At 29.3% G+C, this 55,912-nt stretch overlaps 2 protein-coding genes across 2 annotated transcripts; both read left to right on the top strand.

Annotated features, from left to right (window-relative positions):
- The first annotated feature begins 16,172 nt into the window (after positions 1-16,172).
- On the top strand, positions 16,173-33,203 carry LOC129965722 (protein ABHD11-like). The gene is made up of 6 exons (XM_056079845.1): positions 16,173-16,291; positions 24,635-24,790; positions 25,293-25,466; positions 28,168-28,353; positions 30,705-30,904; positions 32,948-33,203. Exons 2-6 carry the CDS (start codon positions 24,647-24,649, stop codon positions 33,102-33,104), a joined length of 861 nt encoding a protein of 286 aa, XP_055935820.1. The 5' UTR covers positions 16,173-16,291; positions 24,635-24,646; the 3' UTR covers positions 33,105-33,203.
- Positions 33,204-41,028: 7,825 nt separating this feature from the next.
- LOC129966651 (protein ABHD11-like) lies at positions 41,029-55,282 on the top strand. The gene is made up of 6 exons (XM_056081152.1): positions 41,029-41,173; positions 41,900-42,043; positions 45,230-45,403; positions 49,694-49,879; positions 49,990-50,189; positions 54,933-55,282. Exons 1-6 carry the CDS (start codon positions 41,135-41,137, stop codon positions 55,087-55,089), a joined length of 900 nt encoding a protein of 299 aa, XP_055937127.1. The 5' UTR covers positions 41,029-41,134; the 3' UTR covers positions 55,090-55,282.
- The last annotated feature ends 630 nt before the right edge of the window (positions 55,283-55,912 follow it).

The raw sequence follows: 55,912 nt of genomic DNA, 5'->3' as shown, positions 1-55,912 counted from the left end.
ATTTGAAATTTTTGTTCCAGTTTTCGTTATTTTGTGTAAGTAATATGTATATGTAATCTTTAATTTTGTTTTTTTTTTATATTTTGACTTTGATATTGATTTTGTTTTTTGTTATATTGAATAAATTAAAATAAAATTTTAAAAAAATAGAATAGGGAAAAAATTTTTATTTTTTCATATTCAATTTTTTTTTTTTTTTTTTTTTTTTTAATAAAAATTCGAAAACTGGCTAAAACCGGGTTTTTTGGAAATATCGAATTCGAAAACCGGTTTTTCAAAAAGTCGGTTCTTGTATAAACCCTATGTGTGTGATTTAATGTCGCAATGTCGAATTCTGAATATATTGCGCCATACTTATTATTACAGGCTTCGATTTTAAAACATATTTCCCACTTTCCTCAAATATTACTCTCACAAAGACATATATGCACTCGTAAGTTGCCAGAAAGTTTTCCATACTTTTAACATCCATTCTTTATTAACATTGATAATAGCATAATGCCGATGGCTAATCTCTCTTTTCCGCTATAAACATACAATGTTATTTATTACCCACAGATACTTTTGTAACCACACATATAATTCATTCCTTACACACACTTATCTCTTACCAAACACACAGTTCACGCATTAACCACACTTACGTCCATTATTACATTCGCAACTCAGTCGTCGGCCAAATCTAACTCCATGATCACATACTCAGTTCATTTGTAATTCTCATCAATCTGAATTAATTATTATAAAGAACAATCCACTCATTTCTCTTTATTATTATGCTTATTGCTCATTCATTAACATTTATGTTGATGATTTGTTCGTTTGCTCTCTAACAATTACTTCGCAATCCAAAGATATATTGCTCATTAATTTCTCAACAAATCATATTAAATCATCTTTCAATAAAATATTCACAAAATTGTTTTCTTTGTTATGATATTAATAAAAACAGCAAGATATTAGATTTTACTAGATATCAGATAATGGTGAATATCTATTTCTGGGAAGATTTTCGTTTGGTTTCCCATGTCGGCTGAACAAACAATTTTCCACAGCAAATTTTCTAGAGATCGTACTTTATATTAATTACCCTTTATTTCTACCTTGTTATTGCTTGATTAAGTACTCTTAACTTCTTGAAGATCGGTGAATTGTTGCTATAAAATCACCTGTTGGAAACAAAAACAAAAAAAAAAAAAAAAACAACACTGTCCTTATCTGGGTCAATTTTTGAATCAATAATAGAGTCATTTTTCATTGATGCAAAGGAATTCGAAAATAATAATTTAATGGCAAAATAAATTAGAATAAGTAGGCAGGATAACTTGAAGAATCAATAAGAAAATATATTGAGATAAAATATGCATTTACTCGAGCAGGCTGTTAAAATATCTAAAGGAAAGAAAATGAAATGTTATAAAGAATAGTTAAGTAATGCATACGATAGGGATTTTCTTATATGATTTGATAAATTTTTTTATTTATTTCTTTTAAATTTAGAGGCAGAATTTGATGATGCATAAATAAGATGGTTTACTGTATAAATATTAATAGAAGATTAAACCTCCTTAGAAACTAATTTTCGATAGTAATTTTTCTTGAATTTTGGGGTTATTGATTCATTAAAATATGTTACAAAATGTTTAATTTTTTTTAAAAAAAAATTCAGTAGAAAAGTATTTTTTATTGGAAAGAATTAGGGTATGCGCAATAGTACGCAAAAATTTTATCTTATGTATTTAATATTGTTTTAAAGTATTCGAACCTGTATCTGATACTAATAAAGAAATTTCAAAGAGCGTAATTAAGTTTTTGTGAGATAACGAGCAATTAGTGAATTTTATTGCAACTGAACGTGATGGAAATATTTTAATTACTTTAAACAACAATTACTTAATAACTTTCATTCTTAGAAAGCAAAACAGAAAGGGTATTGCAATGATTAATTTATTCTATGATAAAATTTCATGCCACATTTTTTTTTCTTTTAACGAAAAAGCTAAAGACCTCAACGTATTTAAAAAGAAATTAGATAAACAGCCAGAAAGCGTTAATGAGTTCCTTCAAGCACCCTTTTTACCAATTAAAAATAATATTCCCTCGTTAAAAAATATAAACTATTAAAGCACATATCGTAAGTACTTAAGAGAAATTGTATTACTGTATTTATTCGAAAATACTCATTATATTTATTTTTGAGAAACATTGAGAACTAAGCCAATTATAAAATGCTCAAATTAGCAAATCAAATACTTCAGTCTTGTGCACCAACTGATAATCCTGCTAACTATCATTAAAGTTTGGCTAGCTATTTTATAAAAGTTTATACATTTGTATTACTAATATAAAGTTGAACACTTCGTGCGTGAATGATTCTGAATACTACTTACTGGAAGTATATTTCCTATTCACGCTATTTAATTATCTATCTTACATAAACAATAAACTTATCCATTTAAAATAAAATATATTTTTTTGACCACAGGTAATTAGCAGAAATGTCACACAATTTTGTGCTGATTTTAGAAAACAAAAGCAGAGAATAGAGGTGATATTTTAAATTCAAAATATCTAAGTTTCTAAATCTAATCTTTGTTATTGTTGTTTCTTATGGCACTTGCCATGGACAAGCCCGCTGTTACGAAGACAGCGATTTAAACCGGAGGGAGAGCGTCTCTTGTTTTTATAGTAGCGCCAACTAGAGCCAAGAGTACGCCTTTGCTACTCACGCATCACTCATTCGCTTGCATAACCTCTTTTTACAGGAGGGCACATTCACACATAGAACAATAGAAGAATAACCATGCCCAAACCGAGACTCGAACGTAGAACGCCCAGATTACAGGGAAAATGCCCTACCCCTATGCAAGGACGCCGGCGATCTGATCTTTGACACTAAGTACTACATAGGTACCATTATGCAATAAGATACAATAGCACTGCAACTATTGAGCCCCTAAATATCAAAACATATTCTTATAAACTTCCTTAAAGGATGTATTTGGAAAACATAAGAATCGACTATTGCCATTAATTGACTCCTCTACGTGTCCATGTCATATGAGAAGTGAAATGAGGCGTTAAACGATATATCTATCTGCTTCTATCATCTTTATCTATCTGCGTATCATGAGAATGTTTTGTTTAATGTAACAATCGTATCTATCTCAAAAGAAATTTAAAACAAAACCTGACGTTTACAGTGGCCGACGTAATGAAAAGCATACAGTTTCAAATGGTGACAGGTGTACTTAATCTTGTCAACAATTTAAATGACTTAAATTGTTAATTAGTTAGGTTTTTCGTGTTGTAAAAAAATTTCCTTATATCAACAAAGTAATAAACAATTTGCATTTTTATATATAGTTTTATCTCAATTAGTTGACGATTTCATAGTTTGATTCAATTATTTAACAAAGCATTATAAATTGGTAAAAAATGCCTTAAAAACTATTTTTTATTGTGAATAAAATCTTGAGTTGAATGACTTTCTATAGTCTAATAAGACTTTGCTATTATTAATTGCATTATTTCCCAATAGATGCATCCAAAACTTCAAAATGTATATGATAACCAAATTTGGAAATTTTATTAATTTCCCAAACTTTTTAAACATCTAAGCTCTACGCAAACACTTCAACACATAGTTGTAGAACAATGAACGTTTAAAATCTTTTGCTTCTGGATCCAAAATGCAACTTTTGAGCATTTAAAAAAATCTCATTCTAAATAAATAAATAGAAAATAAATAATCGGATTTAGTTTTTCCATAATATATACATTTCGCTAATTACAATTTTCACAATCATATAACAACACTGTTTACCATCGAAATATTAGATAAATATTAGATATGTAAACTTAAATATGGGTATCTTCACGTTCAATTTTGTCACTTTGGATCCGGACTTAACAGGTGATTAGGATAATGACATGGTAATGAGATATACTACATAATAAGTGTTTCTGCTTAGAAAAATAAAAGAATTAGTATCTAACTAATTACTAAAAAAATGAGGAAAAAGTGAGAAAATAGATTTTGCATGAATGTTATTCTTTATATCTCGATTTATCTATGAACATTTATCACATAAAAATTCTACATTAAGCTTGGATACATTGGCAGAATTTCTAATTTTCTGGGTCATCATCACAAACCACAACCAATATCATGACTCAAATGAATAAAATTATTCATTTTTTTTTCATTGAATCTAAAGGATATGACGGAACGCTAATTTGTCAGCATAACACTATCCCGTAAAAATTAAATCTTCACCAATTCAGTGATACATCAAACTGCTATGTGCCTTTGTCCAGTAATTTAGAATATAAAATTATAATTAATGAAAAAAATGAAATAATAGAAACAACATAAATCAGTGTTAGTTATTTTTTAAACGTATGATTTCAAAGAAGTAATAAATGATCAGATTTTACAAGATTTTATAATCCTATATACTTTTTGTACAGAAATTGGTGAGATACATCATAGAAAGTACAACATAAAGGTTTGGACGCAATGCGTATTTTATAAAATCGTTGTGCTACTTTTACAGGACAATATGACTCACTACATCTTGGAAATGTTAATCCTGCAAGTTGTTAAAATGATTTCTTGAAAGATTTTGATTAATGATTCAAATTTTTAAGTAAGAGTTCCATTTTTTTATCCACAGTAATTGTCCATCATTTCTATTTTGAAAGATTTTAAAATGAATGTTTATGCATTAGAACTTTTAATCAATATTAATTTAAATTTAAAGAATATTTATTAAAAGAAAAGTCATAAAAATATATTACGCTTCATTTTAAAGTACTGTGTAAAATATTTTTGTATCAAGTTTTCAATTCAGAAATGATGACTCCGTACGTAACTAATGTAGCAAACGATTTCAGTAAAAGTTTTCGATCGATGATCCACATATCCCATGCAGTAAGAGAGCAACATTTCTTCAATTCTTTATAGTCGAAATAATTCAGTTTCCTCTTAAGATAATTAGTAGTTTCCATTTCACGCAATATAACCTGCACAAATTGCAGACTTTTTGCCTGAATGACATCTGCAAAATATATAATGAAAAGAAACCACATTGTAGTTTGAGGTGTTGTGTACTTATATCGTCCTAAGCTATTCGATGCATTGCTGGCATAAAGCGAAACAACTAAGAAAGCATCTAATGCAATTTGGCAGAATAGGATGAATACAGGTAAAGACATAACACTTCTAAAGCTTCTCAATTTTCTCATGAAATTCTGAAATTTTTCTACATCAACAGATGGTAGCTTAGCTTCAAATGTTTCTTTTCTTGCAAATTGAAGATTTTTCAAAATTAAAATGCTGCAAAGGCAAAAAAGAAAAGTAACAATAAAAAAGGTGATATAAGTTGTATAGTAATGCAGAAAATCAACACTAACCACTATTTCTCCAATATGAGAAAGACTAGTTGGTAGCCAATAATTTCGGCAAGAATAATAACGTTTAGTTTCATTATAAAACTGACCAGATACAAACTTATTGACTAACCAAATGAAAGGTGGAAATAATAACATTGATACAATAAACATCCATATAATAAGTTGAATCTCAGATTTTCTGTTACTTTTACTTACCAGAGAATTTACCATTTTATAGATTTCGAACCTATGGAGATACAAATACCACCAGATAATCATGCTGAAGATCTTAGATGCTACCATACCACCATAGAAATCTTTCATGTCAAAACTGGCAACAGTACAAGTTGCAACTTTCATACATCCTATTATCCAACCAATATAAAATAGAAATAATATGCCACCACGTGTGAATTTGCTTCGCTGTGTTGTAGAAATTCCTGTCAATGCTAACAAAATTATCACAAATTTTACAATTGGTGAAGCATTAAACGATATTAATTTCTGTTTCTTCTGTTTTTGATTTTCATTTGAAGAATTAGGCGGTGAAAAATATTGCTCAGATAGCGGAAGAACAACCATTTTTTTTTAATTGCATACAGACAGTTTTCCTGATTATACAAATCTTGGATTTTCTTTCTAATTTTCCACGCTCTGTAATTTTTTACAATTAATTGTTACTTTTAATGCTTATCGAAAAAAAAAAAATAATAGTCCAACCACTGAGTTCTACCCGAGCTTTATGTAAAAAGGAGTTATTCTAGCTTAAAATATCTTGCTCGCAAATTGAATTTCAGATCAATATTTTTCATCAACGTCCCGCCGATATGTTTACTCCATCTTATTGTAGTAAAAATAAAGAAAGAAAACTTATTTCAGTCTTCTGTAACGAATAAATTATAAACGCCAAATGTTATAAAAAACGGTTATCGAGTACAAGATATTTTTCGCTCAGTATGTTGAACTAATTTGACATTTGATTGAGTGGTATTTTAATAGACATTTAATTTATTATTTAATTTAAACGTGTTGACAAAATGTTGCTAAGTTACTACATAATCCGTTTATGAATGTTTGCACTGTTACAACATAATTCATTTAAGAATTTGACAAGTATATTTTAATAGAGTTTGTCTTACACTGTACTAACATTTGCTTTTACTAGTATGAAAATAGTGTGATACATAAACTTCAAGTTTTCAGTAAATACAAAGTTAATCGAAAATATAATCAAGTCTTTTGATTTCCTGTTGTTCTTAAACACTACTACACATATACATATGTGCATGGATTTAATAATTGAAATATGTATTTATATATATTAATAATTGAAATATGTATTTATATATATGTATATATTTAATAATTGAAAATGGATTATATAGTATTCATTACATGTTTTAATAACAGACTACTTATTGCTAATTATTTAAGATTTTCTTGTGTACCCTCTAACCACTGCTGCAATAATACTTACAGTAGTTATAAAGACATTAAAAAGTTTAGTTTAAAATTTTTATTAAATTATATTTTATTATATTTTTATTATTATTATATTATTATTATTTTATTTATTTAAATTTAATATTTATTTATTTTCATGATTTAATAATCATGGTATCAGCAATTAAATATCAGTAAGAGAATACGCCCTGACTCCTTTAGCCAGGTAGGAAATTATAAGTATCTCTATCACTTTACTTTTCATAATTATCGAATGAGCAGATCTCAACTCCTTTCGCATCATTCAACTTAGATATGCTTTTTAATACTTAAATTAGTAATCAGACATGTTTTTTAATATGTAATTAATTTATCGAGTGAGTGAATAAGACTAAAAACAAATAAAAATTAGTTATAAAATTTTAAATTTCAAAATTTATTGACATTTTTAATGTTGAGTTTTAGCAAAAGTCAATGAGCTGAGGTTTGCAATTTTCATTAAATTATATTAATGATGACTCACGAATCAATTAGTGATTATGGTTAATATTTCCTTTCTGCATTTTTTTAACATGGTATTGCGATTTCCCTCTGTTAATGAATTACTATCTATTTCAACTCGATTTATGTCGTTTAAAAGTATTTTTTCAATTCACCAAATTATGGGCTTTATTGTTTACCTGTAATTTTACTATATAATTATATCTATAATAGACTGTAATAGTACATTCGGAATTTTTTTTTTTTTTTTTTCATTTCTTAAGCACTCTACCAACATGCATGAAATCATATACTATAACTTTTGTTGGTTAATTGTTGATAATCGGATTTCAGATATTGTTAAAAAGTTAAAGCTGTACTGAAGGTCACATCTTCAGTAAAATCCTAGTTCAGCGTGTCTCTTATTTCGCCAAAGATGTCAACCAAACAAGATGGCTGACCATATAAACAACACTATTACTCACCATTTTTATTAAAATTATAAGATTTCTTAATCACGATTTTTTTTATTTAAGAACACTTCTTTTTGAACCTTTGTGGGTCACAATTGTTGCATGCCTTTTGAGTTCTAAAATAAACGAACTTGAGCAAACTGGCTGCCCTGCTCTGTACTTTAGACAATAAAATTCGAAAACGCGATGCCTTAGGTATCTGAAGAATGAACCGAGAAAAAAAAAATTTTTAACTTATAAAAAATTCCTATGGCTTTGATAACAGCGAGAACTTAGTAGCCTCGCTAGCTCATTAAATTTAAAGATTCTGAGAATAGTAAAAACAGCAAAAGATAAATGAAAGCATGAGTTCCTAATAGCTTCGATGTTAGAAATTTATCTTTTCTTAAGAAGAAACTTGAAGAAAAGAATTAACTTACTCGGTTCAACTAATTCTTCATTTCTGCAGAAACCGATTTCCAATAAAAAAAAATTTAAAAAGCAGGACTTTTCAGTGATGCAAACGTCGCACTGTCGGCGCCATAAATATTCTGAAATGTTGACATCAAAGTCAAAAATGTAATATTCCTCGTAATATATGTGGTCATATTTCTGATTTTCCTAATCATTAGACATCGAATATTCACCGGGAATCCATGAAAAGAACAACAAATTGCAAAAGAATTCCGTTAGAATAGTAAGATAATATTAAAATGATAAACTGTGAAATAAAGACAAACGATTCAATAAGCTCGATCTTAGGTTTTTAGTTTTTTTATTTTCTGTTCTTAAAAAATTCGTAAACAGACGATTTTTATTAGAATAACATAATTCGGTAAGAATTGCAAAAACATAAATATTAACTGTCCATATTTAACTTTAAAAATAACACTGAATTTTTTTATTGTCAGTAATAATAATACTTTTGATTATGGAACGTAATTAAATTAAATTCTTCCATGGATATTTATTTATTAATTATTTTTAATTTTCATTTCTTACGAAATTGATGTAGTAGATGTGCAACTCAACAAATGAAAGAAAAATTGTAAACAAATCAATATTAGGATTATTAGGAAAACAATTCCACTTGCTTTTTTTTAGTTATTATTGGCGACAAACTGAGGGGGGGGGCACTAAACTAGGATAAAACCCATACCTTTTAGTTACTAGCTGATAAAATGACTGCATTTTTATAAATTCACTATCCGCGTTATCCGCAGCTTCGTGTTCCTTTATTAACTGCATATAGAAAAAGAAAAATACTTAAAATTTTTGATTATAGTTTCTGATTTCTTATATTCAACCCCTTAAGATTTTATAGAACTCTCAATCATAATTATGTTATTAATTAATTAATTAATATTAATGATTTCAGATAAACAATTGAACCTAACCTCACTTTTTGCTACACATATATAAATATTACTTGCATGAAGTTACTCTAGAACTTCCAAAAATATGAAGCAGCATTTAAAAGATTAAATTTTATCTTAAGGAAATACAAACTTTATAAGGAGACAATCAAAAAGGCTTTTCAGCTATTGGTGCTTAACCTTTCTTACAATTAATACTTGATATAATAAGACATATAATAATAATACTTTAATATCAAATACTATTTAAGGCAGAATTCCAATAATTACAAAATGCAGAAACTTTCAAATAATTAATTTTCATGAAGAGTGGTTAAACATGCAGAGAATGAAACACTAACGCGCTTCATATTTCTTGAAAATATTTTCTTTATATTTATTATTCATTTATTGTTGAAATATTTTTGGTTTCGAGAATATTTTATAAACTACAGTCATACACTTATTACTGTTGGGTTATCCACATTACTATTCCAAATATTCTTCTTATGTTTGCTCAAATGTGCAAACTTCAATTTGAATTTTGAACCCTGATAATGTGACAATAATTATTGATAGGGTGGGAGGGGGGATACTTGAATTCTAAGAAAAAAGAAGAAGAGGATAAAAAATCTCTAGCTTGTCATATCTAGAAGAAAATACCCATAAAACTTTGAAGCCGGATGAATAAATTTTATTTTTAGGGCCTGCTCGCTGTACCATTGTTGATTTTATTCCTCCTCTAATGTCGTTAGATGAATTAGAACAGGGATCACTCCGTGTTTATTCTTCGCTTTCCATTTCGGCGTCCGACAACTTAAGTTTCAGCATAGAAAGTTAAATCCGGCAATGCATTGCAGCAAGGGGTGGACGCATTCCTTATTAGAATCTATACAGAAAATGTTTCCGAGACATTTTTCCTAATCAAACGATGATGTACTGTTTCAATAATTTCTGTAAGAATGGAGGCCTCTACGAATAATGCATTTTTTTTAAATTGTAAATCACGATTTTGTTGAATTTAAGAAAATTTATATGCTGAATTCTTTAAAAAATTGTTTTGAACAGTTTCATTATTTTCTTGTTTTTGTTCTTATCGTTTTTATGTTCACTCATTTTCATTTTGGACACAAAAGGCAGGTTGTGCCTTAACTTTTGGAGACCGGCGTATTTTAGGCAAAGTAATAAAATTTCAATTACTCTTTTATTTTAGTGCTTAAATTGCGTCTTTTGAAACAAGTGAGGCAGATAAAATTACTTGAAGTCCTTGTTTCAAATATTTTAAGCGTTTAAAATGAGTGTCTTCTTCCTTGAAATTAATGAGTAATTTGTAATGAAGTAATTCAGCGTCTTTTTTTGAAGTTCCTTTCTTGTAATAAAATATTTCGGCGTTTTCCAGAAATATCTTATCGTAATAAAATTTCATTTACTGTTCTGCTTAAGTTCAGAAATTATGACTCCATAAGTTATCAGAGTTCCAACTGAGGTTAGTAAAAGCTTTCTGTCAATAACCCAGATATTCCAAGCTGTTATAAAGCAGCTGTTCTTTATTTCTTTGTAATCTAGATAATTTTCTGGCTTTCGAAAATATGCCATTTTACGTGACATGTATTCTACATATTTCAGACTATGTACCTGAATTAAATCCCCGAAAATTACGCTGAAAACAAACCAAAGAACAATTTGAGGAGAAGTGTATAAAAATCCATTTCTGATTGAGTCAGACTTGCCGGCAAGCCGCAACACGATAATAAAAGCGCCTAGTGCAATTTTGCAGGACAACATAAACAGAGGAAAGGACAACAAATTTCTAAAGTATTTCAAACAGTGTATGTACTCAAAAAAGTTTCTCTTTTGCATTGACAAGTTTCCAAACGATGTTTCTTTGTAGGAGTTTTTAAGTTTATACAAGATTAAAATGCTATTAAGACAAAAAATGTAAGTGGTTGAGAAAAAGGCAATATGAATGTTATGAAAGTGCAACATATCAATGACAAATAGCATTGCATTGATATTGAGAGCATCTGGTAGCCAATAATTGAGACAATCTTGATCTTTCACAGCTTCATTGAAGTGATTAGTAGTTACTTGTATTAGTAACCAAACAAACGGTGGAAACAAAAATATTGAAGATATGCTTACTCCTAATAAAATCTTAATTTGTTTCGCCTTATTTACTTTGTCAAGTAGTGATTTCGAAAGCTTATATAACTGAAATCTGTGAAGATACAAATAGCACCACAGAATCATACTAAGAATTTTTGATGCAATTGCAACACTATACAGATCTTTCATTTTGTTGTTTAAGATGGCACAGGTAACAGATCTCACAAGACCTAAAACCCAGCTAAAGTGAAATATCAAAAGTATACTACAACTAGCTAATTTCCCTTTTTGTATTGTAGGAAAGAAAGGAGAAGAAAGACAAAGAATTTCAATACTGCTAACGATTTAAATGTTGGTGACTTCTGCTGCATTTCATTATGCTTTGGAGAACAAGATTTGACAGCAGATTTTCTAAGTAGAGCAGCATTCATTTTAAAATAAACTCTCTTGCACTTAAAACAGCATAATAATATTTTTGATTTCTGTGACTGTTTTGGGTATATTTCCTCATTTATTTATTATTAAATAAATATATTTTTATTTAGTAGTACATTTAATACTTCGAAGATTACAGAGTTTCATCCAACAATTGAGCTAAGATGAAAATGATTAAAAAATGCCTTTTGGGGCATTTGCTTTCGCAAAAATTATTGACAAGTATGATGTAGTAGCTGTTTTGAAAAGACTTTATTGAATATATTTATTTTGAATATGTAAACATTTCTTGTTTGAAAACACGTTGCATTTATTTATTGACAAGAAGCATCCGCCCTTATAAAAAATCGCAGAAAGCGGCCTGATCATATTATTATAACTATTATTATAATGATTTCCAATTTCTATGGATGGTGAGATTGTGAAAAAGGCATTTTATTCTAAGAATCTGCAAACATCATTTTCAATATCACGTCAGTCTTTTGCTATTCATTAAAAAAGCAAATATCATGATTTAAGATTAAATCACACCTATTATCTGAAATCAATATTGCAAAATTTTGTTTCGTCGAAAATTATTCTGTTTACATGAAAAACCTTTCAATAATTTATTTTGATACTTTCCAATCTAGTCCAAATTTCATTATGCAGTGAATATACATTTTTTTACACTTTGTAGAAATAGTACATTCATGATATAACGCAATACCAAGAGTCTATACCTTAGTTACATTTGCATTTCTCAAAGAAAAATAATTTCATAATAAGATGTAATTAATTTATTATCAACATAATTTCTCAACATCATGTTTTTAATCCATAAAAATGTTAAAATAAACACTTCATTTCTAAATATTTTTTTCCTGTAAATGATACTAGTAATAAATATTTATAAATTAAATCCTATATTCAATTTAAAAGTTATGGTATAATTTTGCTAAAACTAAATTGGGCCACAATAAAAGTTTGATTGATTGGAAAATTCAAATTAAGAAAAATTTATGCTCAAATTCAACTAAAGAAAATGATAATTTTTAAATTAAAAATGCAAATAAAGGTTTGTTTTTAATTTTTAATAAAAACACTATCCAATCTATGAAATTTCCCCCAAACGCTTTAATTTGAAACTCACACTCACACAGACAGACCAATTGAACTTTTTTTTTACCTAGTTATTATATAAATAAATTTGTAAAAAAAAACATACACACATTTCATGAACTATAAAATATCAGAGCTGCAATGTATGTTTACATCAAAAATTTTAATAAGCATTAATTAACTTAAAATATAAGTAACTGTTTTTTTAACTGGAATATTAATTATTCCTTAATTAGTTATATTATTTTCATCTGATAGGTCATGTAAAATAATTAATTTTTAATCTTATATTTGTTTAAAATTTATTATTTATTAATAATCTTACATAATAGTTAAATATTTTCACTTGTTAGTAAGGAAATCATTAACTAATCACTATGATTAATTTTCCTAAGTTTTATTGTTTTATTTTTAAATAAAAGAAATGTTAAAATAAATACATAAAAAAATGTGTATTTTCGAAAATTTATTTAAAAAAAATAAAATAAAATGAATCTTTAGATTCTTGATAAACTTATAAATGAATTGAAATGTGATATTAAATTTATCCTGTTATCCTTATCAATGATCATTGACCTCGAATGCATAAACCAACATTAACTGAATTATAACAACATTCCTGCATATTTTCTCATAAAAGATTATCTTACCAAATAAATAACCTAAAAAAAATCGTTAACTTCAAGAACGCTAAGATATTTCTTTTCTATCAGAATCTTGCATAAGAGCGTTCGTGTTTCAAAAAAATATCTGAATATGCATTTTGAAAGCCTTTTTCCTTCGTCTGATTGAAGCCAAAAATTAATGTAAAAGTACAATTTTAATGAGAAGATCTTTAACCGATTTCAGTTGCATTTTTTATCTATCGTGCATACTTGCATACGAATATGCTGACCAACCGACAATCAACCCTATAAATTGTTTGCTTTAAATTTGGTTACAAATCGATACTTCAGATGCTAAAACTATGTACGAAATTTTATTCGTCGAGTACTTCTTTATGCATTATAGCTGTTTTATTCACCTGCCCCAAGACAAACTTCCTCTAAATGGGTTTCTTTCAGAATTTAATAATAATCTATACATTTACTGTTAAATCTGCCTACCAAATTTTATCGCTAGTTGAAAACGAGTTTGAATTACGTGCTCACAGACAAAATTCCAAAAAAAGGTTTTACATCATCAGAGAAGTCTGAAATCCAGAAATTTGTCAAAATCTAGAAGTCAGATTTTTGACTTATTAAAAAATTATTGATTTTTTTCTTATTAAAAAAAAGCAGAAAACTAGAAGACAGAAACAGACTGGTTTAAAATTTACTATAAATTTACAATTTTGTTGCCAAAACCGTATGCCCAATTTCATCCATGTTGTTCGAAATTATCATTTTGAGTTATCGTTTCCACATAGAAACGAATGAACAAGAAGATACTATAACTTTCCTAATATGTATTTCTATCTATATTTGCTAGAAATCTACGATTTTAATATTCAGACTTTCAAACAAAATTTCACGCATCTAGCTTTTTTTTTTTTTTTTTTTTCAAGATTTCCAGTGAGGGAGAAATATCTAAGAATGGTGTTTGGAGCTCTAAAAGATCTAAAATGTTGGCACGCATCAAAATATCAAGAGTGGTATTTAAAAAAAACAATAATTTTTCTATATAATGTAATACAAGCGATCGTAAAAGAAAAGAATATTGACTACAACTTTCATTCGGTTTCTATATCCGCTACAAATAATAATACAGTTTTCGAATAATAAATAAATCCAAAATCACACACGATTTTTAATTTTGCTTACATTTAAAGTTGCTAATATTCAAATAACAATTCTATTTCGAAGGTTACAATTTAAGAAAAAAAAATACTGCTTAATTATTTTATTGAGATACAGTATGTAGAATTTCTACCAATTCGTTGCTTATTAGTCTGTTAGACATGAAAGTAGTAGTCTGTTAGACATGAAAATTATCGATAATTAATGGGCACAAACAATTTTCTTTGGAATTCTTTTGCAAAAATAAATAATTTTAAAAATATTTTATTTAGTACACACAAAAAAAATTATCTTATTTGAAATATAATAACTGGCCGAACATTTTCCTTGCCAAATCAATGAAACTCTTTTAAGATCTCCAAATTCGCAAAGGATAATTGCTTAAATTATATCCACTAGAATATTTAATTTTTTTTCTAAAAATGGCATCTTAAAAAATTAGATAAAATTCACATTAAAGTTCCAGTTGTATATCAGCCATTATTTCTTTTTTTAACGGTTTATTTTCATTGTTTTTGTATAACGCTGATGATTTTTTTAATTCCTTTTTTATATATATAAAATGATTGGAAAGGATCGAAATTTTTTTGAAATTAAGTAAAACAATTATCATATTCAAAATTAGTTTGTAATTATTGTATTTATAAACTGCATATATGTCATTATACGCAAACAACAAACCACAAATAGTTTGTAAATTATGAGGCGCAATTTTTAAATTTCTTGTGATGTTAAAGCTGCACTTTATATTGATATAATTACTATACATAATTAATTGCACTACTTATGTGTTTCTTTTTTAAATTTGATGAAATTAATCACTGATAATTTTATTGCAACGATTTCATAGGAAAGGAAAAATAGCAGTTTAAAAAAGAACGATTAACTAAACGATTCAAGATAATTAATAAATTAATTAAGTTTGATTAGTTATGTTATTAATTAAGGATGAATTCAGTTATTCAAAAAGTACTTCATAAAATTATTCGAATAATATAACAGCTGCTTAAAAAACGTCTATAGCGTAACACAGCGGTTCTTAACCTATGGGTCGTGACCCAAAATTGGGTCGCGAAGCATATTTCTTGGGTCGCGCTGCGTCGAACCAAAAAAATTAGTAATACACCAAATTTCAGACATTTTAGTTTCTCATGGTTTACGTGCGGTATCCAGGTTTAACATATATACAGGAGGACATTTTATTTTGCAAACCAATGCCAACAACAACTAGAGATGAAGATATTTTTCTTATGGATCGAAAGCACTTTTGTTTATCTTTTTTATTAAAAAAATAAATAAAAAAATTTGAAAGTTAAAAAAAATCATCATCGTAGGATTGAAGATTTTTTAAAAATAAGATCTAAAATAAAGCAATGAAAAAATTTTGACTTTTTCTCAAATATTTCTCAAATTTGGGTCCCGGCTTAAAAAGGTTAAGAACCACTGGCGTAACATGAAACTTCTTTAAAAAATTTTATTTCAAATCTATCATATATTAAAATTTAACTGAACTACTAAAGTAAAGCTGAAATAATTTGCAGCCTCGTAACAAAAACACGAAAAACCACACAATTCTCAGGTTGAGCAACTCCGCAAAATTATTCTATTCACGTGATGTTTATTAGGAAACTCGTTCCGCTGCGAGGCGCTGCCGTAGTATTACCTGCAGGCAACAGGAAAATCGAAAGTTTTCAAATGTTGACGAACTAAACTGAAGGGGGTCGCTTTATCGCTATATAAAAAGGTAAGTGGCGATTTTTCTGTCCATAATTTCTGAAGGAAAAAATAATCAATCATTCAATAGTTACAAACGCCCGTTAAATTTAATGAAAACATTGCATCGTTATCACAACAAACTCATCACGTGCCTAACATCAACATGACGGGAGGAAAGCGTTCTTTGTGAGCTTGAGGAAATTGACAGGCGAGTTGCAGAGTTTGACGATTTAGCGCCAATTTGGCGTGTTTTTGAATAAATGCACCTTAGGAGGAAATGTAAAAATAAGTATTTCTAGAATAACATCGCTCATATTTTGTATTAAGAGTTTTTGTATCTGTAATTATAAAGTGAATTTTCTAAAGAAATTGTAGTTTTGCATTAATCTTAAGGCGTACTAAATATTTAAGAATAACAATTTCAGATAATACATTTTATTACTTTTCCATTGATATTTACATTACAGACAGCATATTTTACTTTGGAAATCATTTAATAACAACTGTGATATAGCTATAAACTATATAACAAAAATGAAATTGCAAAATATGTAATTTTCGGGTTGTGTTAATGGCAAATATGAAATCTGCTCTAAAATGAAATTTCTGATATGTCATATATTGATGATTAAATTGGCAACCATCTATGAGTATAATGTCATTCATTTTGTATTAATATCAATCTATTTTTATTTTATTCTTTTTTCAATTCTTTTCGCACTGTGTTTTCTGTGGTATCCCACTAACTTTGGCATTCTAATATTGACGGATAGTTTGCATTTACATTTTTCTCTCATTTAAATTATTAAAATAGTCTTTAATTAGACATTGAGTTATTCTCAGTTCTTGGCAAATTAGAAGATCATCAATTTTTCTTCAAATTTTGAAACATTCAGTTTGAAAATTGCATTAAAATTTTGATTTTTAAAACAAGGAAAACGTATTATATTTTGGGTAGTAAATTCTCACATTATTCAGATTGCATGGGTTCCAAATGTTTAGCAAAATTTATTCTGTCAAGTAAAAATATATATTTTTAGCAACAAATGTACTGTTGCTGAAATAGAATTTTATCAGTCATCAAATAATTGATACATATTATATAAAAATGCAAAAATATGTAAAATTAATGTGTTTTGATTCTTTTGAATTAAAAACACATATCGTTTAAAAAAATCATTGCTATTCAAGGAATTTATACATTATTATTGTATTAAAAAATTTTTTTGTCTACAATGTTTTTGACGAAAGTAAATATTTCCCGGGACTATATTTTGAGATCATTTTTGAATTCACAGTCAATTAAAATTCAATTATTATCAATTCATCGTAAAATATAATTATAAGCCATACTGATGACATTTCCATTATATCACTGTAACTGAGACTGGTTAATTAAGGAAAGAATTTGGAGAAATGGCATTGCTTAATGATCCTGTCATACCATAATTATTTCCTTAATATCACTATAACTGAAACTGGCTAGTTAAGGAATGAATTTGGAGAAATGGCATTGCTTAATAAACCTGTCATACCATAACTATGCATTCACATAAATTAGTTCATTAAGGAATGAATTTGGAGAAATGGCATTGCTTAATAAACCTGTCATACCATAATTATGCATTCACATAAATTAGTTACTTAAGGAATGAATTTGGAGAAATTGCATTGCTTAATGCCATTTCTCCAAATTATCCTGTCATACCATAATTATGCATTCACATAAATTAAAATCCTATTTGTCACCACGTACGATCATTTGAAATTGAAGAAAATGATAAAGTGTGTACAATTTACCTCCAGTTATTTTAATTAACCCCATATTTTTATCGCATAAGTTATTTTTTTTTTTACCATCTGCAGTATTTTTATGAGTAAAATTTCCCCGCAGAATCGTAAAAAGATATTCATCTGCGAGTTCTTGATACCTGAAATCCTTATTAATATTAATAATAATCAATCAAAAATGGTAGCTAAATGTCGTAGAAGAGGTTTTCTTAACATTACGAAAATTAATAAAAAGTGAAGCGTCAGGAATTGTTGCTTCTACTCGAATAATATACGCTTGCTGTATGAAGAATTCTTATCTTTTATTCTCTTTAGAATGATGCGTACCGAGATCATGATTATCAAATATCCTTTGTTCTTTGTAATGTTTTTAATTTCAGGTTCGTTTTGATTATTGACATTGATAAGGTGCAAAGTAATTATGAAGAAACAATCTGCGGTCTAAAACAGTTTTTTTTTTCCTCCAGACGTATCGCTTGTGATAGCATAAGTCAAATATAAACAGATAAGTTTTTTTTTTCAAAACAGAAATAACCTATTTAAAAAGAGTCGAGGTCAATAAAAGGTTGACGGAAGAAACTACGATGTACCTTAGCACTCCGAGACTTAATGAACTCACTAGGCCCGTTCAGCAAGTTCACTGCGCAGAGCTCGAAAAACCCTGAGTTTTTGTAGGCATGCCAAAGCTCACCCCTTGCAAGTCTGGTGGGTTGAAGTTATGCTAGTGCCAGTCGTAATAGGTGTTTTCGTAAAAAAATATTTTAACAAGAGATTTTTTAATAAAAATAATAACATTATTATTAATTTTAATGTTAATAATTAATAATAATGTTATTATTTTTAATAACGTTGTAATTCCACAAAATTCCTCACCCAGTCCCTGGAATCAAAAGGTGAAACGTGAACTGATCAATACAGTAGTCCGTCTGAGCAAGTAAGAATTAAACAGTTTACAAATTAAAAATATTGATTCTTACAGATGAAAACTTCTCGACTCAGTTGTATAAAATTTAATAAAGTAAAGCTCTGTGACAGATCTGTCCACAAATTCCCGACCATGTAATATACACAATGTTAAATATCCCTGGAGGCACTATTTGGACATCAATTGAATTGGAATATGTTGTTAGAATTGTAAAAATCTCGAACCATAAACCTTGTAAATAGCCCTTATAACTTAAAGGGCGGTGGTGGAAATGGGGAAGGGTGAAATTTTAATTTTGATATAACTTTCTTAACATTGAGGATATAAAAATAATTCCAATCAGCCAAATTAGAGCCTCATTAAGACTTTTAACTTTTGTATAAATAGAATAACTTTTGTATTTACAGCTTTTCGATAACTGCATTATCCTAGAAGTTTGGGGCTTAAAAGTGATTTCCAAGCTTTAATATTGACTATTTCTAACATCAACAATTTATGTTACCAGATAGTAACTTAGATGTTATTGCAACTGTGGTCAGTGGTGGTGCTTAACGAAGTGGAAGTGCTTAACGAACTTCCGAAACTTGGTGCCTTTAGGTATTTTCTTTATTAACAATTTTAAAAATGGGAGGGGGGGGTCCACTGGGCCTGCCACGCAAGTCCCTGTTTTCGGGGGGAGAATCCTGATCCTTGCCCATGATCAGTATTTTCTTCATAGCCATTCTCATACCAAAGTTTATTTAGCTCGACACAATTAGTTCTTAATTTCCTTAAATTAAACCTGGTGGAGCGTACTATATCTATAGCAGAAGAAGTTAACTGATAAGCATCCTGCGCGGTATCTACTCCATAATATAGGTCGTTGACATAGAGAGAATTTATCATTTCACAGCATTTAGGATATTTATCTCCTTTCTTTTCCTTATATGAAATTTCAAAACGCAAGTCAAAGCAAGGGAGATGTAGTTAAGCCAAAGGGAAGACGATTAAGTACTTGCTTTGAGCCGCCCGTATCTTCCGGAAACCATAAAAATTTGAGATGCTTCCTATCTTTCTCTGCTACTTCTATCATAATTAATGCCTTTTCTAAATATCCTCAAAGCGCAATTTGATTCTCACGAGGTTTAAGAATAACATCCAATAAATTGGCATTAGAATTAACTCCCGTCTCAAGCGAATCATGCAGAAATTTTTTTTATTTTCCCCTCCCTTACTACTACAATCATAAACTATTCGAACTTGAGTCGTAGCTTTATCGTCACGGATAACCGCTCTGTGAGTCATATGATATCCCGTTCGAGTGTCTTCATAAACACATTTCCCGATAATATCGCATTCTAATTGATCCTTAACAATTTTTTGTACTGGTCCGCAATTTCAGGATTTTTATTTAATTTCCTATTCTAATGAATAAAAGCGCCTTTCCGCAACTTAAAAATTAGAATCCAATCAACCGGAGGTCCCATATTATATTTCCACATTTATTGATAAACATACCGTTATCCATTAAATTCCATATTATTTTCGAAGGTTTTAATCAATTGATCATCCCTCTCAGAAAGGCCTCGTATTTCGCTAAGAAATTCCTCTATATTCCAAAATTTAGTGAGCTCAAACAAAATAGAAGAATCCATTAACAAACAAACATTTTTACAACTTTCACTCGCATCGCCTCTTACCGACACCCGCTATCAGCCATCCGAAGACTGAATTTATGACCCAGGTATTCTGACAGACCCTTTCCCGTTGATCATAAACAACTTCCCAAAAGCAGTCACTGCCTACTAGAATTTCCACCGGTATCCCTTTGTCAAATGAGTCGGCAAGTTATATGTTTTTTACCGTCAACTCGCTCAAAATAAAGTCGTCTGAAATATTTAAAGACAGATTGGAAATTTTCTATTACAAGAGCTTCGAGCATATAAAATTTTGATCGATTATGTCTATTCTCAAGCTTCAAGCATACAACCGGGTATCGTTTTTTATGAGCCGTAGTTTGGCCAAAAGAATACATAAGAAGTTCTTCGTATCTTATTGGTTTGAGATTTAACGCTTTAGCTAATTTAGCCGAGATAAAACTCTTATGAGAAGCGCTATCCAAAATGTCACTTGCTAATATCGATCTTTTATCCGAATTAGCAAAGAACTGAACAAGTTTGTAAAAAAGCTTTATTTTTCGCACTAACATTACTATGCAATACTGAAATATTCTCAACATTTTAATTTAATATCGAAAGTGAATTATGAGAATTACTTCCGATTTCAGTTTGCTTTCCAGCTACGTTTCTCATAGAGCTAATAGGATTATCATTTTTCCTACACACTGATTCATGGTGAAATTTAGAAGAACAATTTTTACAAACAATACTTGATTTACAAAATATGCTCATATGGTTTTTCTTAACAAAATTCCAACATCTACGCTCAAACTTAAGTTTATTTATTTTTTCTTCGATATACAAAAGTTTACAACTTGTTGAATCATGACCATTTACGCAATCGCAAAATATACAAACATCTTTTACTTGGGTATGTAATGCCGCGGCGGACGAAACATTTTTTGGCCTTAAATAATTTCTTTGATGCATGTTATAATTTGGAGAAAAGGTGCGTTGAGTTTCAGAACATTTTAGGTTACTTATTCGATTCAACTTCATTTCTTAAGAAATCCATAATTTCCGAAACCTCACAATTACTATCCTTACTGTGCTTCTGATAAAAATATAAAACCAAATCTTGGGGCAATAATTTTAATAACAAAGGATTCAACAAATGACCATAGATCCTTCCGTAACATCTAGCGATTTTAATTTTTTTATATTTATTTCAATATCGTCATATAATCTACACAGCCTTTAACGTGGGATGAATTTCTAACGGGCTCTAAATTTAGTAATTTAGACTTATAGGAATTTACGATGAAATCCTTACGCCCATGGCGTTGATTTAAAAGTTTAATACAAGAATCATAATTTTTCTCATTTAACTCGAATCCAGCAACTACGTTGTACGCGGGAGGAGAAAGCAACGATTTTAAGTATGGAAATTTTTCTATTTTAGTTAATGAGTCATTATATCCGATACTATTATAGCAATTAAGGAATTCCATGAAATTTGTTTCGCCAGAAAAATGTGGAATTTCTAATTTAGGTAGTTTCAGAGCCGAAACATCATTTATTGATTTGTTTAGGCTCGAATTAGATTCCTGGGCAGAAGTATTTACGGTGACCTACTTTAGATGACACTTTAATTCAATTTTGACTGTTCATATCTTTTCCTCATATTCTTCAGAATCTTTTTAATTCTGATTTGAATTTTTCTGGATCAGTAATAAGGTCTTCTACTTCTTGATTGTATTGTTTTAAAATTTCTTCTTTAATTCCTGAAAGTTCGAGGAGTTCTGCCAAAATATTTAAATCGTTTTTTTTTCTTCCTCTAGAGCTACATATGCTCTTTTTAGTAGCTTAGTGACGCTGCTGCGAACACTGCTTCTCTTTTCTCTTATCTTTGTTAATTTATCCATGTTTAAATAAAATATCAAAGGTCTTACCCGTATCCAATTAATTTCCGTGCCGATGCACCATGTTGCAATTGTGGTCAGTGGTGGTGCTTAATGAAGAAATTCGAACTCTCGGTGCCTTTAGATATTCTTTTTTATTAACAATAACAACAGAGTTTAACGCTCAGGGTATACCGCTCGGGTCCGTGCCTGCCACGCAAGTCCCCGTTCAACCCGAGAACGGGTTGTGGTGAAAAGCTTATAAGCCAGTTAACAGCAACGCTACACGAGCAATTGCTTTTGTATTGTGGTCATGTTACTGGGCTACGAACCCCAAGGTCCCAGGCTCTATCCGCGCTAATACCAAACCGCTGCAAAGTAAACAACAGGCGGGAGTGCCATCTATGTGCAATCCACAGCGGATGTAAAGGTATCTCTACCTTTGCTTTCCAGCTTGCCGAGAGGAATTTCGTTTTTATTTATTTTACTATAGTTTGATTTAAATATATTTTTTCATTTTTGAAAATTACATTGAAATTTGTCCTTCTTCAAAGAACAATTTAATACTTTTTCTCATCCTATATGAATCTCAAAACTTTTTTTTTATGGAAGGAGTGTGTCCAACTTAATCCATGTAAATTCATTAGTATCATCATCATGATCCGCTTAAGATTTTTAAAAAAGTGCATTGCTTTCCTCATTCTGTCAGATAAACTGAATGTAACCCAATGTTAAATTTCTTAAATTATAATTATTAAAAAATATGTTTTTTTTAATTAATTATACATGTTCTTTCCGAAACAATCCCATCTTTTCTTAAGTCATGCTAAAATATCTTTAATTATAGTTTAAATCAATATAAAAATAGAGAGTCAAATCTAATAATTAAAATATCTTTAAAATCAAAATCTCTATCACGATGACAAATCTGAAAATTTAAAAACATATCGCAAAATAAGATAAAGCAAATAATTTAAAATTTAGTTACATTTATAGCATCGTTTAACATTTTTTCTAAAATATTTAAATGCAGCAATTTGAAAAAAAAAATTCATTAATGTTCAACAACATTTAATATTGCAATCCTATTTTTCACAGCCCCAACTTTTTTTACTTAAATTTTGAAGTCACTCTTTTGCATGGGGATTAACCAGAAAAAAGGCGATGATTTATATGATTGATAAGTTTTCTATTGATGTTCAGAAGAACTATTTTATTAGTGCCATCCTTTGATTGTAAAATTTCAAGAAAGAAAAAGGGACAAGTAATTCTAAAGTTTAAAAAAATACAATTTATTATTTTATTTTCACTTGAAGTTTCATTTACTTTTTATTTTAAGTAAATTTTAAATTTTTACGTTTTAATTTCTAAAATTTTTTTTCAAAGGCTTCAAATTCAAATTCAATATTCAAATTCAATATTCAAAATTCAATATTCAATGGCGCTGTTCGCTAATGTACACTTTTAGCATTTTTTGTCATCAGATAATCGAACCTCTCCTTTACTGTGTTTAATTATTTGCTTGTTGTTTATATCTTTGGATGATTTAACATTTTTTTTTTAATTTGAATAATACTTTCCGCAGTTATAACAAAAAAAAAAAAAAAAACTCCTCAAAAATACAAAATGAAAAAAAAAAGTTGCCTAAAAGGAAAGGCTTTTTCAATACTTTAAAAAATTATTTGATGACAACAGAGAACTTTTTATTGCATAAGACTAGATAAATTTATAATCTGAGTATAAAATGATATCTTTTTGAGGAAGTGTAAGAAAAAATATCAAAAACATAACATTCTCGATTTTTCTCCTCTTTTTTTTTAAAGATATAATCAGTCATCGGACTGATTGAGACGGATTTAAAATTTCGAACCGAAGCAAATGAAAAGAGTAAACACTGAGTAAATACTCATTTATTTTCTTTCATCTTAACCTAAAAATGTTCGGCCTCCTTTTTTTAAACACATTCACTGCCATTTACGAGATATCTCGTAGGAAACGATTGTAAAATTAAGCGTCTGTAAATTCCCTGACAGTGAAGGGATAAACATTTGGCAATCTCTACGCTCTCATACCTTTTATAGTGAATATATAAATGCCATAAATGTAAAATAAATGTACAGTTTTGATGTGTGTAAATTCTTTTCTAATTTTTCTAGTTTTTTTTTAAAATGAGACTTGCATACGATCTCCACCTACCACCTGGTGACATAGAAAAAAATCTGCCACCTGTTATTCTTCTCCATGGCATGCTGGATTCACGGAAGACATGGAAATTCATAGCTCCTAAGATAGCTAAGCAAACTGGTAGAAAAGTAGGTTAAAAATATCTTAGGTTTTATAAAGATCAGTACTTAAATTAGAAAATGTAAGGCACAAATGTTAAAAATGCATATTAATTAAATGTGGAAAATATTAATTTATATTAAATATTTTTAGCAGTGTCATTTCAAAATTCATGTTTCCATTTTGCCTCAGTAAATTTCGCTATTGATAACTATACTTCAATAACTATTCTTGCAATTAATCAAATTTACTAAATCAATATAATATACCTCCTTAATTTGGTCTTTCAATAATTAGTTAGAGAAAAATGTAAATCAATAAATTTCGTTTCCGGATTTATAATCGCTTTAAATAAAAACATTTTTTTTTTTTTTTAAATTTTGTATGCAATTTCTGATTATCATATTTTTCTATGTTATTAAGTGTACAGTAAATTAAAGATTATTTTTAATGAAAATGGGAATTTTAAAGCAATGATATATTTTTAAAGTAGAAAATAACAATTATCCTTTGCTGTTTGAAATTTCTTAGGTATATGCCGTGGATGCTCGAAATCATGGTGAAAGTCCTTGGAGTGATGAATTTACATTTGATATTTTGGCTGAAGATTTGGATTCATTCTTGACTCAACACAATATTCGTAAAGCCACCCTCGTGGGACATAGCATGGGAGGTAGAACATCTTTAACTTTGTCTCTGAAAAAGGTAAGTGGTTCTCTTCTTCTACTACGCATCATTATCTGTTTCTAGTATATAAATAGAAAGTATTTTATTTGTCCAAAACTTCAACAAAGTCCAGACATTCAGGAATCGTCGTATTTTTCGGATTTATGTCTGTCTTCCTGTGAACACGATCCGTCTAACTCAAAACATTTTTAGCCAGATGGATGAAATTTGGTATGCGGTCTCTATTTCAAATTTGTAGATATCTATCAAATTTGGAATGAAATTCATTAAGAAGTTGGTCTGTTTCGCTTGAGGTGAAAGCTTATAAGCCTGTTGGTGACATTGGTGACCTCGGACGATGAACCTTCAACCTTCGTACAGCTGTTGTGGCGCCATCTACCCACAATCAAAGTCGTCAGACTCACTTGACGCAGCAACAGCATCAGCAACCACTCACCATAACGCTTGGCGCTACTCAGATAGGTACATGCGCATTAGAATCAACAGCTAATATATCACCACTCAACAGCCATATCGTTCGTCTCACCTCCGACTCACTGGAGGGAGAGTCTGAGGTGAAAGTTTATAAACCAGTTAAGAACTACGCTACCCGAGCAATTGCCTTTGTATCATGGTCATGTTACTGGGTTGCGAACTACAAGGTACCAGGTTTTATCCTCGCGCATAACAATCCACCACATGCTCTCCGAATTCAAGTTAACACTATTACTACAAAACGAAGAGATCTAGATGGATAAAATTCGGAACGTAGATTTAACATGTAAAATCCAGACAGTTATTGAATTTCAAATCAAATCCTCATCAAAAGGTTTACTATTTTTTCTGTATTTTCACAATTATGTAAGCGCGATAGTTCAAAAACCAAATAAATGTATGCAATTTAGTAACATAGTGATTTGATTTTTTAATTGCAATTGTGGCTATGTATCAAAGTTTGATTTTGGAGTTATTAATTGATTTGGAGTTGGAAAATCCAATGTTTCTAGGGTTATTAATCAGCAAAAGAACTTTGGGACAGTGTCTCCGAAACAAAAGAATAAATGTGGACGCAAAAGCAAGACCACACCTCGAACAGGCAAATTTCTTGTAGGAAATAGTACAATGCACCCTTACAAAACAAATAGAGATCTTCAGAGAGAATTATTAGCTACTGGTGTGAATGTGGATTCATCGACAGTTCGACGAAGCGTTATTGAAGCTGGGGGATTTGCAAGAAAACGAATCGAAAAACAGTTATTAACACCTGCAATGAAAAAAAAAAAAAAAGTTTGGATTGGGCCAAGAAATATCAATCCTGGACTGCACAAAATTGGAAGAAGGTTGTATTCAGCGATGAAACGCATTTTCTTGTGCAAGGGTTTTGACCAAGATTTGTCAGGCGAAGTGGTGGAGAACCCATCAGGGAACAACAACCTTTTCAAACAGTTAAGCACCCTCAGAAACAGATGTTTTAGGATTATTTAACTTCTGGAAGACCTAGCAGTTTAGTACCAGTTGAAGGGATGATGAACTCTAAACAATACATTTCTATAATAGAAAGTAAAATCGTGCCTATGATGCAAACTTTCTCTGGTGATGTTGGTATCTTTCAACAAGATCTTGCTCTATGCCAAGTTAATAACGATTTTTTATTCAAAAACAGAAAATAACGCTTTTGGATTGGCCTGGTAATTCTCCTGATGTAAATCCCATCGAAAATTTGTAGAGTATTGTAAAGAGATGTGTGAGTAAAATGGATTGCTCAACAAAGAAAACAATGATCGAGAATGCTATAAAAGTTTGGTTTCGTGATGCCGATATTAAAAATTAATGTTCTTAGTGGAATCCATGCCAAACCGTGTGCAAGATCTCATTCAATCTAGAGGAGGACATATTTTGTATTATATTGCTATACCGTGCATGCAAGTTAACCTATACTAACTAAACAACATTTGTGAAAATTTTTGTGTTTGTCCCAATTAATTCGCATAGTACTGTACAGGGTGCCTCAGAAAACATAGGAGTTTTTATTTCCCTGAATATTGGACTTAGATATATACTTCCTATTACGAAGTTTCATTAAATAAGGCTAGCAATTCTTTGACCTTCTGATGACAAAATAATTATTTGTGAACATTTGAAAATTGTTTGAATTTTCCTTACATTTAAAGACATTGTCACCAATAAGGCAGTAGGATAAGTCCTGGAATAACATGTATAGTAGTATTCTGATGGAAGAGTCTCATACTCTAGGTAGGAGGATCGTAGATTCGAGATTCAAAAATGCAGCATGTTTATGTACCTGGAGCAAGATATGCCAAACATCCTCATCTTGAAAAAGATGTTGGAATTTGAAGCCTGAGTTAGTCATCCTTGTCATCTCACAACGATTCAAAATTGCGAGATGAATTCCGAAGTGGTAGTTTTAAACAAATATAAATCTGACTAATTGACACGTTAGAATTAATTGAATTACGCCTTCAGACAATATAATTTCTTATTAATTATATTATTTGAAATAATTCGTTATATAATGACTTTTTTAAAAAAACGAGTGAGCAAATTATGAATTGTAATGGCTCAACAACCTAAAAATATGCTTACATTGTTTAAAAATTGACCAGTTTGTATTTCAGTATAGCTTAAGCATATGCTTAGTAATATTATGTTGTATAATTAACTTGAAAACAATCAATTTCATTTTATGATGTTGCTCATTAATCGCATATTTGTTTTCCAGCCAGAAAGGGTAGAGAAATTAGTGGTGGAAGACATGCATACTAAAAATTTTCGGCCAACGGAAAAATCGCCAATTATGCATCTTTTGAGGATTCTACGGGAATCTATTGAAAGCATACCTTCTGATATGGAAGAGGATGAAGTGAAACAAGCAATGATGCAGTTCATGGAACCATTACTTGGAAGAGTACGCATATTGAAATTTATACAGTTGTTTTATATAAAAATAAATACTCTAAAATGCAAATAAGTTTTCATTATCACAGTTAATTCTTTGTATGTGTTTTGAAACCCTGTTAATTAATATTAACAGCACAGCGCAATTCCAACTCTTTAACCTTCTCAGTCCTAAGATAATTCGAATTTCAGATATCTTGGAATACTGGAACGCTTGCCTTTCTTTTTCCAAAGATAAAAGCAACCCTTTCCGCCCTTTAAAATCAATAATTACAGCTTGAGTTCTTAAGGAGATGATATATAAAAGAGGCCCCTGCATAGCTTGTAGTTACTAAGCAAAGTAAACTCGGACATTCTTTGAGAGATCTTATTTATTGTCTCTGACCTTGCAACTCATCTAGGAAAACGTCTCTAAAGAACAAAGCACCCACCATGAATATTAATACACATGGTACCACACTTAACGAAAGGGGGAGGAAATTTTGCAGTGATATCCAGTCGTCTCGGTCGCCCACTGTACTTTCGTTCTGTGTGCATTTGGACCTTTTCAGCATTAATAAAGCTGATGTAAAAATTCATTTAAAGTAATAATGTTCAAATTGTGTGTTGTGACACTTTAAAAGCTCGCTGGTAGTTATCTGTCAGCGATTTAGGCTTAGTGCGCGTGTCTTCTTTTTTCAGTAACGCTAACTAGATCAAGAGTACGACTTGATTGCTTCATGCGCCACATTCCCTTTCACAACCTTTTTTTACAGGGCAGAGGGAGCACAATCACATGCCTCATAGAGAGAACACAGGAAAAGAGCCATACCCGAACCCGGGTCGCCCAGATCACTGAGAAGACGCGCTACTCCTGTGCCAGGACGCTGGCATAACGTTTAAGTTTTCGTGTGATGTGAAAATCTTTTTTCTCAGAATATCATCTGCTCTTCACAAGACGTTGCTAATGGTGTGAGATGGGCCTCATTTTTGCTTTTATCTCAGTTTTTCTGGATGTTTGGAAACTATCACAAAGTTACAATATACATGTTTTCTCAAACAAACAAAAAAATTGTGTAATTATACCGAACTGTTTGGCTTATTAAAAATTTTGTAAAAATTATATTTTTATTTTTATATTTTTATTCATTTGTTTAGTTATTATATTTTCTGTGTTGGAAGGTTTTGTTACTTTTTGCACATTTCTCTCCCATTTTAGAATAACACTATATTAATTCCTGCTTGAAAATTCTTTCATGTTTATCTTCGACCTTTTCATTATTTTAAATTTAAAGGACGGAAATTGAAATCATGAATGCTCGTTTAATATGATAGTAGCATTTTATTCTTCTATCAAATATTTAACGGACTGAAATTAATATCATAAATGCTCGTTTAGTCTTACAATAGTGTTTTATTCTTCTATCAAATATTTAAAGGACTGAAATTAAAATCATGATTGCACGTTTAATATGATGGTAGCATTTTATTCTTCTGTCAAATATTTAAAGGATTGATATTAAAATCATGAATGCACAATTAATATGATAGAAATGCTTTATTCTTCTGTCAAATATTTAAAGGATTGATATTAAAATCATGAATGCACATTTAATATGATAGTAATGTTTTATTCTTCTATAAAATATTTAAAGAACTGAAATTAAAATCATGAATGTTCGTTTAGTATGATAGTAGCATTTTATTCTTCTATCAAATATTTAAAGAACTGCAGTTAAAATCACGAATGCTAGTTTAATCATGATATCAGTATTTTATTCTTCTATCAAATATTTAAAGGACAGAAATTAAAATAATAAATGATGGCTTGGTATGATAGTAGCGTTTTATTCTTCTAGCAATAAAATAAAAAAAATCTCGAATTTCCTATGAATGTATTTCTTTAGAAATTAATGTCGTCTTGAGAATCTTACTCTTTCTCATTCTTCGTTTAAACCATTTTTCTTTTTTTCATTTATAAAAAATAATGCCAAATTCTTTTTTCGAAATCTCACCATTTTTTGGTTAAATGCAGAAAAACAATGAATAAGTTTTACTTTACTAAATTCTAATTTTTAAATGTGGCTTTTCTTGATATGAAAATGATTTTTCAATTTATTTACAGGTGAATATTAACAAAAATACTTTCAAATTACTGAAAACAAGGAGAAATTATTTCTGAATTAGAATCACAATAAATCTTCTTAATAAATTTCAAAAATTCAACATTGTGATTTTAGGAAAAATTTTTTCAAAAAGGACTGAATTTAGAAATATTGAGGAATGAGATTTCATTAATTTTTTTAATAACCAACATTATTAAAATTTAATCAAAAACACACACATATATATGTGTTGAAATGAATCTATATTTTCTTTCAGAATAATAATTCAAAATTAGCTAGAGTGAAAATTGATATGAGCATGTTACCTCTAAAGAAACATAATGGCACCTACGCATGGCAAACCAATTTGAATGCTCTAGAAACGTTTTTGACTACGGAAAAAATACGTCAACATGTACAAGGTATTTACCTAGGTGATGCTTTATTTATTTATGGGACAAAATCTTTCTTTAAAGTGTAAGTATTTTTTACTTAATATTCTTTCTAAAAGTTTATTCATGATTTATCTGTGTTTAACAAAAATTGTGTAAAAACTTTTCAGTTTATCCATTTTCTAACAGATTTCTAATGATTAGCTAAACCGCCGAAAATATTACTTGCATTTAATTTCAAGCAATTTCCCACCCATAACAGTCGTAATCCATATCTTTGTGAGACATTTAAGAAAAAAAACTGTATCAGACATTAAAATCTTAATAATCTAATAGATTAATGGGCGTAAGACAGTCATAATACATGCCTTTGTGAGACATTTAAGAAATAAACTGCGTCAGACATTAAAATCTTATTAATGTAATAGTTAAATGGGCGTTTTTAATTAAGTCAGGCACCATGATGTCATAGTGTTATTAATAAATACTGAATATAATATCTGGATAATCGTTTTCAAATTACGCATACTATTTTGCAATAGTTGTAATTTTATTTTCTGATTCCTCAGATAATTAACAACAGAGAATTAATTTCTTCCTTGACTTTTATTAGTAATAGAAAATCACGATAATAAATCTCTTAAGAAACAATTAATGTTATTTGAATGTCACTACTATAATGACATTTGTTGTACGAAATTACTAATAATTTCTTTAAACTACCAAAATTTAGAAAATAAATTGGCAGCAATTAAATTGGGTAATAATAAAGATAAAGTTAATTAAAATTTCGAAAAATAGGTTCAATGTGCGTATTTCTATCCTCAAATGTAAATTTATACTGAATTCAGTAACTGTAGGTCTATTAATTAACTTGTAGGTATACACATTCTTCCTTGTTATTACAAAAGATTTCTTTTTTAATTTGTCGTTTAGGTGAAAACACGTTAAAATTATTTGTTTGAAATTCAGAAAAACGAGCTTATACATTTTTCTGTCTCACTGAATAGCTGCCGATGTAAAATAATTAAAAATAAACGTGAACAATTGAGAAAAATATATTTTTTTCTTTAATTAATTCATATCTAAAAAAAAATATAGCTGATGTATCAATTTCGTTATTTAAAGAATAATCTGATGTGTTATTTTTATTGAACGATAAATTACAAATAGGATTTAGGATTTAATCAGAATTATCCTTGCAAATGTTAAATTTTAATTTCAAAGAATTTGCATTTTGACATTTGTGTTCTCTTCTTTTGTTTATAAGCCACTAAAACTAAAGAAAACCAAATGAAATAACATAAAATTATGTATTGCAAAAAATATTTGAAATGAGTATTCATTATTATCTGCAGTACTTTTTTCTAATAAGTACTATGTTCAGTTTTTTTATTTCTATGGTTGTATAAAATAACAATTTAATCAGCTAAATCAAAAATATAGTTGTATATTCTTTTTCATTATCTATTACTTGAAATATTACTGAATTTCATGACCAGATTTTTAATTTTTGTGTAAAATTATCAAATATTAATTGCAAGTAGACCATAATATGCATTCTGTAGATATTTGATGACACTCATATGCCTAGATTATAAAAATCTACGTTTTCGAGATATATTAGAGTTTTAAATTATGTCTATTCACATCTGCTTTTGGCAACAGGATGTACTATACAAATACTATTATATTTAGTGCGAAATTTACGATAGTATTTCATGTGTTGTAGTTTCTAAATATGATTTTAGAATTGATAATCTAGCATTAAGACAAGTTGATATATTTTACTTAGCGTATTAATTTCAGAAAAAATTCAGCTAATAATATTCTAATGAAATAGAGATTACCATTCAATTTTTACCTACACAGCTAACACTAGGTTCTCTATAATGTTTTTGGAATAATTTTACTAGATAATAACACAAAACTATTTTATCTTTATGTTATTGATGTAGTTCAAAATTAGTGTAACGGTATAACATAATATTGATTCATTACATTTTCTTGTCCAATACATACATGTGTGTCCATACATCACACTTTTTAAAGTTGATTTTTCTATTATTATTTAGCATTGACTGTTAGCATCCATTTTCTTTGTAATAATTCGAATTTTTATTTTTAGGGACAAAGATCCACGCATTTTGGAATGTTTTCCTCGATCAATAAAACTTGGGATTGAAGGTGGTTCTCATTTAATTCATTTTGAGGACCCAAAAAGATTTGTATACGAGGTTACAAATTTCATTAATGGATACAGTGACGTGAAATCAAAGTATTAAAATGTACACCCTGGAAGAGCTGCTAATTAAATACACCATATTTTATTGTAAAATAGCATATTTCTTAAATTTGTAATAAATTATGTTTAAAATATTGTATTCTCTTGATTTTTAATTCATTTTGCCAAGACTATAATTATTGATTTATTAATTCGATTATAATGGATAAGGTAACAGAATAGGTAACAGTGTTGTTTTAAAATTTGCAACATTAATTGATATAACTTAATTGATAGTAATTTATTATAGTATTTTCTTATGCTTTGATAAGAGATATCTCATCAACATTCATAGACATAACTATATTGAAACCATTAATATGTGCGCCAAATGCACTTGGTATTACTAAAAATTATTATGACATGGCGATGAAATTTGATAAATCACTTCTTATCACAACAAAACAGAGTATTATTATTATTTGATTGAGTATCATTAATTAGAATCTTTGGCTATTTAATTTTTTAATTACATCAAATTATATTGCACTTTTAAATTATACTTATATTTTAAACATACATAATTTTTAAAATTATAGTTGAACAAAAATGATCGAGCCTTTTAATTGGTTAGCTGTACTTCAAAATGACGATCTAAATTGTCTTGCTGTTGTAATTGAGTTCTGTGACTAGGATTTATTTTGCGATATTTATCGAAATAGAGAGGAGGGAAAGAGATGGCCTTTGACGGCATGGATCAAAAGTATTGATATTAAACAAAAATTTTCAAAATTGGTACAATGGTTATGGCTGGGAAAATATGTTGAGGCTTTTCCTTAAGGGAATGTGAGTAAAATAGTGAATTTCCGACATCCCACAAAATTGGAGTATTGATGGGAGGGAAGCAATCCTTGATGATGTATTTAGGGATCCTGAATTTTTATTTGAAAAAACTTAACCCCAACCATTTGACGCAATCGGACAGGTGGCTGAGGCGGGATGGAATAATTTCACTGGAAACAATCGTTGTTCTTTTATTTTCCTTATTATTTTTTAATGATGATTTTAGCATCATTGTTGCTTTCATCATAAAATAAGAGTATGATATAAATCTTTATTAATTTAGTTATATTAACGTACTGTTTTAAATCAACACTAGGACTATTTTGAGACGGAACTCTTAATTTTGAATCGCGGTCAGATGGACGACACCAGAGTTCGTAATGCGAAAATGCGTCAATCCTTTAGCGCCATCATAATGGAAAGCAATGCGGTTATTGACACAGAAGCTACCTTTTGGGATAATATCTGGTTTGGCGAAAATGGTCAACGGAATCATCCCAAAGTACCGATGATGCTTTCTTTAGAGCAAACATTTCATGAACTTCCTTGCCTTTTTAAGAGATTCAGTAGTTTTTAATCTGATAAATAATTAACTTTTATTTTAATCTGATAAACTTTTGCTTCTCAGCATTTTTGTTAGATTTTTTTTTAAATCGCTTCCATAATTCTTCTTGGCTTCGAGGGTTATCTTTTAATTGCTGAGACAAGATTTATTTTGAATAGTTTCATTATACTTAAATTTTATATTATTTTACTTACGGTGTTTTTTTTAATTCGTTTTACTGTTATTCTGCTTGTTTTGGCCGAAATATTGAAGGTTCGTCTGTTTTATAATTTTCTCTAATTTTGATTTGTTAAAATTCTCTTTACTGTCCATTCTATTGTTTACGATATTTAAAATAAGAAAGATGTAAATCATTTTAAAAATTTTGATAATTTCATAATAAATTACAATAGATTTAATTTCAAAAGCATGGAAATTTAAATATAAAGCATAATAAATACATATATATCTTGGTTATAAATTTCTCATTAAACAATTTTATATTGTTCAAATATAAAGCAAAATTTTCCTGCATTGTAAAAAGTATATTTTTAACGAAGAATATGTATTAATGAAATGCTGAATGTGTTGACAATCAACAGATTGGTGAATATATGCTTTACGAAATTGCAATAATATATAAAAGTAAAATATTAAGCTCTTTTTGAAATTCAAGATTTTTTTTGCTTTGAAAAATTGTTGGGTCAAAAAGAGTAATTGCAAACTGCAGCTGAAAAATATTAGACATAACGAAATTGTTGGAAATTATAATATATTATTATTAGCATATTATGTTATAATAATTAGCATTATTTGTATAACTCAATAATTTTTTTAAACAGCGTTTTAGCATTTTTCTTAATACATTTATCAAATGGGGTTTGCAACTTAAAAGATTGTTAGAATTTAAGCGATATATTTAAACGTGAGATGAGCATTTACTTTAAGTATTTTCGAGTAAACAGTGTAGTTTTGCGTCCGTTCCTAAATGACCAGTGACGCGTTTCATATTACAAAAGGGAAAAAGACATATAAGAATAGAATTTAAGATAAATAACAACAGATGATTTAAGATAAATAAAAATAAAGGTGAATGTATGTGTTTATGTTGTCTGCTGACCAGACCGTTTGACTTGCAGTTACGAAATTTGATATTTTGAGAGTTAAAATGTGCACCTCGGAGGAATATTTTTAAATTTTTAATGAAATTATAATTAAATAAAAATTACTGGATATTAACATCTTCCGAAAGAACTTCTGAAAATATTATTACACAAAAATTAGTTGTACACAGTTTCAGAATTTTAAAAAGTGTCTTTTTATCGATATTAATTTAATAGCCATGAACACTTTTGCTAAGTTTCTGCAATTTTTCTTTTCTTTTCTTTTTTTCCTTCTTAATTCCAGTATTTGATTACATTGAACAACTGAAGTTCAAAATGTTTTTCTTGTTTCATCAACTATCTTATCGCATTTTTTTTTCATTGTTAAAATTTAAAAACAATATATAAAAATAATTAATCAATTCCTACTTAGGTCAACAATTTTTTTTAGTTACTTTTTATTAAATAATTACAATTAATATAAATATGTATATACATTTGACAGAATTACAATATTAAGTGGCAAAATAGAGCTTGGCGACAAACTTGGCGACCAAATAGAAATTATTAGACAAATTTAATTAATTAATGTATTTTTTTTAAAAAAACTGCATTAACATCAAGTGTCGTTCACTACAAGTTTAAAAAAATGTATTTGAACTTGATTGGATGAATAAATAGTATTTTATTAACGATTGAAAATTTGAACAAGATATATATATAGAAAGAGAGTGTGAGCTAATAGTAGGAATTAAAAAAAAAGGATTTTATTTTAGTATCAATGTAGTTTCACTCAAAGGATAAAAGAACGGAGTTACAATACTGCGAAATTTATAAGATAGATGATGGGGAGTCACCAGTGAAATAGGTCATGTGCGCAATGAGCGAAGCATAGGTGCGATAATTATAGTAGCAAATCTTGAATGTCTGAAAATTTCACTGTATCATGGATATGAAGTTACATCTGAATGACTTAACATAAATATAACGAATACACCTGTCGTATCAACTTATTGCGAAAAGCGACTAGTTATTAGTAGAAACAGAGATTGTACAAATTGTCAGAATGCAAAAAAGTAAATCAACCCCAAATGAGAGTTTTTGAGAGCGATGGCAGATCTTAAACTCATTTTGATTGCATAGCTTCAAAATAATAGGAAAAAAATCAATGCATTGAATATGTTTCTTGAAATGTGTTACTGCATTTGTGTATTTTATTTGTTTCAATATGTTAAATTTATTGTTAAGCATTTGTTATTGGGCTCGTCTAGCGAAGCTCTCCTACTTATATTAGGAATATAGAGTGTTCAGAAATGTTCTACAAGCTAAAAAAAATCAATAAGAGCCGGCGTCCTGGCATAGGGGTAGCGCGTCTTCCCCGTGATCCAGGCGTACTGGGTCCGAGTCCCAGTTTGGGATTGGTTGTTCTTCCGTTGCTCTATCTGTGAGATGTGTGAATGTGCCCTCCTGTAAAAAGGGGTTGTGCAAGCGAATGAATGATGCGTGAGTAGCGAAGTCGTACTCTTGTCCCTAGATGTCGCTACTATAAAAACAAGAAACGCTCCCCGCCCCCGGCTTAAAATCGCTGTCTTCGTAACAGCGGGCTTGTGCATGGCAAGTGCCATAAGAACCAACAAAGTCAAAAAAAGAAGTTCTACTACTCTCACTGTAAAAAATACGAAATTATCGTCATTATTTATTCTAAAAACTACTTTGAAGTTATTTGATTATTTCTATGGTATCCTTAAAGGAGCAAAAAACTAACTAAGGAGTAGCGAATTTCTCTATTTTTTTGCGAATACCTAAGCGGTTTGAGAGTGATCGCTTGATATTATCAGACTTAATGATATTTTATTGTTTTATAGATAAACAGCAATCACAGTTTTGTAATGCTACAGCGATTTGAAAATATAATTTTGAACATTTTGACCTCACCATATTTTCTATCTCTCTAGCTACAAGCTACGAAATTGAAACTTTATATGTAGCATGATACCCAAACTCTAGATGTGTATCAAATAGTGAACAAAATCTATCAAAAGAAGCCAGTTCAAATCACATTTCTGCACTAAACTTCGAGAACTAACAAAGAGTTGAGGGGGACGCACTATCACTGGTTTAATTTAGTTTTAACAACTGATTCCATTTCTTTATTTCTTGTATTATCAGTATCTAAATAAAATTTCAGAAATATATTTCCTAGCGGTTATATTGCCAGATTAGCAAAACAATTTACCAGTCCTCTTATTTTCAGGTTGCATATGCATCCGCCAAGAGTGTTCCAAAAATTAAGGCAAAACGCGATTTTATCTACTCATATAAAATTATTTGTTAATTTTTATAATGTGGTTTTAATGAAAAACTATTTAAGTAAAACCATATTTTGAAATGCTCTACCAAAGTTTGATTTTTTTTTATACATAAAGGTCTGCAAAAGAAACAAGACCCTCGAAAAATTCTGGATTTCTGAAAAATCATTCAGTTGTCCTTCAGTCATTCAATTCAACAACCAGTAAATCCTTTATGTGCTGTACTAAAATAAAGATGATCATATGCTCAAAATAGATTTATTACAAATCAAGGATACTAGACAGCTTTACATTTCTCTAAATATTGCCCAATGTTTGTGGAATTAGTATGAATATGAAAATTCTGATTATCGGAGGGTATCCATTGCTTTAAGTTTGCCATTGTGCTCACAAAAGTACAATCGAAAAATAACATCTTAATATTTTCTTTTCAATTAAAAAAAATTGAAGATGTCTTGTGCATTTTGAAGAACATTTTGTGACCTATATGCAAGAAAAACAGCTAAAAGTGTACTCTAAGTCGAGTTCATCACTTATTTAAAGGAAGCGAAGTATGGAGCAATTGAACTATCCAAGGTTTTAAGTTTTCGCGGCTCTTATGATGCGGCCATACTTATTCTAAAATGGAAATATCATTGTGATTTAGCTGGAGGAAAAACAGGGAATCAGTTATCACCAATCACAAACGCCATTGGCAGATACGATCACAGTTAAAGCAGAATAATGCTGTGGGTTAGAAACATTTTTAAGGACCTGTACTAATTTATATATTTAAGGTAAGAATTCTGAATAGTTAAAAGCACAGAAACAGAATTCTTATTAAATATACTGCCATGGAAACCATCCACTAGATGTAGAATTGAGGTATTCAACAACTTGGGAAGTGAGAAAAGACATTTTATCCCACGATTATTTCAAAAAAAAAAAAAAAAAAACACAGAAAGAAAAAAAAACGTGAAGCACTGGAAACAAAAACGGAAGCGAGTTGTTCACAAAGAAAGAACAGCACTTGCAAAAAATAACAAAACGGGCGGTTAATCGAATAACAGCAGCGTACCAATAGCTTTCGTTCACTACTAGCTCTACAAAAACATTTAATTAAACATTTGATTAATTTGCTTGAACACCCCGGTTAATATAGATTTCTGACGAAGGAGAAACTTTACATGTAATTTTTCAGATCTCGGTTCCTAAGAGTGAAAGGATCATTATCACTGCGTTTTTCAGAATCTTTTTGTCTTCAAAATCTTCAAATTCATGGTTGAGAGCCACAGACTAGCAGCATCCATTAAAAAGCTCTTTATTATTATTATAAAAATAGCTCTTTATTATTATAAAACTGGTTGTTGAAATTAAATTGATAGTTACTGAGATATTCTTTTCTCAGTTTCTGTAGAAATGATCTAACTGAAACTTTATATATTTGTTATTTAGACCATGAAGCCAAGGCTTCCAAGGAAAAATAGTTTGACATTTTACTAATAGATGGCGCTGTACTACTTAAAACCATGTATTAATGAATATAATATTTAACTTCGCTATAAATGCGATATGCATGGTTCTAAGAAATAATTCGCCTGTAATGACCATGCAAGAACGCACATTGATCGTAAAACCCTTTTATTAGAATGTGAGTAATGTTTCAGCAACACTTGTAGCAACACTTCAGCAACACAGGCGGGTGAAAAACTTTAGTAAAAGACCCATGTCCATAAATGCAGTTAATGGCATGTGCGTAAGTTTCAAAAAACTGTTTCTTTGGATGTTGCATCGAGCAATGGACAACATGCAACAGAGCCAGCAATTGTGGAGGAAGTTGCAATTTCAATAGCTAAGGTAGTTTCATGTTCTTCAAATGCTACTGTAAAGCTCAATAGCATGAGCACTGGAGATCCCGCGAGGAACAGCGAGCATGAATTTATGCAAAATTCTGATGTTATACCTTTACAAGATGCATATTGCGCATCAATAGAAACCGCAAGATCATTTTACATGATTTTGCCTTGTATTTCAAGGCGTAGATTGCAAGTGGATAAGCACTTGGGTGATGAGTGGATGAGTGGTTCATCGCATATCTTATGGGCAGACGAAGTGCATTTTCACTTAGATAGTGCTGTGAACACACAAAAACTGTCCATTTAGGTTCCAATAGTCGTCATTTCGTGCATCAACAGCCGCTACTTTCACCTTACGTCAGGGTATGATGTGGGTTCACTGCGAATTTCATTATTAGTCAGCACTTCTTATAGGAAGTCACCGTGAACGGGTTCGTTAGATGTACAGTCACAAATTACTGATACAGCAGACTTTAGAAAAATCATGTTGTCCCGGCGTTAAGGCAAAGGGACTGTTTTACCATCACAATGTAAATGCAAGACAGTGCAACTGCTCATGCTGCAAGACGTGTAAGGAATGTGATTGAAGCTCATTTCCCTGGTGAAAGTAAAGTTTCATGCACTTTCCTATCTGCATGGCTAGCAAGGTCTGAAAATCTGAGCCTTTGTGACATTTGTCTACAGGGTTTTCTCAAAGGTCGAGTTTATCAAGGCCATATAACTGATACAGCAGACTTGGTAGCTAGCATCGTTCAAAATGTCTCCTTCATTCCTACTGAAAATAGTGGTACACTTTCAGCATATTGCTGATTGACTAGGTATGCACATAGAGCATACAAGGGTGTAAATAAATAAAATATTTGTCATTTTATTCTTTTATTTTTAAACTGTTACCTTTATTTTTTTCCTTACAGTGCCATCTATTGGCAAATTCTCAAACTATTCCTACAACGGAAATGTAGCCTCTTGGTCTAAGTAACAAAATTAATTAATTTTAACCATCTTGTACTTACTTCCATATTCCCATGATGATGTCTTGTCTTAATCACGTGATAAATATTCAAAGTATTCGATATATGATGCGTATTTTGTGAGTAGCTCATATTCAAATTCTTTATCACATTTTGAAAGTATTTTTATGAGAGTATTTTTTATGTTAATTTACCAAATTTTTCCCTGAACTTAATTTTCAATTTGAAACAACAGTATTGTCTTAAATTGAATAATTATTATACTTGAAGCATGATTGATATAAAAAGTCGCGAATTATGTGAAATTCCTAAAACATGTAGTTGCCTGCAGTCTGACAAATAAGAAACAATAAACAATTTCCTTATAATGCATATATGGGTTTTAGCTTTCGAGGACACATTTGTTGCGAATTCGAAGGAGGAAAAAGCAATCACGAAATATTACTTGTCTATTGAAAGCAACAGAGTCTTTCTATCATTTTACTAATGCTGATAGATTTTTTTCCTTTGCTTCATGGAAATTCGGTAAGTTTTTTGAAAAAAAAATAGTTATTTGTATGTGTAGTTCTTTGTTATATCTCTGCTTTTATTCTTTAAAAATAACTTTCTAGTCTATCAAAATATAATTTTTCATGAATTAATTAATGTAAATTATGATAAATTTGAGACATATTTTGATATCTGAAACATTTTTGTTGGAAAAAACGTGGACATGAATTGATTTTTATTGTATAATTTGAGCTATATTTTGAAACATGGAACATTCTTTATTAATAATTAGAATTATATTCTAATATATGAAGTAGCTTTTCTTTAATGACTGGAATTATATTTTGAAACGCAATGTTTTTTTTAATCTAATTATTGGAATTTTATTTTGATACATATGTGATTTTTTATTTAATCATTTGCAATATATTTTTATGCATATGCATTTTTTAATTTAATTTTTTAAATTAGATTTTGATAATAAAAAAAACAACCGTGAAATATTTTTTTTTAAGTAGCTGTTTTTTTTCTTTCATGAAAACTATATGCATCGGAGTGACTGTAAAAACATTTTGAACTTAAAACGTAGTTTAAATTAACAATTTATGTAAAAAATGAAAACTCTCAGTGCTTTTCATGAACTATTTTATTTTTCAAAACTTTTAATATTACTGTTGAAAACAATTTTATCATCTTTAAAATGCTATTGATCATCAATGTTTAATGTTTCCCTCATTTTATATTATCTTTGATTTCATGAAGACTATGGAGTTGGAGTACGATGTATACGTCCCAAATTATGTAAACAATAACATTGCTCCCGTTGTTCTTCTTCACTCCATGGTCGAAACCAGAAAAACATGGCTGCATACAGCTCCAAATATCATGAAATATACAGGAAGAAAGGTACTTTTTCTTTAATATACCTTTATATATGATATTTATCGTGATAATTTTTTGAAAATTAGCCATTTAACTAAGATTGTGCATATCATGTAATAAGAATTATATAAAATGTATGAAATATCTAATTTCTGAATTATCTGACATTCTAACATATAATATTTTATGTATATGGATTTGCATTTGTTAATAACAGCGTAATTTATAATAGTTCCAAAGTTATTTCTTAATATATCTGTTACAATTTCAAATATGCAGATAATAAAAATAATGACAAATTTTTTTTCTGTGCTCAATTCAACGAATCAAAAAAGTGCACATTTGATTAATTTTCCAATAAATTTTATATATTTAACATATATAAGAACTCTCACATTCTAATTATATATTCAAATTGGGAAAAAAGAGTTATTTCCGGTCGCATACATTTTAATTTTCTAACATATGCAGAAAAAGCATAGTAATCGTTAAAAATTCGTAAAACACTAGAATGTTTACGAATTTCCACATTTTAAATCTCCTTGAATCGAAAAAAAAATGTTTCTGTCTGTCTTCTGTGAAAAAAATAACTCAAAAATATTTGGAATTAGGCAGATGATATTTTTGAAATTGTTTTTGTATCAAATTTTTAGATTTCTATGAAATTTTGAACGAAATCTATTTAGAAGAAGTCTGCTGGCACGGCTGTAGGACCAGAACACCGATAATTTAAAATCATAAACATTTATATAGATAAAACTTGGTGCATAATTTATAATCTAAAATTTGAAACAAATTCTGTCAAAGGTTTGCCTGTCTGCTTGTTTATACTTTTGAAAATATGTAATTGCGATACTTTAAAAAAATTACCAACTCAGTTAAATGAAAATTTTATCAGTTTTAGCCTCTAAAGTACAAATCCTGATAAGATTTTGAAATAAATTTGACTATAAGACAGCCATCTCTTATTTCTGTACTTTCGTGTATTTTTTAAATAATATAAACCAAAAGATCAATGATTTAAATAAATAAATAATATTTGGTATGTAATCGTTTGACTACAATTATAGATCTATATCAGTTATCTTTTTTTCAATTTGTAATAAATTCCTATTACTTGAGAATTAACAACATCCTAACGATTAATCGCCAAAGATTCCAAGTTGTTATGTTTTATTAAATATTGTTCGCAATGGTATAGGGTCTAATAAGGATAATAATAAGGATTTCTTCTCAGCATAATACAAATACACGATTACCGATTTCATTTACAATAGTACGAAGCAAATAGCTACCACATAAGGACCTGAAAATAAATCTGTTCACTCACGATGTTTATTGCTTCTTCTTATCTTTAAAATTTTAAACTGGAGTCGGGGAGAAGGAGCATCTTTAATAGAAAATATGCGAGAAAATTTCAAGGAGATCTGTTTAAATGCTGTAAATTTTGTGTGAAATTTTATGTGTTAAAAGATATGCTAAGAATACTCATCACCATGTATGGATAAATATGACCTAATTATTCTAAAAAATACTAAATAAAGAAGAAATAATAAAGATTTCTTCTCAGCATAATACAAAAACACTGATTTAAAAAGAATATTAAATTTCTTTATTATTTTATAGACAATGTAAATGTCATTGCCATCTATACCGCTATTTCATTTTACGAGATTTATCACAGTTTTAGAGTGCTCATCTAATAATACGCCAAAGTCTTGTCAAAACCATAAAGTTTTATTTAGTGATTCTTGCGCATAAAATCACACACTGAAATGTGTGGATATTGATTTCAAAAATATTTCACACAATGTAATTGAAGTATCACACGAGACGTATTATTGTTGTTGTTGTTTCTTATGTCACTAGCCATTGACAAGCCCGCAGTTACGAAGACAGCGATTTTAAGCCGGTGAGGGAGAGTCTCTTGTTTTTTTTAGTAGCGCCAACTAGGGCCAAGAGTACGACTTTGCTACTCACGCATCACTCATTCACTTGCATAACCCCTTTTTACAGGAGGGCAAATTCACACATCTCACAGATAGAACAACGGAAGAACAGCCATGCCCATACCGGGACTCAAACCCAATACGCCCAGAACATTGAGAAGACGCGCTACCACTATGCCAGGACGCCAGCAGACGTATTATAGTGTCCCTACTTACACCAAACCCCCACATAATGACGCCATGGTTCTACACTATTTAATATATTATGAAAGAAAGACGATTTTTTAATACTCGATTCTTACAATATCTTCAAAAAAGCTTCATTTACACACCAGATTTTTATTAATAATACATCAAAGGAGCATTTATTTTTCTATTTTTAAAATCTTAAAATCTTATGACCTAATCTAAAATATATATTTTCGTAATTTTTGCCATGATTTCATAACAACTACTATTTGAGTCATCTTTGCTTAAAATATATAAGTCTTGTTTGTTTTATAAGTAATAATGTATAATTTTATTTTATGCAATTGTATATTTAACGATGGCGCAATATTTCATTCAAAGAATATTTTATACATTTAAAAATCTTACATCAAATGGAATCTAAATGAAAGACAAAGAACTTGCTCTTCAATGGTAAGGAATTATTACTTTGATTTGTAAATATATCATGCCATTTTCCGAAAGCTGAAACCTATACAGTTTGAAGATTAACGGCTTATCTTAAAATTCAGAATATCTTTATTTGCATGATAGTTCACTGAATATTCAAGAATATATTCACTGTGATTCAAGAATATATTCACAGTGAATATATTCAAGATATATTCACTGAAAATACAACCAACTGTAGGCTGCTGTGATTTATAGTAATCTTCGAAATCGGAGGATAACAGAGCAGAGATTCAATTTCGCTGAAGATTCGCCCATCATGAGGATATGGTGCACGTTAAATGCCATACTTTCTCAATTTAACATAATGTTCTCTCATATGATATTTACTTTATTTAATCACAACTCAGAATTAGAAATATGAAACCCAAAATAGCCATAGTGACATTTCCAAATGGGATGATAAATTAATCAAGTGACATCAGTGCTTTCCAAAATCATTTTAAGAAATCTACTAAAAAAATATTTACCCATAAATAAATAATTAGAGTGATATACGAAAAGTGCTGGTGAAGTGTCTTTAGAATTAAAAAAAAAAAAAAACAATTGTTAAAATTTAACGGAACCCACCTGTTTGTTTTAGGTTTATGCTATCGACGCAAGAAATCATGGTGAAAGTCCATGGAGTGACGAATATTCAATTGATGCCATGGCAAATGATTTAGAAGAATTTCTTTATAAGCATAAGATAAACAAAGTCATTCTTGTTGGTCACAGTATAGGAGGAAAAGTAGCGATTGAATATGCTTTCAGAAAGGTAATAATGCTGTTTTAAAGTATATGTCTTTAATGTATTCATTTTTATTGTTAATGTAATTTTAACTTTCTACAACAAATTAATTAATGACATTTGATTACAAATAGTTATAACAATTCAAATTCATTTTTTTTTCATCATTCAGTTTCTGCAAAAAATGTCCTGCTATAATTATTAATAATATTAGAATATAAAGATTATCAATGAAAAGTAATATTGATTTACAGTGACCTGTGTTTCTTAAATATCTTTTGTGAATATTACGTAGACAAGCAACATCAAAAATGAGAATTAATAACTCTAATACATAGAATAAAATTGTGACCATTTTTTCCAAATTAAAAAGAAATAGAATTCTGATGTAAACGGAAAATGAATGAAGGAAAATGTATCTCATAAGTGAGAAAATAATCTTAGTTGCACATATCATCAGCCTGATGCCCTCCAAACAAATTAAAGAATGGGAACAACGCCCATTTGATTGGCTTTCACAATACTTAATTCTTTGTTTTCATTCAATCTGGAATAATCATTTTTTCACATGCTATTCTGTCAGATTATATGTGCTATTGTAAACTGTCACCAATATTTTAATTATTATCTTTTTTTTGCTTGAAAATGTTTATTCTCTTTCAGATGTCTCTAAAATATCAAATTTCAGATGTTTTCTTTCTCCCAGTCCATAATCAAGCAACATCTGTTGTTTTAATTTTAGATAATATTTGCTAGTTACTTTTTCATAGACTAGTCACTAGATAGCTTACATTAACAGTAAAGTATCTAGTTGTACTTAGCAATTAGATAGATAATTCTTTAACAAATGATGGAAGTCAGAGACAAGCTAACAATATAAATAAAACAGCTCGAGTCACAATATACATACTTTATCAAATAAGAAATTTTATTCACTTATTGCTTATTTTATCAAGAGGAGGGAAAGTCCGAAATATCTTATATGCACATCCTGGAATTATGTTCGATAAAAGTTTTATAGAATCTGGCTTCCATGCGCAATTTGCATCAGCAGAAATTACTACATCCTTATCCTTAGTATAGTGAAACACATCAGAAAGTTTTACCAAAGAGTGTCAGCAGATATTTAGTATAACATCTGCGTCGGTTCTTCTCTAAAAAGATTTCTAATTTATTTAGTTAGTGAGTTTATTTATCATTCTGTTGAGCCGATTAACAAAGCCCATCAAATACGATACAACATAGAGTTTCAAAAGAACTTGAGGTACTAGTGATGTAAAAGTATGTTGAGACAATCACGCATCATGCTACTTAACGAATGAATTTCTTAGAAGAAAATAGAGTACTGCATGCAAAACAAAGTTGCGGTACACAACAATTGCTTGATATTCAGACGAAAAGTACGAGTAAGAAACCTCCTACAGGTCAAATTCATCTCTCAGTATTTCATTTCAGAACAAAATCATCACCAGTTTTCTTTTTAAAAATCTGATTGATGAGTATATTACTTTATAACTTTTCAAAATAGTAAGAATGCACTGCTACAATTTACTGCACGACAATCCTTATTTTCCTTTTTTTAACAACATAGGTTATCTAGTTTGGCTGCAAAAAGTAGCATATAAATTAAAAATGTACGATGATTGGACATGTTGTTGTTGTTTCCTATGGCACTTGCCACGGACAAGCCCGTTGTTCAAAGACAGCCGATTTAATCCTAAGGGGGACACCTCTTGCTTTTATCGTAGAACCAACTTGGACCAAGAGTACGACTTGACTACTCACGCATCACTTATTCGCTTGCACAACCCCCTTTTACAGGAAAGCACATTCACACATCTCACAGACAGAACAGGAAAAGCAACCATTCGCAAACCGGGACTCGAACCCGAGACGCCCAGATCACGTGGAAAATGCGCTACCACTATGCCAGGACGCCGGAATGATTGGACATTCTATAGTAATAGTCTTATAACTGCAGCCGAAACGATAATCAGTTAATAACTGATATTAACTTGAAATAATTATAATCCTTCGATGCAGTCATCAGCGTAGAGTGCAGTTTGTTTCAAATGATGTGAAAGGTGAAGAATACATGAAGCAATATCAGTTATACTGATATTCAGGATTGAGGGGATAGTTCAACACCAAATGTCATGAAGAGGTTTCTTCTTGTTTGGAATTAAACCGAAATCGAGATAGAATAACTTATAGATTATTATTTATAGAATTGATTTAGATTAAATCGAGATAGAATAACTTTTTACTGCATTTGGATATAACTAGTCACCTCGTTACCACAGAACTTAGCCGTATAAACAGGATTTATTATGACTGGCTGTTAGTATATTCCCTAGTCAACTAAGCCAATACCAATTCTCCAGACTTCAGAGTCTCTTTGGAGAAGCCGGATCCCTCCCTTTTCACTATATACAATCGTGTTACCGAATTGTGTGCTTCTTTCCCTAACTTTCCACTCTAGTTACAGAAAATTGTCCCTCCCTTTTCTGTATATGCACACTATGCCGAAACAATCGTGTTACCGAATTGTGTACTTATTCCTCTAACTTTCCACTCTAGTTTAAAAAAATTGTCCCTCCCTTTTCTCTATATGCACACTATGCCGAAACAATCGTGTTACCGAATTGTGTGCTTCTTCCTCTAACTTTCCACTCTAGTTTTAAAAAATTGTCCTTCCCTTTTCTCTATATGTACACTATGCCGAAACAATCGTGTTACCGAATTGTGTACTTCTTCCTTTAACTTTCCACTCTAGTTAGAAAAAAATGTCCCTCCCTTTTCTCTGTATGCACACTATGTCGAAACAATCGTGTTACCGAATTGTGTGCTTCTTCCTCTAACTTTCCACTCTAGTTTTAAAAAATTGTCCTTCCCTTTTCTCTATATGTACACTATGCCGAAACAATCGTGTTACCGAATTGTGTGCTTCTTCCTCTAACTTTCCACTCTAGTTAGAAAAAAATGTCCCTCCCTTTTCTCTATATGCACACTATGCCGAAACAATCGTGTTACCGAATTGTGTGCTTCTTCCTCTAACTTTCCACTCTAGTTTAAAAAAATTGTCCCTCCCTTTTCTCTGTATGCACACTATGCCGATACAATCGTGTTACCAAATTGTATTCTTCTTCCTCTAACTTTCCACTCTAGTTAGAAAAAATTGTCCCTCCCTTTTCTCTATATGCACACTATGCCGAAACAATCGTGTTACCGAATTGTTTGCTTCTTCCTCTAACTTTCCACTCTAGTTTTAAAAAATTGTCCTGATGTTTATTGATCTCATTAAGATATACGATACATCTTCCATCATAAGCCTCAAAAGTATTATTTCTGTTTCAGGTAATTTGCGACTTTTGATAGACTAAAAACAAATTATACATAATGCTGAAGAGTTATAAATATTTTAGATTAGTAACAGACTAGTGTGAAATGACAGTAAATTTCCGATATAATTGGTAACAGACCAAACATATCAGAAATATATTAACTGTAGCATGATTCATCGATGATTAACACATACTTTCCAACTGGATGACAATTTTTTACTGCAGTTAAAAAATGAATACAATCTATTTAGATAGATAGTTGGAATTTTAAGCAGGAGTCGTGACAATGTATTTATTATACGACGATCATTATTAAAAAACTGAAACAAATGATATTGCTGAAAAATATCATTTGTTCCAAATAATCTTTTTATTTTTAAAACATTCTACAGAAATCAAATTTTTTTTTCTTTTGACACCCCTTTTGTGCACTAGATTTCTTCAGATTAATTGAAAAACAATATTTAATTAGAATTGAATTCGTTAAATTTTTTTAGGTTGCCATTTTGGGCGATATATTTTAGCAAATATTCAGGCCTGAATTTAAAATCGTATGTCATTATCTGAATTTTACTGAGTAGATTTATGAACAGGGAAACTGAAGGAACTAAACACTTGCATCCTATTTTTGTATTTCGTCCACTTAAGTCACGTGACATCGCAATCTTTTACCGATGCGTAGTTGTCTCTAACAAAATGAGCAAAATGTATAAAAATCATGCTTTTTTTATATCCTCAAATTTTTTTTCTATATGCTCCACAAGATTGTATTATTATATGATTTTGATAATCTGAAATGTACTATTTATATTGTTTTCGTGGTAGATTTAATGTCTGAAATTGATTTAGGGCTAAGAATTTATTTAAAAATTAATATTATAAATAGTAAAATAATCAGCAGCAACATCAGTAAAATAATCAAGGACACACTTTTCGTATATTTTCTGTTATTTATATTTACTTTTCATTTTAGCCAGAAAGCGTCGAGAAGCTCATTATCGAAGAGAGTACACCAAGAAATTTTATAGAAGGTGGAGGTAAACTTTCAGCTTTTTTCTTGAACTACATGAAGGATATAAAAGATACTATGCCAACAGATATGAGTAAAGAAGAATTAACTACAGTTTTGAGGAATTTGGCAATAGGCTTTGCTGCTGATGTAAGTAATAAATTTTAAATCGATGCAATATTTTAATGGTTAACTAAAATAGATATTTTAATCACTTTAAAAAAATAAAAAAAAGGATTTATGCTTTAATTCTTTTGCAGTTGAGAGCAACAGAAGAATACGTATCAAACTACGATTTTAGCCTTTTACCGTTGAAATGGGAAGGAAATACATATGCGGTGCAATTAAACCTTGATGTGATAGCGTATGCAGTTATGCACAATAAATTGCACCAAAACTTAACAGGAACATTTGAAGGAGATGTTTTGCTTTTATATGGTTCGAAATCACAATATAGAATGTAAGTATTTTTTTAAAATATTGAAACTCAAGTGCATTTAAAATTTCCTCTCAGCAAGCTGGAATGCAAAGGTAGATTCCTTTACACCCAAGTTACTATCTGGCAACATAAATTGTTGATGTTAGAAACAGTCAAATTTAGAGCCGGGATGCCCTGGCTGGTAGGGCTTAGGATTCGCGTCTCTTGGGTTGCGAATCCAAACCCCGCCGGCTGAAGACTCTCCGGGCGTGTGTGTGGTGGCTGGCGCATGTATAAATTTGTCATGGTCACAAAGTCCTCCATGTCGGGAGTAATACCACTGGGGGGTACTGTATTAGGGGTGATCCATCTCTGATTCAGGTCTAAATTACGATATGTAGATGAGTGGATGAAACGCATGAAGGAAGTCAACCCTGTAAAAAAGAGTTTTGACGTGTGTGTAGCTAAGTCGTACTTCTGGCCCTAGATGGAACTGCAGTAAAAACAAGGGACGCACCCTTAACTCAAAATCATTGACTTCTAAGGTCAGTGGGCTCGTCTATGACAAGTGCCATTAGAATTAACAACAGTCAAAATTAGGGCTTTAAAATCACTTTTCTGCCTTAACTTCTAAAATATACCTGTTATCGAAAAACTTTAAATACAAAAGTTATTTGCCTTAATGAGGCGCTAATTGAATTTATTTGTGTATCTTCAATATTAAGAAAGTTATAGCGAAATGAAAATTTCAATCCCCTATCACCACCACCCCTTTTGAGATGGGCCATTTACGAACTCGTCCAACATTTTTACAAATCTTACAACATATTCCAAGCAGACGAAATTTTCTCGACTTGAAGTCTTGTCATGAGAACCATTGCATTAAGCAGTCCTGTAGGAAACTACCTGATATGAGAGGGTACAAGTATTGTAGAAAGGTCTTGTATCGCTGATTCCAGAACAGATTCCTCTGAAAACATATTATAAATGACACTTTTGTGCACGTTAAAATCCTACTGACTGAAAACTCGCTACTTAACTTATTATCAAAGTTAAAATTAGTCTAGATAGAACACCTATAGGCAGCCAAATAGTCAAAACTGTACACATCTATGAAAGTTTAATTATTTTTAAATTCATAACAATTTTAAGAAAAATTGCAAGTATTGAATTTTATATGTCATTTTCTAACTAGTGCGTGTAAACGTTATCGATATCTCTACTAATAATAAAAAAGTGCTTGAGTGTTGACGCCCCACAAAACAAGCTGTTTCATCTAGAACAACTAAATTCTACATAGAATAATTTGAAGGATTAGAATGTACATTTCGGAACTTTTTTTGGAATTTATTTATTAGAATTTTAAAAAATTAAAAAAGAAGCTATATTTTCTAGCTTTTCAGTTATAACATCTAAAATATTATAGAACAAAAAATAAATTTCTCATCATTGTAAAATTAAAAAATAATCTTTTCAATGATGTCAATTCTTTATAGATGAATTGCTTCTATTGTTAACAAATTTTAATAAAATATTTTACTCGCACTTTGCAAAAATATGTTTCACTGTTGAAGTAAAATACAAATAATTTCCATTTCTTGTGAAAAATATTTTTTACTGGCGTTTTTCTATTGTTCAAGATATAAAGAATCGGCTTATTTCTTCATGATGTGTAGGTTTCGGTATAATGTATGTTTTTAATAAAACTATTGATATTTTGTTGTAATTACCATTAAGGTTTAACTTCTGAATTAAAAAATGGTAAAAACCCTTTTATATGCGGTCACTTTGAAGTATAAATGCTCTTTTATAAGATATAATTGGATGTATAGTGACAGAAAATTAAAGAAAACATAAAGAAGCATTTTAAGACATTTAAAAAAGTATGAGCAATGGAAAATTGAAAATTTGAAGCTTAAAGTTATTGAAAATTCTATTGAAATTTGAAATTTAAAGTTATTTTTTTGCCGAGGAGGCCATTTTGAATAATTTCACAAAAAAAATCTATAAAAATTTTTTAGCTACCATTATCCTGAAGAAATAAATGGCTAACTTTTGATAATTTTTCATTATAGCATACAGATATATTGTTGGACAAAGTTTTTTTTTTTTTACACATTAAAAATATTTTAACAATCCCAATTTATTTATAGAATAATTGTTTCTGAATTTTCACAATTTTTTGTCTCTTTCTTTGCATAACTTTTTAACAATATATTATATTGTTAAAGTTAAATTGAAATAATTGTTTTCGTTGTTAATCGGATATTTAATTGTGTAAATTTCTTTCAATGTTAATTACAAAAGATGAAAAGATAACACGAGGAATAAAAAAATTAAAGTACCTCTAAAGCTATATTTTCAATAGCGATTGTAAATTTTTGCGAAGACCAGAATCTCGCTTTATTTTTAAATTTTTAAAATCCTAACTTAAATTAACTTATTTAAATTTAAATATTTTTAATAATTATAACTCTAACTAAAATTAACTTAATAATTTAATTAAATTCAAACTTCAGAAAAAAAAATCGTTCCAAAGTGCACATTTCATCTTTCCAAAACAAATTTGTACTAAACTTGGTACTTTTCAGGTCAAACGGTTTTACCCTTGTATGTCAAATGCATATTATTACATCTTTAATAGTTGAGATAGAGATACTCCTTTATTATTAGAAGAGATTATGATATTCCGCATCGTAATTGCAATTGAATCTAATATTTTATTCATTATTTTTTAAATTTTCAAAATAAGGTTTCTATAAAATAAGCTAGAATCATGAAGAAACCCTATCCAGCATTTTGTTGTAAAAAAAAGAAAGAAAGAACTATGAATATAACTTATCTAATGAATACATATTAAACGGTAATATATTTAACAATAACCGTAATGTATTTTTAACGATATTATATTTATATCTTATACTAGCACATTATTTATGCATAACTTGAGCATCCAAACTTATCGCAACAAACAAGAAGTTTAGCTAACGAAATCGAACCTATGACATAATAGTGACATCAGTGTCTGGATAATTTATATCAAATCACATAATTTCATTTGCGATGAGGTAATTTCTTTCCCATACCTTATATAAATTGTTCAAGTAATTAAATAGAAATTTTCTTCTTAGTCCTTCAATAATGAGAGAAAATTACGTGCTTAAATATTTGTGAAACAACAACAACAACAAAAAAAAAAGCAGTTTCTACTGATCATTGTAACAATGAATCCAAACGTTGAACATCATAGGAAATAAATCGATGTTTTAAAAAAACCATCGAATTCAAGTAAAAATTTCATGGCAATTAAAAAAGCACTTTTAAAAAAATATATTTTTTTTAAATTAAATGGCATTGAAATAAAATTTGTAACTATATTATTTTCTGGGGTTATCGGGAAAAAAAATGACAAAATTTAGTTTTATTTTTAATTAAAATAAATCTTATCAAAAAACATCATCAAAAGACATTTTTTAAAATTTTTAAATGGTATAAAAATTAAATTTGTGCTTTATTATTTTCAGAAATTATCTGGGAAAAATGGTAAAATTCTGTTTTTAATTAAAATAAATCTAATTAAAATTAAAAAAATCGTTTCTAGGTGTATATTCTCATTTTTTTAAAAGTAAATTTATGCTGAATTTAGTAACTCTAGATCTATTCATCTGTCTTGAAGAGTGGTAACACACGCACATACGCATACTTTCTTTTATTAATAAGTATATAATCAAAATTGATTATTTCAAGGTGTTATTCAAGAAATGATAAATGTTAGTGAAATCAAAACAATAACATAGAATAAAACTATTAAAACAAAGTGAAATAATAGTAAAAGATATAAACCGTTTATTTTTCTTCTTGATAATTGTATCGCTTGGCTAAATTAAAAAATCGAAATAAATAACTGAGAATCAAGATGCTCTTAAAAAAAAAGAATAATATTAAAAAGTTTGTTGCAAATGATTCTATTAGTATGTAAATTATATAAAAAATAATTTTCGTGATTTTCCATTTCCTACTTTGAAAAATGGAAAAATATGTTCCATTATTCCTTGCCCTTCTATATATTCCTTTGTTCTTTGCCGAATAACCGAAGAAGAAAATCTCACTTCATTTTTTTTTATTGCTGCAAATAAGCAAACAAAATATTTAAATAATCATGAAATCAATTAATTAAAATGCAATTAATTAAAAAATCTTTTCTCTTCTTGCTTTATATTATGAAAATAAAGTAAATAATTCCCTTCAAAAATATCTGGTAAAGGTAACGAAATTAAAACACTGAATTCAAGATTTTTTTTTTTTCAATTAATAAATTTTCTGGAAAAAAGGACCATTTCTAAAAGTTTCTCAAAATTCTCAAGAAATTAAGTCAAATGAACAAAATAATCCTTATAGAATGAAAATTCCATATATATTTTATTTTAAAATACAGGGGCAAATACGTATCTATGAGAAAAATCATTTAAAACAATACAAAACATTAAGCAAAGCGTTTTTTGCATTAAATTTTTAATTTCGACTTTTGGTGATCGTCAATTTTAAATAGGGACTCATTCAAAATTGTGGTACATTGAGTTGGCATTATGGCTATTTGTGTACGAAATTTCATGAAAATAAGTTCGTAGATTACTTTACTTGTTTTTTTTTTGACTTAATTTTTTGTTTAGATACCGCAGATAAATATGCATATACGAGAATTTACTAATTTAAGTGTAGATAGAGGTTTTCATTGTATGAACTGCCTATTTTTTATATATATATATATTTGTTTTCATTTTTTAGAGGGTCTGATCCCTTATTTTTAAAGTATTTGCCTCGGACGAAGAAAGTGGAATTTGAAAATGGTGGACACTTTCTACATCAAACATATCCTAAAGAATTCACACAAGAAGTGGTCAGTTTCATAAACAGAGGCACAACACTGCAAGCTAAATACTGAAGGAAGGACAGTTAGAATGATTTTATTTCAATTTTATAGTTTCCAAAAGTTGATTAATGTTTAAAGCTATGTATTTGTACATTATCAATGTTGCTTTTTTCCAAATTGTATTTGATCTTCATTTAAAAAGTTGTTTTTGTATGTACTTTTTTAATTTTTTTATATTTGAAATAAATTTATCTTTCCAAATAGACTTTAGAAAACAATTAGTCATTGGTTTCAATTTTAAATAGACTATATTTTCCACCGCCATTACAAAATCAACTGTCAATTATATTCCAACTATTTGCAATTGAATCATTTTAATTATTCATTTTAAGTAACAAATTACTGCTTGCTTGTGCAATTCCAATACTGTCAAATCATACATGCACGCATTCAAAATGGACAATGCTAATGATTTTTTTCCCTTCAAATTTGTAAATAAATGTAAAGCAAAATATATTTATTTTTATTTATTATCTATGAGAAAATTATTAACCCGGTTTAAAAATCTTTATATTGTATGTTGGTTATTTTCGAAAATCAGCACTTTGAGAAACAATAATTTTCCGAGATTCTAAACTTAGTGTACATTACCTTTTTGTTTTCTAATAATGTTTACGGCTAAAAATTATTTTAATTGATAATAGTTATGGTTATGGCTTGATAGTTTAAAAAATATCGCCACTTTTTCTTAAATGTGAAACTTTCAATATTTTTATTATATTCATCTGATGATAATGTTCATTTCTCAATTTAATTCCTCAATTAAGAAAATTTTATGCGAAGCAGCATTTTAATACATATATGGGTTCCAAAAACTTCCGTATCTTTCAAATGT

Source organism: Argiope bruennichi, chromosome 4 (genome assembly GCF_947563725.1).
Source record: "Argiope bruennichi chromosome 4, qqArgBrue1.1, whole genome shotgun sequence".
Taxonomy (NCBI): Eukaryota; Metazoa; Arthropoda; class Arachnida; order Araneae; family Araneidae; genus Argiope; species Argiope bruennichi.
The sequence above is the reverse complement of the archived record's forward strand: the minus strand, read 5'-3'. Positions and strand labels throughout refer to the sequence as shown.

Coding starts and splice junctions, on each gene's coding strand:
- LOC129965722 (XM_056079845.1), top strand. CDS start 24,647: ATGAGACTTGCATACGATCTCCACCTACCACCTGGTGACATAGAAAAA. Junction 24,791..25,292: donor CTAAGCAAACTGGTAGAAAA/GTAGGTTAAAAA, acceptor GAAATTTCTTAG/GTATATGCCGTGGATGCTCG. Junction 25,467..28,167: donor TAACTTTGTCTCTGAAAAAG/GTAAGTGGTTCT, acceptor TTTGTTTTCCAG/CCAGAAAGGGTAGAGAAATT.
- LOC129966651 (XM_056081152.1), top strand. CDS start 41,135: ATGCTGATAGATTTTTTTCCTTTGCTTCATGGAAATTCG. Junction 45,404..49,693: donor TTGAATATGCTTTCAGAAAG/GTAATAATGCTG, acceptor TTTTCATTTTAG/CCAGAAAGCGTCGAGAAGCT. Junction 50,190..54,932: donor TCGAAATCACAATATAGAAT/GTAAGTATTTTT, acceptor TTCATTTTTTAG/AGGGTCTGATCCCTTATTTT.